The sequence below is a fragment of the Heloderma suspectum genome, chromosome 15 (genome assembly GCF_057233095.1).
Source record: "Heloderma suspectum isolate Gila_16-S chromosome 15, 16-S_ref, whole genome shotgun sequence".
NCBI lineage: Eukaryota > Metazoa > Chordata > Lepidosauria > Squamata > Helodermatidae > Heloderma > Heloderma suspectum.
Genome location: NC_139472.1, coordinates 10,087,695 through 10,158,092, shown reverse-complemented (window position 1 = coordinate 10,158,092; position 70,398 = coordinate 10,087,695). Strand labels below are relative to the sequence as shown.

The 70,398-nt window shown below is 48.0% G+C and overlaps 1 protein-coding gene across 1 annotated transcript; it reads left to right on the top strand.

Annotated features, from left to right (window-relative positions):
* The first annotated feature begins 9,652 nt into the window (after positions 1–9,652).
* On the top strand, positions 9,653–52,536 carry TMEM240 (transmembrane protein 240). The gene is made up of 4 exons (XM_084822132.1): positions 9,653–9,900; positions 10,240–10,346; positions 43,142–43,350; positions 51,792–52,536. Exons 1-4 carry the CDS (start codon positions 9,844–9,846, stop codon positions 51,938–51,940), a joined length of 522 nt encoding a protein of 173 aa, XP_084678258.1. The 5' UTR covers positions 9,653–9,843; the 3' UTR covers positions 51,941–52,536.
* Positions 52,537–70,398: the final 17,862 nt, after the last annotated feature.

Genomic DNA, 70,398 nt, shown 5'->3' with positions numbered 1-70,398 from the left:
GGATTCCATTCCCTGCTGAGAACAGAAGGAGTCTTGGAGGAAAAGAATCTTTGGGACCAACTCAGTATTATTTTTTAATAGAAGTGGCTATCTTAAAAGAGGCATCCCTGCCATCTCTCTCATGCACCAAAGGGAATGCCTCTTCTAGCACCATATTAGAAGCAGCCTCCCCCTTCTCTTTCACAGGAGAGAATGCATCTTCCAGCATCATCTTAGAAGTAGCATCTCCCCTCTTTTCTCTCACACACAGGAAGGAATGCCTTTATTAAATCTATCTTAGAAGGGGCATTTCCCTTCTCCCTCACACACAGAAGAGAATGCCTCTTCCAGCACGGTCTTAGAAGAAGCATTCTCCTTTCTCTCACAGACATAGGAAGGAATGCACCTTCTAAGAAGATACCTGCTATACCTGTGTGCATTTTCTACAAGTATTTTCTTCTTTTGGAAATATTGTTGGTTTTTAGTTAACGGACATGCACATTTAATTGGCAGATGAATTGATCACTTGTCTAACATTCATACAACGGATCAATTAACATTCCTTCATTGGTCTGCAGACTTTGCAATGGTGGGGCTGATTTTCAGAGTAGATTCTGCCACAACCAGGCACCCTGTCAAGAGACATCCTGACCGTGGGACATTTCAAGGTCCAGAGCTCCCTCCAATGCCAACAAACAGCTTTCAAGATAAATTTGAGAGTGGCAGAGATGGGTATAAAGTGATGAGGCTTCTAGATTCATTAAAAGAACATGGCAATGCTCCATAAACTTAATGGATTACGCAGTGGCAGATGGGGGGAGAGAAACATTCAGTGGGCAATTATTGGGTGGGGGCGCAAAAATATTGCTTTAGGCTACTGGAAGCTTTCTTGCAGTTCAGACAGTGCATGTGCCAAGGTTTCTCAGTGTGGGTGGATTTTTTTAAGGACTTGTCGAGGGGATTCAAATAAGAGAAAGATAAACGGGGCACTGTGCAGACAAAGTGCTGTGTCTATCCTGTGGGTTGAGGGTGCAGAAATGTTGCGTCGGGCACAGAATTCAGCTTCCCGAGAATTTCAACGTTCATTTCAAAGGCACGTTTCTAGCTCTCATGGGTGCAAAGTTCTGTTTGAAATGGTGTGTCATTCATCTCTGAGTAATAAGACTGGCCATTTGTCCTTGCAATTCCTTTACCTTGTTGACATCCTTACAACAACCCTGTAAAGTAGGCGAGTATTATTATTTCCTTATTGCAGATAGGGGCAGGCAGGAGAACTGGCGGGGGGGGTGGAGGTTGCTTCTCCATCATGATTAGAAATCAATTATGTTGAATAGTAAAGACTGCAGACTCCATTTGTATCACAGGGAGGGGAAGGAGCAACTCCCTGTATGTAGAGCACCCCTTTACATACATAGGTTCATTCCCTGGCACCTCTGGTTAAAAGATGATACCGGAATAGACCTCTGCTCTGCTCTGCAATCCTGGAGAACAATCCAATGCAAGTCTTACTTAGAGTAGACCCAATGAAATGAATGGGACTTAAGTTAGTCATGACTAAGTTAAGTCCCATTCATTTCAGTGGGTCTATTCTAAATAGGACATAAGTTAGCCATGACTAACAAGTCCGATTAATTTAAATGGGTCTACTCTAAGTAGGACATAAGTTAGTCATGACTTATGTCCCATTCATTTCAGTGGGTCTACTCTAAGTAGGACATAAGTTAGCCATGACTAACAAGTCCGATTCATTTAAATGGGTCTACTCTAAGTAGGACATAAGTTAGTCATGACTTATGTCCCATTCATTTCAGTGGGTCTACTCTAAGTAGGACATAAGTTAGCCATGACTAACAAGTCCCATTCATTGCAATGGGTCGACTCTAAGTAGGACTGAAGTTGGATTTTACCCCGGACAACGTTTATCAGTCTCAGTAGACAATCCTGGGCCAGACAGACAAATCGTCTCAGCTGGTATGTGGCAGCTTCCTATGTGGCAAAATTAAGAGAAACAGCAAATGCCCCAGCGCTGAGAGAGGGGAAAGGATCAACTAGCGGGTGCTGATGACGGGTTTTTGACGTTCTCGGCTTTGCCTGCTAAATGCATTTCGCCTGTGACCGCAGAATGGCAGTGCCTGCAACTGCAACATCTGTTGCAATCTGGATTCAGCCCTGCCGCTTGTACACCTTCAGAGTCCTCTTCGCTATTGGAAGCACTAATTGAGGCTGATCAGTTATATTGACCCACAATCCGTATTTATAAATACTTATTATCGGTGAATAAATACAATATACAGGGTCTGAAGCAGGAACGGAATAGGGAACTGGATCGTCCCATTTTGCCTAATCAATGGATCACCGTTTTAGCATCATGCATATGCCCTCCCCCCTCTTCTCAGTGCTGGAGCAGTGCTAGCCAGGGAAAGACGCGGTGGGGGGGGCAATGGGAACCCCATGGCAGGAAGTTCTCCACGGCTGGTATACAGGTTGAAAAATTTGGGACGGGGGAATTTGGTGCAGAGTTTGGATTACCCGGGTACAGTTTGTGTGTGTGTGTGTTCTAAAAAACCATCTCAGCAGACACACACGCCAGCCTATGAATAATTCCTCTTGCTGGCTAGCAGCATATTTCCGCTCTAATGATTGAGTGTTCTTCAGCTCCAGCATTCTTTCCCAATTTGGGCTCAGCACCAGAGGCCTCTTGGCACCCTCTCTCCAGCCGGTCCTCAAATGATCTCTGCTTGTGGCGTGTGTACGGAAGGCGCCTAATAATGAGATCCTGACCTGGCCGTTCGCTTTCCTGTTGTCCAAGGTTGCAGCTTGTAGCTCCTGGGAGAATGACGTGTAGTTCCTGATAGCCATGAAACCTGTGTCAGCCATGGAGCAAAATTCCAACCCCCGGACCTCTATCTGGAACCTAGAATGTGCTCCATTTGGACTCCCCAGCCCACCCCTGGGCTGACAGCCATCAACTAACTATCCAGTGGGGAAGAAGAAGGAGCGAGAAAGACATATGCAAACTGGAATCAAGGCCTGGTCCAGGAGATAAGAGGTGAAGCAGGTGTGCTGAAAATCTTAATTTTTTCTTTCTCCCTCCCCATTGACTTTTCCTTGTTTGTCATGTCTTTTTAGATTGTAAGACTGCAGGCAGGAATGTCCTTTACTAATTGATTACTAAGCCACGCCATGAGCCTTTTTTGGGGGGGCCAAGGATTGGCATAAAAATACTTTAAATAAATAGAGTGGTCCTTGAGAATGCAGAAACTGGTTATCTGGGTGGGAGGGTTGTTCTGTTTGTTTGCTTGTTTGTTTTTTAATGCATCCACCCGCTTCCCAAAACTGGTCATTCCAAACCCTCCTGGCCCGGTATATGCAACCCCCACAAAGCCATGCTTAGCTCAGAGTATTTATTTTTCCTTATCAGGGCTGGCAAACTGTATTGCTCTGACGTATCAGGAATACAGCACGGAAAAGCACGGAATGGTGCGGGGCGAGGGGGAGAAAAGAAACGGATGCCGCGTGCTTCACAGCTGAAGTAATACCCATGGCCGTCTAACCCCACCTCCCATCACGTCTAGGGTCTAAAATGATTTTTAGTTGCACCACTGATTGCATATATATATATCCATCTTTTAACCTCAAGATAGTAATCTTGAGATGGAGCAAATTTGGCTCTGGAACTGTCTGCTGCTGAAAGGCGCAGTCCTGTGCAAGTTTAGAAGAACAAAGGCCTACAACTCCCAGCATGCCCCAGCCAGATATGCTGGGAGTTGTAGGCCTTTCTTCTGCTGAAATGTGCATAGCGTTGCTCCTTATGATGCAGAAGGGACCTTGGAGGTCACCTAGTCCTACCACCTGCTCAATGCAGGATCTACAATGCAGGATGTAGTTAGACCTTCCCTGACGGGTGGCCTCTCCACGTAAGCGCCTCCAGCGGAGGAGCGTCCACCACCTCCCCACTGTCAAACAGCTCTTAGCAGTGTCAGCTCCAGCTTTTTGAGGGACCCTGGGCGCGACACCCTCAGTGGACACCCTCCCTGCTTGCTTGCTGGACAGGCAGAGAGCCAGGCTCCTCCCCACCACCACCACTGTTGTCTGGGGCAGAGCGAGAGGCAGCGGAGGAAGCAGGCTGCGATGGGGAAGAGGAGGAGCGACGCCAGGGGCGCTTGTCAACGGGCCCCTGCTGGGGTGCAGGCCCTCGGCAGGTACTCGAACATGCCAGCCCTTGATGCCAGCCCTGGCTCTTACCATTACTGAGTTTCTCTGAACGTTTCGCTAAAAACTGCTTGCCTGCAGTTGGCACCCATCCGTTCTACTTCTGCCAGCCAGGTTTGGCGCATTTGCTGTGCAACAGCCCTTTAGATATTTGAAGACCACATAACACTAAAGTTTGGAAAATCTCTCTCCCCCCCGCCCACAGACACCCCTACTTTTGAAACCAAATGATGAGCTTCCGACATGCATTAAAAGCATGGTTGTTCAGGCAGGCATTTGGGGTGGGCTAGGGTAATTTTAGAAATGTGATGTTTTTAATGTTGAATTTTATTGTATAAACTGTGTTTATTGTTGTACATCACCCAGAGTGGCCGGGTGACAGGCCAGATGGGCAATTAATACATTTAATAAATAAATAAATAAATAATAAAAATAAAAATTTCAGTTCATTAATTTCAGTTCTTTTAGATTGTAAGCCCGAGGGCAGGGACTGTCTTAATAGTCATCTTTGCAAGCAACTCTGAGAGCCTTTTTCGGCTGAAGAGTGGGGTAAAAACACCCCAAATAAATAAATAAATAAATATGAACAAAAAAGTGGAAGCAACTGTTTTTTTTTGGAATATACAGAGACAGCAATCCTAGCTAGGCATGCTGACCTGGGAAGAAGTCCCATTAACAGGGTGAAACGTACTTCTGAGTAATCATGCAATAGGATCGGGTTGCACATCTGCGCTCCTATGCGTGCTTACCTGGCAAAAAGTCCCATTGCCATCAATGGGGCTTACTCATGAGTAGACATGCAGGCACAGACTCGGGGGGGGGGGTCCAATCAAATGTCTTTCTGGGAGGCATCTGGCTGCTGGTGCTACTGCGAAAACAACAAAGACAAAACTTTTGTGTACCTGTTCTTCTATTTCTCCCTGGAGAAATATTTCATCTTGGGGGAACGTATGTCTGAGGCTGATTAACGACAACTGCAAAATGTGTGTGTATTTCTCATCTTCCTGCCATAACGGAATGTCTCCTGAATTCATTTCGATAATCATCCCTTTCAATAAGGAGGGGAAAAAATAATAGCAGTTGTTGTTCCAGGGTATCAGAAACAGCCAAAAATACAGAGGTGTCATTAAAATTAGATTTTTTCTTCAAATTAGAACGCAACTAACTTGAGAGGGTTGTTTTTTTAATGTGTTTTCTTTTTCCGACCCAAAGGCAGGAGAAATAGAATAACTGTTGAGTAGGCAGGATATTCAAGCACGTTTACTCACACGTGCCCAAAATAAGGGTTAGGTGCAGACTGGGAACCTGTTTGGTGACATTTATTTTTATTTTATTTATTATCCTTCTATACCACCCATTAACTGGGCGGTTCCCAAAATGAAACATTACAATGACAAAATGCAATAACATAGTAAAACATAATAAAAATAACCCATAAGTTTAGAACAGAATAAAACCAGAGTAAGAACCCAGAAAAAAGCCAGCGAGAGTGCAAAGATCTAAAAATGCACTTATGCCATGTTTGAAAAAGTGAAGGGCTAAAATGCCTGGGAAAATGCAACCTGGTGCCCCAAAGACCACAGTGTAGGCATCAGGCAAGTCTCTCTGGGGAGGGGATTTCACAACTGGGACACCACCACTGAAAAGGCCCTTTCCTTAGTAGCCACCCACCTCACATCATTCAGTGGAGGTGGTCTTAGGGTGAGGGCAGGTGTATATCGAAGAAGATGGTCCTTCCAGGTGCCAGGTGCTAGGTGTTTTAGGGCTCTGTAGGTTAATACAAGCACCTTGAATTGGGCCTGGAAATAAACTGTCAGCCAGTGCAGACTATGGTAGTACAGGCATTAGTAACCTCAAGACCGGATTACTGCAATGCACTCTCTGTGGGGCTGCCCTTGGGGCTGGTCTGGAAGCTGGAGCTGGTGCGGGATGCGGCAGCTCAGCTATTGTCGGGAGCTGCCCCTTTTCAGCATGCAGCTCCTTTGCAAAAGGAGCTGCACTGGCTGCCCATTCACTACCAGGCCAGGTTGGAGGTTTTGGTACAAAGCCCTAAACAACTTGGGACCAGGATACCTGAGAGGGCACCTTCTCCCTTACCAACCTGCCCATCACTGAGGTCATTCAGAGGGCATGCTCCTGGTGGTGGAGTGGGAGAAGCCTGAATTGTGCCACTTCCCCTTGCCTCTCCTCAAGAGGGCCCACCACCGCTGCTGCCCTGCCACCTCCAGTGGGTGCTCTGGAGAGCCCCGCTAGTGCTCTCCCACTGTGACATTTGCTGCAGCAAGAGAGTGGCCAGCAGGGCTCTCTGAAGCAGCCACCCACCCTCTGTTTACCTTGCCACACAGACCACTGCACGGCTGGAAGAAGCAGCTGTGTGTGTGTGTGTGTGTGTGGGGGGTCTCTTTCTGCCACTGCTCGCTCTCTCTCTCCCTCTCTCTCTCTCTGTGTGTGTCTCATCCCTTCCCTCTCTCTTTCTGCCAACCCTTTATATGTCACCCCTTACTGTGCTTTCTCTCTCTCTCTCTGTCACCCCCTTTCCCTCTCTTTATCTGTCACCCCCTTTCTTTCCCTCACCTCTTCCCTGTCTCTCTCTTTCTGCCACCCCTTTCTCTCACTGCCTCTCACTGCCTCTCTCTGTCACTCCTTCCCTCTCTTTCTTTCTGCCACCTCTTTCTCCCCCCTTTCCCTGTGTCATCCTCTCTCTCTCTTTCTGCTACCCCTGTTCTCTCACTCTCTTCTCCTCCCCCCCCCCCGAAAATCAGGCTGCTGGAGGAGGGACACACTTCTGTTGTCACAGATCTGAACTGATCACTTACTCCATCCATCACGCTGTCGATTTTGGCTCCCCCCACCCACATGCAAGAGATTGCCTGTAAAAGGCTCTCTGTCCCTTTCAGTCCCTCCTCTGCCCCCCCTCCCAACCTCCTTCTCTCCCTCTCTGGGCTTCCCCCACCTACATGAAATTAGGCTGAGAGCAGCATGCAACCCTTTGGCTCCAGCGGCCCAACCCTACCTTACACGATGCTGTCTCATGATCCGCTATGGTCATAGACACCCCATGTGCACACCCACACACATGCCAAACTTTGCAGTATTACCGCACACGCTGGTGAGCGAGTGACAGGGCGCTTAAAGGCGATCAAGGGATTTCTGCATCCAAAGTGATCTGAGCACGAATGAACCCTAATTCAGAACCAGTGTGGGGCTCTGCGGTGGTACCAAAAGCTAGCAGCAGAGGGTGCCTGTGAGAGCAGCAGCTTCTGTTGGAAGCCTGTTGGAAAACTTAGCAGGATGGTGCCCTATGGGGAGAAAGAGGTGGCGTGGGCATCTCCGTAAAGGCTGTGCCGTGTTATGCTGGGAAAGACTGAAGGCAAAAGGCGAAGGGGACGGCAGAGGATGGGATGGCTAGGTTGCATCACCGATGCAATGAACATGGACTTGAGCACGCTCCGGGAGAGAGCGGAGGACAGGAAGGCCTGGCATGCTATGGTCCATGGGGTCACAAAGAGTCGGACACGACTGAACAACAACAAGCTCCTTAGGTCTCAAACTTCGTGACGAAGATGCTTCCTCTGGGAGGCTGGTGGAGGAAAAGAGCGAGAGCTTCTCCACCATAAAGGACGACCCCTCCCTCCAGCCCCACTCTCCCCCCACCATGCATTTTCCTCCTCTTTAATTCCACCTGGCCACCCTCTTTAAACCAAGCAAACCAGCCCCCAAACCTGTCCTTCCTAAAAGTTGCATCGCGTGTTTTTTTTTCTTTTCTTTTCTTTTCAGGGAGAACAGGGATGTGTGGTCAGTGTCTTCCCTACGGAGAGGCGGGTGGGGTGGGGTGGGGGCTGTTGTTGAGCCTCCAAGCCTCCTCGCCAGGGACTTCCAAAGCAAAATGGGAGGTGGTGGATTTTGGTGGTGGTAACAGGGACCAACCGCTGATGGTAAGAGCAGCAAAGAAGGGCAGGCTCCAAATTTGATGAAGCACCATTTTGATTAAAGAGAGAGAGAGAGAGAGAGAGAGAGAGAATTGTGCGGCTCTTGGGGAGAGGGACAGAGAAAGAAAAAAAGGAGGCAGGTTAGTAAACAGACAGGATCCGCAGCATTGGTTTCCCTCTCCTCTCCTCTCCTCTCCTCTCTTCTTCTTCCTCCTCCCACCTCAGCAACGAGTCTTTAAGATGCAACACGGCCACTTCAAATAGGTAAATGGCAAAGGGGGCTGGAAAAGGAAAGAGAAACGGCTTGTCAATTTCTCCGATGAAACCGACAAGACCCGAATCCATCCTTCCTCCGAAAGCAATGGGCTAAGGGAAGAGGTTGGGTTCCACCCTACCGTCCCACATCTTAAATTCTCTGGGCTGGGCGGGGCTGGATTGTTGGGGAGGGGGGAAGGAGGGAGATACTGTTTTTGTTTTGTTTCGTTTTTTAAATGAATGCTTGCTTTGAAGGGGGGGGGGATGTAAGGCGTCCAAGCTGACACTGAAAAAGGACTTGTGTTTATTCAATGATTGTCAAAGAAATCTATTCACCCCCCACTCCAGTTTTTCTTTTCTTTTCTTTCCCTTCCCTTTAATTAAATTTTTTTAAAAAAAAAAATCCACCTCGCTTTTGCATGGTGTAGAAGGCATTATTCCAGCGTCAATGTCACCAAAGAAAAGGGGGAGGGGAGTGTGTGTGTAGCTAGCCAAAATCCGTCCTCAGGTCACGTTTTGGGCCCCCCCTCCCGTTCTCCTTCTTCTTCTGAAAGGCGCACACAACAGCAGTGAGAGCCGAGCAAGCGGCAAAGGAGCGAACCTGGCTCTGTTATATATGTGTGTGGGGTTTTTTCTTCCCCCCTCCAGCGATGGGTTTTCCCCCCTCTGCTTCCTAGCAAATGAACACGAGAAGGCGACTATCTTTTTAAATAGATTCCAACATGACGCCAATCTGTGCCCACCTCATCTTTCCAGCTTCAGTCTTCCATTTTTTCCCCTGCTAAGAAAAAGCAGAAAAGGGAGGGGGGGAATTATCTTTTTTCCCCTTCTTCTTCTTTGCACCAATTGCTTACCCATTGCTAAAGGGATGGATTTTATTTTTTTCCCTGGGAGAGAGCGAGCCAGGAAACGTTTAAGTCATTCGAATGTGTGAAAGATTGATTTTTCTCCCATTCTCTCTCTCTCTCTCTCTCTCTCTCGGGTTTTTTTTAGTGTGTGTAAATTTTTTTAAAAAATTTAAAAATAATTTTTTGGGGGACTGGACCAATTTCTCCCTGGCGGTGTATTCCATTGGCAGTGCAGCGCGGAGATGTGGTCGACCTTTCCGTTTAAGGGGTTCAACGGATCGCTTGATTTGCCCTAGGAAAATACCTAGTGATCTGTGTATATGTATATACTGAATAATCCAGGGGAAAAAAGGGGAGAGAAGGAAGGAAGAAAAAGAAGCTAGAAGGATCCAGCCTGGGGGGGAGAAAAATAGGAGTGTGTATCTGTGTATGCTTGGAAGGTGGGGGGGCCAAGAGCCTTCCCCCCTTCAGGACTGCAGCTCGGTTTGAAGACCTTGTATGTGACCATATCTGACCTCTGCAGAAAAAGCGGGCACCCATTCTTCTCTTTTTTCATTCTGGGTAAGGGGGTGGGGGGTGGGTTTGAGGGAAGTGACACGGCTGCTGTCAATTTCCAGTTGATGTCCATGAATGCTAACACCATGATCTTTATGATCTTGGGGGCCTCCATTGTTATGGTAAGGAAGCATTTATTTTTCTCTGATCAATGTCTTTCTTTTTTCCTTTCCCTCTTTTTTCCTCCCTCTCCCCCTCCCCAAATTCTTATGTCTTCGGTCTGATCGTGATCTTGTCTTGTCAATGTCTGCATGTGTGATGTGTTTTCTTTATGTCCCACTTCAGGCATATATAATTTTGAAGAACAAGTAATTATTTTCTTGCATCTTTCTTTCTTTCTTTCTTTCTTTCTTCCTTCCTTCCTTCCTTCCTTCCTTCCTTCCTTCCTTGCAACCAAATGCAAGTGAATGTTTTATTCCAGCCCTGCTAGACCTGACCTGATGCCTTATGGCCTCTTACAGGCAATTGCGTGCTTGATGGATATGAATGCACTCCTGGACCGATTTCACAATTATATCTTACCGCATTTGAGAGGGGAAGATAGAGTTTGCCACTGCAACTGTGGGAGGTAAGTCGCCCTGCTGCTGTGCTGCCTGTGCCCCTTCCCATCTCGTTGCATGCAGTGCATCTCCCATCTCCTGGTGGGGAGCGCAGAAAGGGGAGAAGGAAGGAAAAATGAAATGCAATCACAGAGAGCTGCAAGGATGGTGGTACATCCCTGGGTTGGATTTGGCCGTTTGGGGAAATGAGTTGCTTTGGAAAAAGAGGGTTCCTAGCAATCTCGTGAGTGTATGGAACTATTGTACCTGTCGTGATCATAACACTCAGCACTTCCAAGCATTCAGAACGCTTCTCCCATACGCTATCTTGTTTTAACCCTGACAACGACCCTGTAAGGTTGGTCAATATTATAATCTCCATATTGCAGATGGGAAAGGAAGAGGGGGGATAATTCCCCAGGTGAGTTTATGACAGAAGTGAGAGTCAAACCACACTCAAAGCATCGTCTCCTATGCTCCTTGGTTAATACATCAATCAACGAATGTATAATATACTGATGGATTCACTATCACAAGACAGGATGATAGCTGCTAGCTTAGAGAGCTTAAAAAAAAGAGATTAAATATGGAGAAGGTTTGTTTTATCAAGAGCTGTTTACTTTTGAGGGCTCAATGGAGCCTCCATATCTAGAAGAAGTGTAGCAGATCTGGGGGACAAAGAACCATTTCTTTCTTTGTTCGAAAGACTTCCCCCCTCCTCTTCATGCCTTGCCTGTGAGTTTCTCCGTCGCATCATCTGACGGGCTGCTCTTGGGAAGACAGAATGTTGGACTAGGATTTAGATGGACCTTTGCCCTGATCCAGTTTTCCTATCTGCGCAAGAGCAGGGCTTCTAGTCCTTTTCGCAACAAAACTGACAACCTTAAGAAATGGTATTATTGACCTTGGAAACACTGGTCAGCAGCTGTCATTGGTGCTGCAGTTTGTGCCACGTCCATAGGTGTGTGTGTGAGAATATTTGAAAGTTGTGACTTGGAGCTGTTCTAGGTTTTATATAAGTGCCTAGAATCAGCCAGGGAAGGTGGAGCTTTTAAAATTTTCTTTGTTTTGTGTTAGGGCAGGAGTAACCAAACTGTTGGCCTCCAGAGATTTTGTACCCCCGCTCTCGTTATCTCTGACCATTGTCCATGCTAGCTGGGGCAGATGGGAGTTGTGATCCAAGCAATCCAGAGGGCACGGCACTGCTTACCCCTGATCTAAAAGCTTCTTTGCATTTTGTGTGTCTTTTTGGGTGCTGAATTTAGAAGGCTCTAACTTCTTCTCTGAGATAGTTTGCATTTGCTGGGCTGATGCTGCGCATTATTAAGACAAGTGATCTTGTGTGAAACCTCAAAACATTCTCTTTGGCTTCTTTTGGAGTATTATCTGGAAACCCTCTTTGTCATGTAGTAGTGACGTTCATAGAGATACAATAGATTCGAGGGCACCTGATGTTAGGATAAATGGAGATGTGATTTCCATAGTTATGTATCAGAGCATAATGGGCTTCCCTCTCCCACAGGGAGTCCCATGCTCTGATAGCTTAAAGTTTAGACTCTGGCTGCTTCTACAATGATTAGAAACCTATTGCTGCTGTCAAGTCATCTGTATCTGCTTGTGAGAGGGATGGCACCATTGCCATGTGCTCCATGGCATTTTCACCTGAGAGGCAGTGTGGTGCAGTGGCCACAGATGTGAGACTTGAACCTCAGAGATCTGAGTTAAAAACAACATATTTTTTTAGAAATAAATAGTTAATTTTCATCCCACCGTTCATAACAATCCCAGGGCAGGTAACAACACTATCAATGACAACCAGCCATAAAATGCAAGACACAAGCCTTTAATAAAGCCAAAAGATCATCAGCAGTGAAAACAAATAATTAACAGAGTAGATCCAGTCCTATTCATTGCAGTGGCATCTAAACACTCATAAATGCTCAGGTAAACAAATGGATCTTAGCCTGGAACCAAAATGCGAGTAGAGTTGGTGCTACATGTACCTCTTTGGAGACATAATTCCAAAGCTGGGATGCCACCACAGAGAAGGCCCTGTTTCTTCAGGCCACCACAGAAGAAGGCCACCACAGAGAAGGCACCACAGAGAAGGCCCTCGGCCAGCCAGGAGACCTGGCTGGCTGAGGCTGCTGCTCCAACCCTTGCAGCCATGTGTCCAGCTGGATTTTCGTATGCACAGCAGCTGAGGGCTGGGGATCGGGGAGGGGGAGTGGCTGTTATCTACCGAGAGTCCTTGGTCTTCACCAGACCCCCTCTCCGGGAGACCAAGGTTGTTGAGTGCATGTACTGGAGGTTGGGCCCGAAGGGCAGTCTGGGGATTCTGCTCGTGTACCGTCCACCCCGCTGCACGACTGACTCCCTGGCCGAGGTGCTTGAGGTGGTCTCTGATGTGCGTGTACAGTCCCCTAACTTACTGGTGTTGGGGGACTTCAACGTACATTCGGAGGCCATCCTCACAGGAGCACCTCGGGACTTCATGGAGACCATGGCCTCCTGGGAGCTGCACCATATTCTAATTGGGCCCACCCATGTAGCCGGTCATGCACTAGACCTTGTGTTTGTTTCTGGAGAAGCGGGGAGTGATCTGGAAGTCGGGGGTATATCCACCACCCCCTTGTCATGGTCAGATCACTATCTGGTGATGTTGGACTTCTCGGTTCCACAACCCCTCCGCAGGGGTGGAGGACCCATTAAAATGGTCCGCCCCGGGCGTCTTATGGATCCAAATGGATTCCTGAACGCGCTTGGGGATTCTCTGGGGCATGCCAACGGCCACTCGGTCGAGACCCTGGTGGGTGGCTGGAATGCCGCAATCACTGGGGCATTAGATCGGGTGGCTCCGAAACGCCCTCTCCCCCTGAACAGGGCTCGGACTGCATCATGGTTCAAAATCCGCGGTTACGAGCTCTGAAACAGGAGGTGAGACGGCTAGAGCGCCGGTGGCAGAAGTCTCGCTCCAAAGACGATCAGACACGGGCTAGAGCTATATCTTCAGCCTATCACGTGGCGGTGAAGGCAGCAAAAAAGGAATATTATGCTGCCTCCATCGCGTCTGCAGAGTGCTGCCCCAGGAGGCTGTTCCAAGTGGTCCGGAGCCTGGTCGGTCCTGTGGCTCCGGAACCACTGGAGCATTCTAAGGCCTCCTGTGAGGCTTTGGCAAGGCACTTTGCAGATAAAATTGATCAGATTAGGTGTGTTACTCTGCACACTGTGGATACAGTTAGTGAGCAAGAGGCGGCCTGTGGCAAACCGGTTTTGTGGGATCGGTTCCAGCTTCTTCCTCCTGATGAAGTGGACAAGGTGCTTTCATCTGTAAGGCTGACCACCTGCTTACTTGATCCTTGCCCATCTTGGCTCATTATGAGCTGCAGAGAGAGACTGGGTGAGGGGATCAAGGCGGTGGTGAACGCCTCCCTTGAGGAGGGAGTGATGCCATCAGCCCTCAAGGAGGCAGTGATAAGACCGCTCTTAAAGAAGCCCTCCTTGGATCCTCAAGTTCTGAACAACTTTCGCCCAGTCTCAAATCTGCCATTTTGGGGCAAGGTGATTGAGCGGGTGGTGGCGGTGCAGTTGAAGGCACACTTGGAAGAAACTGATTATCTAGACCCATTTCAGTCGGGCTTCAGGCCTGGGCATGGGACAGAAACGGCCTTGGTCGCCTTGGTGGATGATATGAGGAGGGCTCTGGATAGGGGTGAATGCTCCTTCCTTGTTCTCCTCGACCTCTCAGCGGCTTTTGATACCGTTGACCACGGTATCCTCCTGGACCGCCTGGAGGGGTTGGGCACTGGAGACAATGTATTGCGGTGGTTCCGGTCCTTCCTCTCCGGCAGGTACCAGAGGGTAGCACTGGGAGGGGAGGTTTCGGACCCGTGGCCACTTACTTGTGGGGTGCCACAGGGTTCCATCCTCTCCCCGATGCTATTTAACATCTATGTGAAGCCGCTGGGGGCTATCATCAGGAGGTTTGGGGTGCAGTGTCATCAATATGCGGATGACACTCAGCTCTACCTCTCATTCAAATCTTCACCAAGGGTGGCCGTAGAATCCCTGTCCAAATGTCTGGAGACGGTGAGTGGCTGGATGGGGAGGAATAAGCTGAAGCTCAACCCTGACAAGACCGAGGTACTTCTGGTGGGAGACAAGAGGAGGCTGGGGGATGTTGACCTGGTGTTGAATGGGGTACGGCTACCCTTGAAAGACCAGGTCCGCAGCCTGGAGGTCATTTTGGACTCCCAGCTGTCCATGGAGGCTCAGGTGTCAGCTGTGAGCCGGACAGCGCTGTATCAACTCCATCTGATACGGCGGCTGCGCCCCTACCTTCCCGACCATCTGCTCCCATCGGTAGTACATGCCCTGGTCTCCTCTCGTTTAGACTACTGTAATGCGCTCTACATGGGGTTACCCTTGAAGACGGTTTGGAAACTGCAGCTGGTACAGAACGCGGCGGCTCGCCTGATTAAAGGCAGCCGCCGGCGAGATCACATCACTCCAGTGCTGAAGGAGTTGCACTGGTTACCAGTTGTTTTCCGGGCCAAATTCAAGGTGTTGGTTTTGACCTTTAAAACCCTATATGGTTCCGGCCCAGCCTATCTTAAGGAGCGCCTCCAGCAACACCAGACAGGCCGCTTAACAAGATCAGCCTCGGATGGCCTTCTCTCTGTCCCATCAGCCAGGACAGCTAGACTGGTGGGGACGAGGGAGAGGGCCTTCTCTGTGGTGGCCCCCACTCTGTGGAACTCCCTCCCTAGGGAATTCCGTCATGCCCCCTCTTTAATGAGCTTCCGTCGTGCATTAAAAACGTGGTTGTTCAGGCAGGCATTTGGGGTGGGTTAGGGTATTTTTTTTTTTAAAAAAAATTTTGGTAAAATTTTATTGTTTTAAATTGTTTATGGTGGGTTGTACATCGCCCAGAGTGGCTGGGTGACCAGTCAGATGGGCGATTAATAAATTTAATAAATGAATAAATAAATAAAAAATTTTGAGTTGCTACTCGATGTATCTCCCCCAGTGCTAGGACAATGACTGGTCTCCCCCCAGATTTAAGAGCAGAGCAGGCTGGTACAAGGAGAGGCATTGCTCCCCCTCAAGACATGAGTGGAATAAAAATGTGGTCCAGATTTAGTTTAGAAAAGCCGTACTTTTCGCTTGACGAATTGAGCAGATGTGGAAATAAAAGAGAAGTAGAATATGTGGTGGTAAAATGGAATTGCTTCCAAGTCAACTGATCTGGGACAATAATGTAAGAGGACTGGTATTGTACCGGGTGTGCATCAGTGATCCTGGCATGTCCACTGTGGGCCGTGATGCTAGTTGGCTTATGGTGATTGTCTTCTGTACATCATCAGTCCAAAAAGACATATAAATGGAGGATCTTCAAAACCAAACCAAAACAAAAGGTCTCCCTTTTGCTGTAGAATTAAATGGGGCTTCAGTCAACTGCTTTGGGCTGCTGTCAGAACAACTGACAAAAACTTAAATAGGGCTGCGGGGAGAGGAGAATGAGGCTGTTGGAATGAACCTGAAGGTTGTCTCATTCAGTTGCAAGAGGTAAAGCAAGATCCTGTATCCCCCAAATATTCCCGATACTAGTGTTAGGTGAAGCAGCACAGAGACTTTTGCAGCCTCTGGACATCCAGATTTTTTTGTGGGGGGTGCTGCAACTGAGAGAGAGAGGCACTAGACCAGAGGAGAACAGTTGGGGAACTTGTGCATTTATTTTTGAAAGATTTCCAAGTCCCCTTTCAGGGCATATGGGGTGGTTTGCAAAACGTTGAGTGGCATGTGTAATAAACAACAATTCTGTTGAATCGTTTATGGTTATCACCAACGTTTTAGTGGTTTTATGGTTAATTGGTGCAGCTGTCTTAGATTTTGTATGTTTTAATTCTATTGTTAAGTCGCCTCCGGTCTTGTTTGTTTGTTTGTTTGAAAGGCATCTGAGAAATGTAATAAATAAGACCAACCACAAAATATCCCATCAATGCTGGCTAATTTACTAAAACCAATAACGTTTAAATTTTAGTTTTAAATAATACGCTTTTAAAGCACAGCATATTAAAACTAGCTAAACAAGTGCAGGTCGGAACAAAAATGTCTTCAGAGTTTTATGAGGCCTTATGCATTTCCATAGGAATGGAGTTCCAAAGGTTGGGGGCTACCACTGAAAAGATCCTGTCTCCAGTACCTGCCAGTCTAACCGCCCTCACTGTTGGGCCAGAGAGAACAGGAAATATCACCCAACCTTAAGAAATATAGCCTCAAAACAACTGGGTTGGGCTTACTGGTGATAACATATTTATTATCACCAGGTTAGTGATAATATTATTAGGGTTGGTGGGCACCTTAGGCATAATTAGGAAAGGAATTGAGAATAAAACTGCCAATATCATACTGCCCTGACACAAATCTATGGTGCAACCACACTTAGAATACTGTGTACAGTTCTGGTCACCGCACCTAAGATATTGCAGAGCTGGAAAAAGTGCAGAAAAGGGCAACTAAAATGATCAAGGGGCTGGAGCATCTCCCCTGCGTGGGAAGGTTACAGCAGCTGGGACTGTTTAGCTTAGAGAAAAGGTGAGTGAGGAGAGACATGCTAGAGGTGTACAAGATGATGCACAGTGTGGAGAATGTGGATCAGGAGACATTTTTCTCCCTCTCTCAAAATACTAGAACCCAGGGTCATCCCATGAAGTGGATGGGCGGGAGATTCAGGACAGATCAAAGGAAGGACTTCTTCACACAGCATCTAGTTAAACTATGGAACTCGCTACCACAGGATGTAGTTATGGCCACCTGGATGGCTTTAAAAAGGGGCTGGACAAATTCATGGAGGTGACGGCTATCAATGGCTACTAGTCTTGATAGCTATGTGCCACCTCCAGTACCAGAGGCAGTGAGCGTCTGCACACCAGTTGCTGGTATACATAGGCAGGAGGGTGCTGTTGCACTCATGCCCTGCTTGTGGGTTCCTGGTCGACAGCTGGTTGGCCACTGTGTGAACAGAATGCTGGACTAGATGGACCCTTCGTCTGATCCAGAAGGGCTCTTCTGATGTTCTTAAGATATTTTGACACCTGGGGCAGAACATCCCACAACCGCCTCTTCCTGAGAGTAAAAAAACACAAGAAGAATAACTTAAAAGAGTACCGGCATGCTGCCCTTCCACGACACCCAGACTCTGCTCTATGAGGTGGCCGCTTCACTCTGCATCATCGCGGGACTGGCCCGTTGGCCGCCAGGCTGTAATTCAACTGTTAGCTTCTCCACACCATGCCAAATGTGCTGATGATCGTTTGGCTCTTGGGATAAATAACTGTAGTCTCCATTCTGAGGTGTATGTTGGTTGAGGAGGGGACAGACATATATAACAAGCTTCTCTCATTACCAGCATTCAGACGGCTGGTAAAAACTATACAGTTCTGCCCAGCTCTGATTTATTTATTTATTGCATTTATATCCCGCCTTTTTTCCTCAAGGAGCCCACGGCGGCATACATAATCCTCCTCCTCCATTCTATCCTCACAACAACCACCCTGTGAGGTAGGCTGGGCTAAGAGTCTGTGACTAGCCCAAAGTCACCCAGTGAGCTTCCATGGCCGAATGGGGACTAGAACCCGGATCTCCCGGCTCCCAGTCCAGCATTCTAGCCACTACACCACACTGGCTCCCCACCTTCACATGATTAATGCCTCCTTTTGATTTTAGAGGATCCCTTATTTTTAGGGAAACCACATATGAACCACCAAAAAAGTGGTGGAACTCTCCAGGCAGAGATGGAAACTATTAGAACAGGTTTGTTGATGTGATCAACACAACTTCCTGCATTTCTGGACTCTGCTCCGGGGCCTTGCTGTGGGGACTCTTGCGATGTGTGTCTAAACTTAACAATTTGCCGCTATGCTGCTGGCTGGCAGGTACCAGATGCATGGTCTTTTTGGTGGTGTCGCCGTTGTGGATCTCCCTGGGGAGATCCTGCATGCCTCTTCTTTAACCGTCCTTAAGTAGGCTGCTAAGATGCTTCTCTTTAAACAGGCATTTGGAATGTGAAAGTTTCTCTTGCCTTGTTGTTCTCTTGTTGCCTTTTTAGTGCCCAGAGGGGTAGCTGTGTTAGTCTGTTGCAGCGAAAGCAACCAAGAGTCTTGCGGAACCTGGAAGACTTTTGGAATAAGCTTTCATGGACATTGTCATCACCACCTTTGTTGTTGTTGTTGTTGCCTTTTTAGTGTTAGATTTATTGACCAGTTCATTTAATTAATTTGTTTTATTGATGTTTCTAGTTGTACACTGCTTTGAATGTACATGTGCAGTAAAGCAGTCTGTACATGATATGAACTAGAATATAATATAACAGCATCAACTAAAACCACATAGGAAACAGCATGATCATCTGAAAGCTCAAGGTGTTAGGAATGGCTTGACCTCTCTCTCTCTCTCTCTCTCTTTTAAACTACCAATTGCTGATAAGCTCCACCTCTTCTCTGCCAGGCTCCACCCTTAAGCTCTGAGACTCCGCCCATTGAGGCTCCAAGACTTGGATGATCTGAGAACTCAAGCTGTCTAGAATTGCTTTGGGTAGTTTAGCTAGGCCTAGGGTGCAATCCTGCGCACGTTGGGTCCTACAACTCTGGCTGGGGAATGCTGGGAGCTGTAGGACTTTTCTCTGGCGAAACATGCATAGGAGTGCGCCTTTAACCATTCGGACATATTCATAATAGTGAAACGCTTATGAATTTTTAGCAGCACCTCAACGGATTTTCCCAGGCCTGGAATAAAAGTTTCAGTGGTTTGTGATGCTTCCCTCCAAAGAAGGGGTGAGTGTTGGAACTCTCAAATTCTTCTCTGAATCTTTCATCTGAACAAGAGAAGAATTCCTATTCCAGCCAGCCCCCTTCCCACTGGCCAGTACCCCAAATCTCTTCCCCCCTTTCTCTCTCTCACTCCACTCACCAGGACGAAATGGTGGCAGCAGACCAATGCTTGGTCTGCTGCATTGCAGAGTGCCAGTGTGGGCTACAGTAAATCCTGGGAAATATAGTTTCCAAGGGCTAATGACATTGCAGTGGACCTTGGGAAAACTACAGGTCCCAAGGGCTACCGAGGCCTGGCCTAGCGCTCAGCAGGACATCCAACGTTGGAGTGCGGAGAGGGAAAGAACTTCCCTAGTGTCTCCTGGCGTCATGGTGATGCTGAAGATATGTGGTACCGTGGGGTGGAAGGGAAAGGGACATGGCGGGACGGAGGAGACTTGGGATTTGGTAAGGGGGATGAATTCAGCTCTGGCTGACTTCCTCCAGTTTTTGGAGGAGTTCCTCAAGCCAGCAGAAGCCATAGATGGCTCTCCCATCTCCAATGGTGAACAAAAGGAGCCTTTGATTAGTTGAGTATGGAACCACACAGTAGTAGTTATTCCAGATTAATCTCATTAGGAAGGGTGGTCTTGTGTCCTCCTTTCCAAAGGACAGTCCTCTATTTGAAGGGCTCCCTAGCCCAGATCTGGTTTCAAGACACAGACCCTTCAGAAGGGAGAGCAGCTGGGGACCATCCACAGTTAGCAATACTTGGACAGGAGACTGAGGAGACAGGTACACAGCTCGGCTGGTTGCACTCTTCCCCACTATGGTGAGACGTCTTATATTTCTATTTAACTCACAGCAATCATTTCTAACCTGGCATCTACCCACAGAAATTAGCACATGCAAGTTTTATGCAGATCCGTGTCCTGTTTTCTTTTGGGGTGATGCCCTGTGCTTTGGTGATGATCGTTGTTATGACGATTGTTTCTTGCATTTCTATCCTGCCCCATAGCCGAAGTTGTCTGGGCGGTGTTCTCTTTTTTGGTGATGCATTTCCTCTTTTTTGGCGATGTGTAAGTGGCTATCCTAGCATTAGGGCTGTCCCATGATTAATGGAAATGTAGTAAGTGAACGGAGCCATTTTTAAATGAGTCAATCTGCATACATCTGTATATGAATTAAATAATTGCTTGGAAAATGTTTTGTTTTCTCGATGATGCATAAATGCACTGCAGCAGATACCTTCTAAGAAGAGGTATCTTAGGCTTGTGGGAGTGAAGGGAGAATGCTTCTTCTAAGAGAGATCCTGCTATCTGTACTTCTTTAAAAAACATACTTTTTAAAAAAATTAACTTTTAAAAAAATGATGAATTGGTGATGCTGCTTCCATCCATCGCAAAGGTTTTCCCATTAAGCCGTGGTTTAAAGCAGCCTTCCCTAACTCAGGTCTCTCCAGAAGGCTTAGACTACAACTCCCATTATCCTTGCCCATTGCCCGTTCTCCAGCCAAAAAAGGTACACAAAAATGCATGTATCAGGGGAAATTGCAAATGAAAATGCATATATTAGTGGAAATAACATCATTATACTAGGAAAATCGCTTGCAAAATGTGTATCTTAGGCAAAATTGAATGCAAACAATGCATGTATTAGGAGAAATAAGTACAAAAGTGCCAACGAATTTTCAGGTAAAGGTTTTTTGAAAAAGAAAAAAATTCTTAGAGTTCAGGACAAACTGAACTTAAGATTGGAAAACTGCAAAACTGAGAGAAACCAAAATTGACAGATTCATCCATACCTATCTGTTTATCTATCTAAAATTATTTCTACACTGCCTTTACGGGTGGAAACTCTCAAGGCGATGTACGAGATATAAACCAAGATATAAATATAAATGTGCTTAAGTTACATTGGGGAGGGGGGCACCAGGTGAAGACATTTCCCCCCCAGCATTTTTATTTGAGAAATGTGTTCACCTGCTGTATGTTTTTAGTTGCTGCCCCCGATGAGGACTGAGCATGGGTGGAATGGAGTGACCGGCGAAGGGGCATGGCAGACTGGCTGGAACCCTGAACAGAAACTCTCCACCCTGCAACATTTTGTTGTAGTTCCGGCTTGTCGAACACTCTTCAAATCAGAGTAGCAACCCAGGCCCAGAGACAGAGGTCTGAAGAACACATCCCTCCTTAAAAATGGCAAAGGTGGATTGTGCTGTTGAAAACAGCTGTTCAAAACATTAACTTAAGCCATATCTCCTTTAATCGCTTTGATGGTATTCATTCTTTCCCCAAACAAGTATCTTTCTCCATAATGATGTGAAACGGTGCTGGCCTGAAGTAGTTTGCTTCCTGAGGGAAAGGATAAAAAGCTAACCCCCCCCCCCCAATTCCACATCCAGAAGCTGATTGGTAATGGTGCAGCTAGGGAATTTTAGACCCTGGACTTAATGCTCTGGGCGGGGCGGCGGGATTAGATGGCCATGTGTATAATTCATGTTTCTCTTCTCCCCTAACCGCTATTCCATGCTTTACAACTGCTTTTACAGTCCCGATATGTTAGAGCAATAAACAAAAGACAGTTGGCCCACCGAGATTAAAAGATAAATATACTTGGAGCATGTGCCGTTTCACATTTCCGACTCACTTAAGTCATAGCATCGTCGCGACTCAGGAAGAAAGTGGCGGTTCGCTACTGCTGCCCTCCACATGACGCTCTCTGGGTGGGTGTCATTTGAGGCCCCCGCTGGGCATTCTCACCTGCAGAACCTCACCAGAGCTCCAGGCCCCGCTCCTTCTGCCACCTGAGGCAGCTGTCTCATTCTGCCTAATGACAGGGCCGGCCCTGAAGAGAATGTTCAGTCTCTCTCTTGGGGAAGAGGGGAATCAATCCGTTTAGAAGGGAAGCCTCACTGCAAACTCATTGTTCTCTGTTGTTATGTAGAGGTGACCTCCTTTAACAACCTAAACATTTCTTAAACGGGCATGTTAATGTCTTAATACTCTCTGTTCGTTCCCATACTTTCCTGGAACAGCTCTCAGGGCGGGAGCCAAGTGCTTTTCTCTTCCGTTGGCTTTCTAGATGTCACTAGCGGTGTTTAGGAGAAAGGGAAACACACGCCCACCAATCTTCAAGCCAAATCTAATGTCCCTCAAACCGGAACCATAAATTAATTTCTTCGAAAGAGCCAAACGAGGAACAAGAGGGGAAGAACGAGCTCTGGGAAGCCTCCTTTGCAGGCAACTGGATCGGCGTAACAGAGAGGCTGAGGGAGAGATGCACACAAAAGCCAGGAGTCGAAGGACTGGGGAGAATATGTAGCTCGGTGGAAGAGCCCCTCCTTTGCATGGAGAAGGTGCCCGGTTCAGTCGCCTGCGTCTCCATGTAAAAGGAGCAGGTAGCAGGGGATGGGGAAAAGACCCCACAGTACGGCTGCCAGCCAGAATAGACAATACAGGCTAAATCAGGGGCGTCGAACCTCTTTCAGCTTAAAGCACTTACTTTAGTTGCTCCTAAAGCAACTAAGCTTTAGGAGAGGCATGTCAACTTCTTAGATTGGGGGAAAAAACTGCACAAAAGCTGGGAAACACCCAAAGGACTGGTGGCTGGGGGAAAGGACTGGTGGCTGGGGGAAAGGGTGCGTGGCCAGGGGCCAGGGCGCGGCCGTCTGGAGGACACCAGTTACCCATGCCTGGGCTTGAAAGGAAAAATGGTATTGTGGCCACTTGTGCATCACCCCCAGAAGAGGAAACGCATCACCCCAAAAAGGACACAAATTTGCATACAGGTTTCATACGCTAATTGATAGGGATAGTTGCAAATTTAGCAAGAATGACTAGTATTTAAATAATTTCAGGGTGCAATGCTATGCATGTTTCGACAGGAAAAACGTCCTGGAAGTCCCAGCATTCCCCAGCCAGCCATGTTGGCTGGGGAGTTCTGGGAGTGGTGGAACTTTTTTTCTGGCTGGGGAGTGCTGGGGGCTGTGGGACTTTTTTCTGGCTGCGGAGTGCTGTGGGCTGTGGGACTTTTTTCTGGCTGGGGAGTGCTGGGGGCTGTGGGACTTTTTTCTGGCTGGGGAGTGCTGGGGGCTGTGGGACTTTTTTCTGGCTGGGGAGTGCTGGGGGCTGTGGGACTTTTTTCTGGCTGGGGAGTGCTGGGGGCTGTGGGACTTTTTTCTGGCTGGGGAGTGCTGGGGGCTGTGGGACTTTTTTCTGGCTGGGGAGTGCTGGGGGACTTTTTCTGTCTAAACATGGCTAGGGTTGCCCATCAGATCCCTTAAATTCATTGGAATGACTGTCATTGAAGCCTACCTATTTAAGAAATATTTAGGTTGTTAAATGCTTTGGCCAACAACTCCCATCGGCTCTAGGCAGCATAGCCAATGGTGAAGGATCATGGGAGCTGTAGGTCTAATCACCTGGAGGGCCAGGAGTTGCCCACCCCTGATGTAAGCAGAAAAGCTATCCATCCTTCCACAGAGGGCGAGACTGCAACCAGGGGTGCTTCCAGACAGGGGGTTCTGAGTGTTAAGCCTTAGGGGGCAGTGTGCAGCAACCCCGTCTTTTCTGGAAGACGCTGTCATCTGGAAACCCTGTAAAATTCCATGAAGGAAGCAGGATGGTGGTGCCACAAAGCCTCATCTGGAAGCACCCTAGATGTCCGGTAAACGTCCTCAGCAGCGCCTTTTCTTCCTAAGGACACACAAGTTCTTGCCCACAAAAGCCAACAGCGTGCTTTTGACACCCCCCCCCCCGCAAGACTGCTTCACACAGCGTGTCGTTAAACTGTGGAACTCACTTCCACGAGATGTGGTGATGGCCACCTATTTGGATGGCTTTGAAAGGGGGTTAGACAAATTCCTGGAGGAGAAGGCTATCCGTGGCTACTAGTCCTGATGGCTCCATGCCACATCCAGTACCAGAGGCAGTATGGCTATGTGCCACAGTTGCTGGGGAACATGGGTGGGAGGGTGCCGTTGCACTCATGCCCTGCTTGTGGGTTCCTGGTTGACAGCTGGTTGGCCGCTGTGTGAACAGAATGCTGGACTAGACGGACCCTTGGCCTGATCCAGCAGGGCTCTTCTGATGTGCTTACGTCCTTGCCAAACAAGTGGGACTTTTGTTTTTCTGAACGCCAGAGCATCCCCTCCATTCCAACGCCGTATGGCAAACACGTTTAATTTTGTCATTTTTTTTCATTTCTGAAACAAGGGGCTTTTCGCAAGCAGATTGCGAGACCTTTCTGGAAAAAAACAAAATGGCACGAGTCGTCTCTCGTGTTCCAAATGAACAAACGGCCTCAGCCACAGAAGGCCGCCCCCGCCCCCAAGCACAACAGATTTTGCTGAAAACGGAGCACGTTTTTGGGGTTAACGCTTGGGAAACTGAGGCACACATCTCAACAAGCGTTGCTTGTGTATTGGATTTCTTAGTCACACATTGATTAAAGGCACAATCCTGTGCATATTTAGACTGAAAAAAGTCCTACAACTCCCCCTCAACCCCCCCCCCCATGAAAGTATTTTTGTGGGGGGTGCTACAGAACTTTTCTTTTACTCACATGCAAATTTAATCAATTCATTACCAGATGGAATTGACTAATCTCTTATGATTAAGTCTACTAAGGCCACAATCTTATGCATGTTTAGACAGAAAAAAAGTCCTACAGCTCCCAGGATTCCCCAGCCAGCATGGCTGGCTGGAGAGTGCTGGGAGCTGTAGGACTTTTTTCTGTCTAAACATGCATAGGATTGTGCCTTTATTATATTTTTGTCCCCACCTTAAAGGAGCTCAAGGTGACATATGTGGTCTTCCCCCCAACACACACACACACATTGTTTCATGACAAGCGCCTTGTGGCCCCCGGGGTCGGTGTGCTGGGGCAGCTGCCAAGGCTCGATCCTAGCACGGGGGCCACCACTATAACCACCTGGCTCTGCTGCCTGCTCGCTCGTCCCCTCCCCTTCGGGCTAGAGGGGGTGAACGAGCGAATGGTAGGGCCGGGGAAGAGGAGGGGGCGGGACGGCAGCTGCCACCATCGCCTTGCATGCCAGCTTGTCTGGCAAGGGAGTGGGTGGTAGCGACAGCGGGGGGAGGAAAGCAGCAGGATCTGGCCACAACGGCAGTGGCGAGGGGGAGGTGGGACTACCGAGGGAGAGGGACGCACAGCGCGCACTGGAGAGGGGTCACTGCGGTCGTCTCGCACAGGGCCAGCATGGCGCATGCCCATAAATGCACCCAACCGAGCGCATGGGTGTCACCGAGCCCGCGGTTCATTATCTTGCCTGCTGAAACGGCTGAGGTTTATTTTGATACGTTGGTAACGAATTGCAGGACAAATGCGGTCTCCCCTGCTCCCCCCCACCTTCCGATATTTTTTCTGGTACATCTCTAATGAAAAGAACAAAACAAGCTCTTGGCTTTTGAATCCCCCATAGCAGAGGCCGTTGCGGAGTAAATTAATACCGCCAGAACAGCCGAAGAACCTTCCGCAACGTCTCATGGAAGGTCTAGATTAGGGACGCGTGGATTTTGTCAAACCCGTCCTGTCTGCGTTTTGCGGATTGTCAAGTGCCTTTTGTTCTGTCTTCTGCTCATTGGCAGAATCGGATCCCCCCCCCCCCAGTTTCTCAAATTCGCATCTGTGCAAACGCGCACTTGCGAAAATGCACAAATCAACGCCAAAATGCGCAAATCCCCCCATGCATATTTTCATGCTTTAGCCTATGGGGGAAATGTACATTTTTGGTTGGTAGTTTTTTTTTAATGTGTTCTTCTATGACTACATTTGCATGAAAACTCCAGAAAGTTTAAAAAAACCAAAAAACAGTCCGCGAGTCTGAGGAATCCGTGTGGTTCAGACTGATAGAAATCCGAACTCATTGGATTCTGTGACGGATTTCTCTGACATCACTAGAGGCAATGAGGAAGACAAGGGGAAGCTGTGCTGGGGGGATTTGGGGGTCTGCAGTGGGGCCCCCTACTGGGTTGTGGGCCTTGGTAGGCACCTAACAACATTCACCTCTAATACTGGCCCTGCATCTGGGGCTCAGACAAAGGCATGAGAACAGGGATGCCTCAAGTATTTGAGAGCTCATAGAGCTCATAGAATCATCAGGTGGGAAGGGGCCTTCAAGATCTTCGACTCCAACCCCCTGCTCAGTGCAGGAAGCCTGATTTCCAGGCAGCCTCCCATCCAAGTACCAACCAGGGCTGACCCCGCTTAGCGTCCGAGATCAGACGAGATCGGGCGCATCCAGCCCTGATACTGATGCGAATTTGGCAGAGACAGAGACCACTTCTATGGAAACTTTTTTAAAGTACCTCAGTTCCCCAATTAAACATGTCAGGAGGACTAAAGAGCTTGATCTAGGATCACAGTAAATGATTTCGAAGAGGTCCTTCTATGGCACGCTCATGTATACCAGAATGTCCCTGTTTTAGAACCCCACCCAAGAAGAGCTGCACTGGACTCCTGTTATTCCCAGTGGCTAAACAAATGCTTCTCTGAACACGGTGGGGCATAGAACCACAGGCCTTGATAGCATTATCCTCTATGGACTTATCTGATCCCCTTTTAAGTCTGTGCCAATCACCACACCCTGTGGAAGCACATTTCGTAGCTGACCTATGTGCTGTGTGAAGACATCCTTGCTTTCGTCTGCCCTGACTCTCCCACCCAGTGTGGGCTCTGGGTCTGGAGGGTTCTCAGAAAGGATACCCTCAATGAACATGACTATAGGACATGAAATAACAGGCTAAGGTCACAGGAAGACAGATTTTGGTTGAACATCAGGAAAAACTTCCTTATGGGCAGAGTAGTCGGACAATGGAACCAACTGCCTAGGGAGGTGATGGGCTCTCTGCCCCTGGAGGTATTCAAGCAGAGACTGGATGGTCAGCTGTCAGGGATGCTTTAAACTGGATTCCTGCACTGAGCAGAGGACTGGATTCGATGGCCTAAATGGCCCCTTCCAACTCTACGATTCTACGAGTGGGTCCCCTTCCTCACTGAATTTATCTTTCTACCACCACTGTCACCAGCTGCTATTGTTCTTTATCCTTCTATACATCCTTGATGTATACAATCAGAGTTAGAAGGTGTCTTGGAGATCATCTAGTCTTGCCTCCCCATATGTTTAGAACTACAACACTCCAGAGTCCATTTGGTTTTGCTCCTTCTCTGTTGTCTTTCTGCCATCAGGCAAAGGCTACTTTATTCAAGAAGGCCTTTGGCATGGAACCGGGTCTGCTGCGTTGGGTGCGGTTTTTAATTCCCCCCCTGTAATTGTTGTATTTTTATTGCGTTTTAACATATAGTTTTATTGTTTTAATCAATTTTCATTGTGCCTCTAAGCCGCTTCGAGTGCTCTTTTTTGGTAGAAAGGTGGGGTGCAAATCAAATCAAATCAATAAGGAAATGCAATAAAATCCCAATAATGTGACGTAAAGCCAAGAGACATTATAACAATAACGTACACAGGCAGGCACAGCAAACTGTGATAGTATCTACATTGCATGTTGGCTGGCTCATGTTACACATTTTACTCTCCATGATGGCAATACAGAAATGGCCTCTACCGGCCTTATCCACCCTTGAGATGTTTTGGATCTCGGCTCCTATCAGCCCCAGCCAGCATGGCCACTGGCCAGGAATGCTGGGAATTGTAGTCCAAAACATCTGGAGGGGTCTAGGCTGGGGAAAGGTGCCCTAGACAATTCTAATCGACATGTAGAGTGCTTTGATCACGTGAGGGAATGTTTTTCCTCAAGGCAGAAAGGGTAGCATGTGGATGAAATCGAGGGATAGATGCGCACACAGCCTTTACTGATTGAAGAGACAATCTGAAATGGTGTGAACGAAAATAAATCTGGCTTTACTGTTAGTAACATTGCGCTGAATTTTCCAGTCATTTTTTTTTCTGGCCATTCGTTGGTGGAGAGCGAAAAGAATTGGCACCCAAAAATTGTGGGAAGGGGTGAGCATTTTGGATGAATTCAGAGTGCAGGGCTTCCGTGCTTACCTTACTGCTGAGGGGTTCATTGCTGAGTTGTTGTTGTGGTTGCTGTTCATTGTTGAGGAATTCTCCTCCTCCTCCTCCTTCTCGTCCTCCAAAGGACTTTCATCCAATGGTGGCTGGTGGCTGTGATGTCCGTGGGGCAATGAATCTGCTCCAAGTTTCAGTCGGAACCAGTCAGAACTCTAAAGGAGCTCTCCAAGGTGCTTTGCACCTTGGAGAGCTCCTTTAGAGTTCTGGCTGAAACCCAGAGCGGATTCATTGCCCCACGGACATCACAGCCACCAGCCGCCACTGCTTTTCTCAACAACAAACCCAGACCCCAAATTCCAAACAACAAACGAGTGTGGTGTAGTGGCAAGAGTGTTGGACTAGGAGCTGGGAGATCCAGGTTCTAGTCCCCACTTGGCCATGGAAGCTCACTGGGTGACTTTGGGCCAGTCACAGACTCTCAGCCCAACCCACCTCACAGGGTTGTTGTTGTGAGCATAAAATGGAGAGGAGGATGATAATGTAAGCCGCCTTGGGTTCCTTGCAAGAGGAAAAAAGGCGGGGTATAAATGCAGTAAATAAATAAAATAAATAAACCCCCAAACTCAGCTTTCAGGCTTTCTGCAGGCAGCAGCACTGGAAAGCCCCAAGGGAATAAGTCCTGCTTCAGTCCTCTGGACGGCTTTCCAGAAAAGTGGAGCTACTGCAAAGGCTGCAAGAACAGAACAGGGTAAAAAATTTAAAATAAAGAGTGCAACCCCACCCCCTCAAGCCAGCTCCTTACAGCAAGATAAGCAATGAAACCCTGAACACCGAGGAGGTTTGTGGGAGGGGGTGCCCTGGGAAGTGTAGTTTTACAGTCGTTCATATGATTGTATACAATGGCTTTTCAGAGCGTGTTTAAGGTGGCTCGTGGTTGACCAAATAAAACCGACAAATCGCAAATATAAAAGAACAATACATATAAGAAATGGTCAAACTGGGCTAGATACACAAATAGCTTGACCCGGTACAAGGAAGCTTCATCCGGGGGGAAATTCCTTGAACCATAATTCATGGAGAGTAGGAATGTTGGAGAAATCCGCAACGGGTTCAAGTGAGTGTGGATTACTATGAATCCGACCTTCAGGTTCCACAGCGGATCGGCTGTTTTCCGAGTTGTGTGGATTCTGTGGACTTGTGGACCATTTCTTAAATGGGGGGGATTTGTGCAATTTATTTTACTTATTTATTAAATTTATTAATCGCCCATCTGGCTGGTCATCCAGCCACTCCGGGCGATGTACAACAATAAAAACAGTTCAAAACAATAAAATTCAACATTAAAAAACCACATTTCTAAAATTACCCTAACCCACCCCAAATGCAATTTCATTCCTTCGCAAATGTGCACTTGAAGTAATGAGTATTAGCGCTACGGCACACTTGCGCAAGTCAGGATGAGCACAAGCGTGCATTAGCGCAAGTGTGCATTTGCAAACGAACAACATGCTCATGCAAAAAACCGTGACCCCCAGAGAGCTTCTCTGAAATGGAATTTGTTGCTCGGGCTGAAAGCGGTTCCCTGGCCTTGCACTCGTCAGAGCAGCGGCATGAAACATACACACACACACAGTCCAATGAATACTCTGGGGCCAGAATCAAGTCTCTCGCTAAGAACCGGAAAGGACCAGAGCGTGGGATGACAAGCAAGTGAGTTAGAGCCCTTTGCTGCCAGGAGAGAGTGTGGAAGTCTTGTCCTATTTTGTTGCTGTCTCCTGGGCCAAGTCTATAGAGCGGCCGTCTTTCCCCAGCTAATGAATTCAAGACCGCTTTTGCTTTCTCCATCTTGCGTTGTCAGCTCGTGTTATTTTCACCCGGGTGTTGAGACAGTGCCAAGGAACCTGTTGTTGTCGGTGGTTTCGCCACTACCATCTTCTGCTCTGTCCTTTAAAATAAAAATCCCATTCGGTTCCCGGGCAATCTGGCGATGTGCTTTGCTGTGATCTGATCTGCCAGTCCTCCAGTTCCATCTGGGATCGGTGCTTCTTGTTCTTGGGGCATGTTTGGGGCACGAACAACAAAGATCTGAATCAATTGGGGGGTGGGGGGAGGGATCAGGCATGTTGCCTCATCAGCAAAGAATTTGCATAGGAGAGATGAAAACGAATTATGCGGGGGGGGGGGAATAAGCAGCTGGCTATGTGGGAGGCTTAATCTGCCCCCCCCAGTAAACTCTCAGCCCCTGATCCTGAGAAACTCCATCTTAATTTTAAAAGCCTCAGCTAGGGATGCTGGCGAAATCTGAGATGGAATCAAATGAGTTCAGATTTCTATGAATCCAACCCTCTGATTCCACAGCAGAGTAGCTTTTCCTGAGTCTCACAGGTTCCATGGAGACCGTTTTTTTTTAAAAAAACTGGAATTTTATGCAAATGTATTCATAGAAAAATACTAAAAAAACAAAAACAAAACCCTACTGGCCAATAATAAATAAATAAAACCAGAAATGCTAAAAAAAAAAAAAAAGGCAGCATATTTTAGCTTAAACCTCTTACTACCAGCAACCAGAGCAAGTGTGTTGTAGTGGTTAGAGTGTTGGATTGGGACTTAGGAGAAATTTAGCCCACAGCCCGACGTTCAATATCATTGCCCTAGAGCCACGAGGGCTAGAAACTTGAAAAAGTTGTTTGAGATTTTATGAAATAGTCGTTTGAGATTTTATGAAAAAGTCATTTGAGATTTTTAGGGTGCCAGTTTCTGCACCAGACAGCAAATTCTGGGTCTGCACAGTGGCACAATGGATGCATAGGAAGCAACCTGGCTTCAATAGAAAGGTAACAGCCTGATCTGGGGAGCTGTAGATACCTGGATATGGAAGGATTCTCTCCCCTCCCCACCCCCCACCCCTTGGCAAGAGTGCCAGGAAGATGAATGCAAACAGGGCAACTCTGAAGAGACCCCGTGAGTCAGTGCAGCCGCTAATGGACTTGTGTAATCCCCACATCGCACACCGGAGCATGAACAGTCTCAGAGGGTGGGGTGGGGTGCGGGGTTTCCCTGTGGCCTTGTCAGCAGCCTGGTGCACGTCTGCTCTATCCTAACACGTTGGGCATTTGCTGCAATCTGCAGCGATCAACTTAGGGAAATTACCCCATCGATTGGCCCTTTAAAACACAATGGAAACTATGATTGCCTCTTAATTTGCCTCCTCTTTGGGAATGTAGGGTTGGAGATGGCTGAAGATGGTCGTTTGCCTCCCCCCTGGAACTCTCCTGTGTGGGCATTGCGTCAGATCTATCTATCATCCCTCTATCCCCTATTCATCTATCCATCATCATCATTTTATTTCTCATTTATTTATTTACCATTTCTTTTATTTTTTGCTCATTAATGGGCACATTTCTTGCAATGATCTGTTCTTTATGCTGGAACAGGGGTGGGCAACGCGTGGCCCTCCAGATGTTCTGGCCTACGACTCTCATCAGCGCAGAGGGATTTGGGGCCAAATGGTAGGCCAAAACATCTGGAGGGCCACACGTGGCTCACCTGTCTTGGAAGCGGCGGCTTCTCCCACTGCTGGTCAGGTTTGGGAAACAGCTGCAACCGTGGCGGTTCTCCTGCAGCTGGTCGGGGTCTCTGATGGCCGGTTGGGTGTCTCCTGCAGCCAGTCGGATTTGGAAAACAGCTGCAACTTCACTGATAGCCCTGGACAGTTTGCGTTCTCTCTCTCTAGCGTTGGGGATCAATTTGGCAGCCCCTGTGACATCTCGCACAGGCTCCTTGTTTTTAAAGCTCTTGGGGGCTTTGGCCCAACGAATTGATCTGCCCTTCTTTCCCCCTGTAGCACCCCCCCCAACTGTAAACGTTGCTCCTCCAAATTCCACCACCCACAGCTGAAGGTTTTCTATACTCTTCAGCGACTCCTCTCCTTGCTGGCCCTGCTGCCTGGGACGCCCTCTCTGAACACCTAAGTGGTCTTGCCTCTCAAGGGGCTGGATGCGCCCCATCTCGTCTGATCTCGGGAGCTAAGCAGGGTCAGCCCTGGTTGGTCCTTGGATGGGAGACCGCCTGGGAATCAGGCTTCCTGCATGGAGCAGAGGATTGGACTCGATGACCTTGTAGGCCCCTTCCCACCCGATGATTCTATGACGTCGAGCAAAGGGCTGGATGCCCCCGATCTCGTCTGATCTTGTAAGCTAAGCAGGGTCAGCCCTGGTTGGTCCTTGGATGGGAGAACGCCTGGGAATCAGGCTTCCTACATGGAGCAGAGGGCTGGACTCAATGGTCTTGTAGGCCTCTTCCCACCCGATGATTCTATGATTCTCTCTCCCGCCAGACTGGGAGAAGGGCAGCCAAGCACCTGGTTTGTGTGCGGAAGGCCCAAGTTCGATCCCTGGCGTCCCCAGTTTAAAAATATCAGGTAGCAGGGGGTGGAAAATACCTCCTTCTGGCTGAGACCTTCGAGGGCTGCTGCCGGTTCTGAAAGAAAATATTAGGCTAGGTGGTTCAATTGTCTACAGCAGCTTCCGATGTGCCCAGATTCCTACTAGAGACTCAGTCCTCCAATACTTTCGGCTTAACCTGTGAGTCTCTCCACTAAAATGGGCTGAAATGTACATTTGTTACCTTTTATATCTGGCTTTTCTACTAAGGAGCTCAAGGGTCCCTGCTTTTATCTTCATGGTTCTCAGAAACATAGTTCTCCCCCCTCCCCACACAAACCTCTTTTTAATCCTCACAACAACCCTGTGAGGCAGGCTAGATTGCAAGATGGTGACTGGCCCAAAGTTACCCAGTGAGTTTCATGGCTGAGTGGGGGATTCAAACCTGGGCCTTCCCAGTCCTAGTCTGACATATAGCCCACCCTTCCCCAACTAGGTGCCTTCCAGATGTTTTGAACTACAACCTCCAGCATTCCTGACCATTGGCTGTGTTGCCTGGGGCTTCTGGGAGTTGAAGTCCAAAACATCTAGAGGACACCAGGTTGGGGAAGGCTGCTTTAACCACTGTACCACATGATACGGGAGATCCCTGGTTGGATTTTCTATTCCCCCCCCCCACACCTTAAAACAGCTTCATGGAGCCCCAGTTTTAAGCAGTGTGCTTGAGCTGTGTGCTAGAAGAGGGACATTTAATTCATGCTCTTCGCTCCCGTCTTCCAAAATGTCTGTGAACTCCCCTTTGGAAATAAATTAGAGCTGCCTTCCCATTAAAGAAATCTTAGTCAATTAATCAGATGCCATTTAATCAATTGGCAGGTTGCTAAATTCATGAAATCTGCATGCATTTGCATATGAGGGAAAGCAGGGGTTCTAAAAGCGAAGGGGGAAGCATGCTTTGGTGTTTTTAGATGATGCATGCCGGTGTCGGAGAATGGGGGCACCTCTTTCAAGACAGCAAATGGCATCCACGGTTTTATGAACAGGAACTGCAAGTTTCAAAAGATCTGCTGACCAACTGAATAGGGGAATCTTCTGAGTCAGCCAAGTTGTTTTAAATCTTATTACAGGATGGATGGATGAATAGGTCTATTTCCGGTCCACACAAGTTTCACATGTGCTCGGTCAGTTTTCTGCAATTAAAAAAAAAAAAACTGCAGAAAAATTCATGTTTACTTTTGTATACAATTTCCCCTAAAGCACACTGCAATTTGTCCTAGAATCTGCCATTTTCTATGCATTTCCCCCAATAAATCGGTAGCGAATTCCATAGTCTGACAATGTGCTGTGTGAAGACGTCCTTCCTTTTATCTGTCCTGAATCTCCCACCAGTCAGCTTCATGGGACGACCCCACCAGGTTCCAGTATTATGGGAAAGGGAGAAAAATATCTCCCTATCTCTATTCTCCACATCATGCCTAATTTTGTACAGCTCTATCATGTCTCCCCTTACTTGCCTTTTCTCCGAGCTAAACAATCCCAGCTGTTGTAACCTCCCTTCACAGGGGAATTGCTCCTGCAATTTAGGATCATTTTAGTTGCCGTTTTCTGCCATTTTTCCAGCTCTACAATATCTTTTCTTAGGTGCAGTGACTGGAACTGTACACACTATGCTAAGTGTATCCCGAGGCAAAGCACTGTATATACTGGTGGTACTACTGGTGGTATATACTGTATATACTGGTGGTACTACTTTAGAGTTCTGGCTGAAACCCAGAGCGGATTTATTGCCCCACGGACATCACAGCCACCAGCCGCCACTGCTTTTCTCAACAACAAACCCAGACCCCAAATTCCAAACAACAAACGAGTGTGGTGTAGTGGCAAGAGTGTTGGACTAGGAGCTGGGAGATCCAGGTTCTAGTCCCCACTCGGCCATGGAAGCTCACTGGGTGACTTTGGGCCAGTCACAGACTCTCAGCCCAACCCACCTCACAGGGTTGTTGTTGTGAGCATAAAATGGAGAGGAGGATGATAATGTAAGCCGCCTTGGGTTCCTTGCAAGAGGAAAAAAGGCGGGGTATAAATGCAGTAAATAAATAAAATAAATAAACCCCCAAACTCAGCTTTCAGGCTTTCTGCAGGCAGCAGCACTGGAAAGCCCCAAGGGAATAAGTCCTGCTTCAGTCCTCTGGACAGCTTTCCAGAAAAGTGGAGCTACTGCAGAGGCTGCAAGAACAGAACAGGGTAAAAAATTTAAAATAAAGAGTGCAACCCCCCCCCCCTCAAGCCAGCTCCTTACAGCAAGATAAGCATTGAAACCCTGAACACCGAGGAGGTTTGTGGGAGGGGGTGCCCTGGGAAGTGTAGTTTTACAGTCGTTCATATGATTGTATACAATGGCTTTTCAGAGCGTTTTTAAGGTGGCTCGTGGTTGACCAAATAAAACTGACAAATCGCAAATATAAAAGAACAATACATATAAGAAATGGTCAAACTGGGCTAGATACACAAATAGCTTGACCCGGTACAAGGAAGCTTCATCCGGGGGGAAATTCCTTGAACCATAATTCATGGAGAGTAGGAATGTTGGAGAAATCTGCAACGGGTTCAAGTGAGTGTGGATTACTATGAATCCGACCTTCAGGTTCCACAGCGGATCGGCTGTTTTCCGAGTTGTGTGGATTCCGTGGACTTGTGGACCATTTCTTAAATGGGGGGGATTTGTGCAATTTATTTTACTTATTTATTAAATTTATTAATCGCCCATCTGGCTGGTCACCCAGCCACTCCAGGCGATGTACAACAATAAAAACAGTTCAAAACAATAAAATTCAACATTAAAAAACCACATTTCTAAAATTACCCTAACCCACCCCAAATGCAATTTCATTCCTTCGCAAATGTGCACTTGAAGTAATGAGCATTAGCGCTATGGCACACTTGCGCAAGTCAGGATGAGCACAAGCGTGCATTAGCGCAAGTGTGCATTTGTAAACGAACGACATGCTCATGCAAAAAACCGTGACCCCCAGAGAGCTTCTCTGAAATGGAATTTGTTGCTCGGGCTGAAAGCGGTTCCCTGGCCTTGCACTCGTCAGAGCAGCGGCATGAAACATACACACACACACAGTCCAATGAATACTCTGGGGCCAGAATCAAGTCTCTCGCTAAGAACCGGAAAGGACCAGAGCGTGGGATGACAAGCAAGTGAGTTAGAGCCCTTTGCTGTACACACTATGCTAAGTGTATCCCGAGGCAAAGCACTGTATATACTGGTGGTACTACTGGTGGTATATACTGTATATACTGGTGGTACTACTTTAGAGTTCTGGCTGAAACCCAGAGCGGATTTATTGCCCCACGGACATCACAGCCACCAGCCGCCACTGCTTTTCTCAACAACAAACCCAGACCCCAAATTCGAAACAACAAACGAGTGTGGTGTAGTGGCGAGAGTGTTGGACTAGGAGCTGGGAGATCCAGGTTCTAGTCCCCACTCGGCCATGGAAGCTCACTGGGTGACTTTGGGCCAGTCACACACTCTCAGCCCAACCCACCTCAGTATTCACTGGTATATACTGGTGGTATATACAAAGCACAGTATATACTGGTGGTACTACTCAATTTTTTGAGTATTGTTTTGGATGCATGGCAGAAAGGCGACTTATGTCTGCAATTCATAAAACACACTTTCTGGGAAGTAAGCCCCACTGAGTGCAGTGGGGTGTACATCCAACTCAATATGCATAGGACTGCAATGTAGAGGTAGCATTGATTCAGTGGATTAATACATTTACAGCCTGGTGAATGGAGGAGAATAATTACCCTGTTGGTGCTTGCCTCTGAGCATGTCCAGAGGGCCTTTCCTTTGGCACTCACCACAAACAAGCATTTGGGAGAAAAACATACGAAGGTTTTTGAATGTTAGCATCTTAAGCATCTTGTGAATAATGATGATGATAATAACAATAAATATCCCTCCACTCAGAAACCTTGCAAATTGCTGCGTAATGGAGCTGTCGACTGCTGACAATTAAAGCTGGACATCGGCTCTAAAAGTCACAAGGTGGTCACTGGGTTTGTCTGGAGTCATGAATTGAATTATGGACAACTCCTGGAGCTTTTGCTCATCCCTAATATTCAGCTGGCTTTGTCTGCACTGTTAGGATGTTGTTGTTCATTCACTCAGTTGCTTCCGACTCTTCGTGACTTCATGGGCCAGCCCATGCCAGAGCTTCCTGTCGGCCGTCACCACCCCCAGCTCCCCCAAGGTCGAGTCTGACATCTCCCCAATAACCACATCCAACTTGCCCTGGCTCATAGATCTTACCTTCCAGGTTCCTATGGTGTGTTGATCTTTAGAACATCGGATTCGCCGTTCACCACCAGCACCGTTGGCTACTAGCCACCCTTTCGGCTTTGAGCTAGCTGCGTCATCACATCTGGGGCTAGTTGAACTTATCCTCTGTTCCTCCCCAGTAGCATTTGGACCATCTTCTGACCTGGGAGTCCCATCTTCTGATGGTATACCGACATATCTCTGGCTGTACTGATCCATTAAGTTTTCACGGCAAGAATACTGGGGTGGGTTGCCGTTACCTTCCCCAGGGATCGTATTTAGTCTGACCTCTCTGCCATGACCTTCCCGTCTTGGGTGTCCCTTCACGGTTTAGCTCATGGCTTCATTGAGGTGCTCAAGCTCCAGCCCCACGACAAGGTAACGATCTCCTTTGCTGGAGAGTTAGGATGTAGGAAGTGCTTTATACCAGGTCATACTCTTTGTCCATTTAGTACAATACCATCCACTTCAGGGTCTCTGGCAGAGAAGAGTCTTTTACATCATCTATTACCTGATCTTCTTTGAACTGGTGATGAACCTGGAACCTTCTGCATGAAAAGCCGGTGCTCAGCCTCAAAGCAATTCCATCCTGGATTTTAGGAACCATGTTCAGTGCAGGATGCGATTTACAGCATCCCTGACAGATGGCTGTCTGGCCTTTGCTTAAACATCTCCAGCTGCGGAGAGCCCTGCAATTTCTGAGGCAGTCTCTTAACGTTTAACCAAAATCTGCTTCCTTGCCATTTCCAGCGCTTGGTTCCAGTCCTGCCCTCTGGAGAACAGGTCTGCTCTGTGTGCCGCATGGCAGCCCTTCAGATGTCTGAAGGCAACGATCACGGCTCCCCTTAACTCTAAAGAGGACAGTGTGGGTCACTTATCTTAGAATCATACTGTGTTAGAGTTGGAAGGGATCTTGGAGGTCATCCAATCCAACCCCTGCTCTATGCAGGAGTCCTGCAACTATAGCATCCCTGACTGATGGCCATCGTGCCTTGCTATTATCACCATCATCATAATCAGACTTGATTTGCGTTTGCGAGCCAAGCTGCAAGCTTTCCCCTGAACTCTGGGAGCTTTTTTTGCGCATTTGTTTCCACAGGCTCCAAAATTTGTGCACGCTTCTGAGCCATTTGTGCCAGTGATGGCCAAATTGGCGCAAATGACGGCCGGATTCCTGCAAATGGCTCAGAAACGTCTGCGTATTGCAGAGCCTCCCCCTCCCAATGCATAAAAAGCTCAGAAAGTCTGCAAAATGGCCCGGCTCGCTGTAGACCGAGTTGGATGCTGCAGTGGGAACCGAGACGAAGTCTGGGGGGCTGAACCTAGAAAAACCCATCCAACTCCACCCCCCCAAAGGATTTCTCTGACATCCCTCACTGGCACTGGGCATGCTAATAATTTCTCATCATCCCCAGTCAAAAAGGGGATTGTTTTATGGGCGCTGGGAAAATTGGCTCTGCTCCTTATGAAGAAGAGCAATTGGGCTTTTCTCAGCAGTGGCTTCTCCTTGCTTTGCTTGGCATCTCAAGATGCATCTTGCCTGCTGCAGTTCCTGAGTTCATTCTGCAGCGGTATGATGTGCGTTGCCGGCGGGCCAGTAGCGGATGCTGACCGGCCTTTTCTGTTGCTGGCCGGCTCTCCAGCTGCCTCTACGGCCCACGCCCGAGTGACTCCCGAGGGAGCAGCAGGGGAGGAAGGTGGGTGCAAAATGGGGACGCCGAGGAAGTGGGTTTGTGTGTGAAGGAGGGGAAATGAACCTGCCTCCAAGCTGTGCCAAGAAGTGTTCTAGCCACGTTTGCATCCAAGATGCCTGTGGCGCAAGACGGATCCTTCTCCTGCAGGCTTGAATGATGGGAGAGGGGAGGTAGGACGTCTTTAATGTATTTATTTCATGTATTTATTGATTAAAACACACTACTTGGGGTTGGGGGGAGGGGGAGTTGCAAGTTTTAAAAGTGACAGTGAATAAAAGTGGGAATGTGGAACCGTTAGCAAAGGAGGAAGGGCTCAGCAGTTAGAACTGAACCATCGACACATGATCTTCCGCCTGCCAGAGAAACCTGCTGGAAGTAAGGGGTGAAAATGGTGAGTGAGGGGGCCAATCGTACTTCAGAGGGGAAGACACTTTTGAGAGGCAGTGTTGCGTCGTGGTTAGAGTGTTGGACTGGGTCTCGGGAGATCCGGCTTCTAGTCCCCACTTGGCCATGAGCAACTTTGGGCCAGTCACTGACTCTCAGCCTAGCCTACCTCACAGGGTTGTTGTGAGGATAAAATGGAAAAGAGGAGGAGGGCCACGAAAGCCACCTTGGCTCTTTGACTGCTGTCGACTGCTGACAATTAAAGCTGGACATCGGCTCTAAAAGTCACAAGGTGGTCACTGGGTTTGTCTGGAGTCATGAATTGACCTATGACGGAAAAAGGTGGGATATAAACTCAATAATACGTTTTTCAAAATTAGAAGTATGATTTCTACATTTGCATCTATAAATATAAAATTAGCAGATGCAAATGTTGTTGTTGTTGTTATTATTATTATTATTAGTACATTTATTAATCGCCCATCTGGCTGGTCACCCAGCCACTCTGGGCGATGCACAGCATACAATAAAACAGTTCAAAACAATAAAATCCTACAATAAAAACGTTTTCTAAAATACCCTAACCCACCCCAAATGCCTGCCTGAACAACCATGTTTTTAATGCACGGCGGAAGCTCATTATGCAAACACAGAGTCCTACAGTGGCCGCCCTGAGCCGCCAAGAAGGTTCAGAGATGGCCTCAGTGAAATCCAGCGGCCCCCTCCCCAATTGCCAAAGTTAGCCCTCCCCTGTAGTCTTCTAAAACCAGTAGCTGGGTGTGTGTGTGTCAGAAAATGAAACCTCCTCTGCTCCCCCCTCCTCCAAATTCAAGCACTATAGGGGGGCGGAGGGCAGGCAGGGTCATGGGGCACAGCCCCTCTGGAGATCTGCCTGTGGCGTGGGCCTCGTGGGAACAAAATGGGTTCGTTTCAGGAAGCCCTGTGCCCCCAGGTGGCATCCCCTTGTTCATTTGTGCGTGTGCAGGGGGTGCTCTTTGGACCCTTTGCTTCCGGCACCAAGCTGGCTTTGACGATCTTATTGAAGATTGACTCCAGTTCAGCAGGTTTTTTAACTTGCTTTCGGGTCAGCGGTTCTGAAAGCAGCCTTCAACTGTAGTTGACAGGAGAGATGTGCTGGTGGTCTGCTTAGCTCTGTGCCGTCCCCTCCAACGGGCAATAACTCTCCAGGGTCTTGAACAGGGAAGGGTCTTTCCCATCACCTGCCACCTGATCCTTTTAATTGGAGTTTCCAGGGAATGAGCCTGGGAGTTTTTGTCTGCAAAGCACTCCTACTGACCTGTGGTTGTCCTTAATTAACATAAGACGCTGCCTTATGTAAGGGGTGAGCGACCTCTGGAAGCGTGAAGGTTTGAGGCTTACAGAGGCAAAGGGAAAAAACGGTCAGGCTTAGAGGCCTGGGTTTTGGTTTTGTGTTTTTGTGGGGAGGGGGCATTCTTGAGAGGAATAGTTTCATTTCCCCAGTTAAATTTCAGTTTAATTCCCCCAGTTAAGTTTCATTTCTTCAGGGTTGAAACAGTCCTTTCGGTTTTGAGGGAGGAGGGTATATAAAGAGAGCACGAGAGCCAGTAAGAGCAGAGTCATAGAGACCAGACCACGAAGAGGGAGCAGGAAGAAGCAGCCTGGAGAAGTCTAAGTACAGCTAGGGTAAAGGAACTTGCATTGTGCAACTTTTATTTTCTCTTAAGGCCTTTTGTATCGCTCAGCTCTATTGTGTAAATACTTTTAGTTGTGGTTTGCTTGCTTTAAGTCTACCAGCAAACTGTTGGGGTTAAACCTGGTGTATGGTATGTCAATCACCCCACATCTACAGCCTAAACCCCATGTTACTGGGTAGGGAAAGTTTAAAAGAAGGAAGGTGGGACTCTTAAGGAGGCAAGAGATCCTTAAGGAGTTGTTCAGGGGGCCCAGGTCATAAGGGGACCCCTGACAGGAGGTCTGGGGTCATTTTTGCTCCTGGATTCCCTGGCATGGACCACAATCTGTGGGGTGCCATGGGATGCCCCCTCCACCGCAGCCAAAATTGCCAGTTTGCTGCCAACGTTTGCCAGAAAATGACTGTGTCGCACTACATAGGCTCCATTTAACCCTAGCTTGGAAACAAGCAAAGTTTTTCAGTTTTGGTGCTCTGTTGCCACTACGGATGCCATTTCCCTCCTGAATTTTTTAAAAGAAAAAATGGGGGGGGGGAATAGGGAGTAGCAGGGGCTGCAACGGGGCACAGTGGCAACTGCACGTGGGGCGCAGGCCATGTGTTGCCTCCCAAGTTGGACCCTTCTAGCTCACCATTGCCTTCCCTGACCTAGCATCATCCAGATGCTTTGGATTACAACTCCCATCATCCCCAGCACATGGCCATGCTGGTTGGGGATGATGGGAGTTAGGCCCAAACATCTGGAAGGCACCCGGTTGGGGAAGGTGGTGTACTTTGATGGGAAGCGGCTGTCCCAGATTTCAGACATGGGTCTTTCCCAGTCATACTTAGAGACAGCGGGGATTGAACCTGCAGCCTCCTACATGCAAAGCAGGTGCTCTACCACTGCGTTATGGTCCTTCCCTATCATAGGAAGTGGCTTTATTCCAAGTCAGACCCTTGGCCCATCTAGCTTGGTATTGTTTACTCTGATTGGCAGCGGCTTTCAGGGTTTTCCGACATTTCTCCAGGCTTACTGGCTGATGCCGGGGATTGAACCTGGGACTTCTGCATGCAAAGCAGTGGCTTTGTCACTGAGCTTGGGTCTCTCCTCATGGATCTCCATGCATGCATGTGGTCCTCATATGAAAGCTTCTTGTGGTTCTTGGGGAGCGGGTCGTACCTCAGTGGTAAGATCCCCTGGTTTGCATTGTGATGCTTCAAGGCCCAGCCCCCAATCTCTTCAGCTAAAAGCAAGGCTGGGTCCAAGGATGACGGGGGTACTCAGCAAAGTGGTCCCCCTTCTCTCATGGTGCCCCCATTTGTGCATTCGTGGTGTTGCAGAAATCAGAGTTGGAGAGACCACGGAGTGAAGGAAAAAGAGTTTTTCTTTATTAACGCGTGGGCTTTATGGCTGGAATCACTTCCAAAGAGCCAAAAGCCCCGATTTACATCAGCAGATTGTTTTTATAGATATTGTGACACATAGGAAACGGCTCTTCCTCTCCCTCCCATGTGGGGTTGCAGTCCTCAACATTTCCTCTCTTAGCACCATTGTTTATATCCCAGGAAATGGGTTATAGGACATGATAAGCAGAAAACAGCAGAGAACAGCAGAGAACATGATATGCAACTCTATGCTGACCTTAGCCTTGTTGACAAGATAAGAAATTCCTGTGTCTCGTCAGCTTACAAACATATATTAAAGGGAGAAAGAGCTCAGCAAGAACATGAAGCATGAGACTGCATGAGGCTACTTAGTCTGACCCTCTACATTGCTACTACAGTGGGGCCTGGGGTGACTTGTCTTGGCTTGTGGCTGCCCTCTTGGTGTCCAGCCATGCTTTGGAAGTTGAATCATGGTGGGGCATTGAAAAAAATGGCAGCCAGTACAGAAACAGGGAGGCTGCCCTGTTGCTGTGGCAGTGGTCACTTTCCCTCCATGATGCCCCAGATGGTGACCATGAGCCACCAGCTGCCGGTGGGAGTGTTGTTCTGTTAAAGGGCATAGGGCAGACATTAGAACCATAGCAGTCCCACTGCTATGGGCCTGGAGGCCACCTGAGAACACTGGTCCCTCACACTAGGCTGGGACCTGGGCAGAATTCCCAATGGCTGCAAACTAGGGATGTTGGAGAAATCCACAATGGATTCAAATGTGTTTAGATTTCTGTGAATTTGACCTGTGTATTCTGTAGACTTATGGTCCGTTCTTTTCTTTTTTTTTACTTTGGGGGGTGGGTGGGATTTGCGTAAAGTCACACTTGTGCTAATGCGCATTAGCACTAATTTGCACTTGCGCTAATGCGCATTAGCGCTGATGCGCATTAGCGGGAGTGTGAATTAGTACTAAGGCGCATTAATGCAAGCAGAACAAAAACATCATACATCAGGTTCTGGCAATGAGTGGATGATGGAAGATGCCCTACAGTCTGTGAAACACAGACGGAATGGATTTAACAGAATCTGTACACCCTTCTGCAAACTATACCATCCCTGCTTCCCTTCCAAAGCCTTGATACTCTCCTCCTTTTCTTTTCTCATCCCACTTCCCACTCCACCCCAACAGGCACCATGTCCATTACGTCATCCCGTACGACGGAGATCAGTCGGTGGTGGATTCCTCAGAGAATTACTTTGTGACTGATAATGTCACCAAACAGGAGATTGACCTGATGCTGGGACTTTTGTTGGGATTCTGTATAAGCTGGTTTCTGGTGTGGATGGACGGGGTGCTCCATTATGCCGTGCGGGCGTGGCGGACAAGCCGACGGTATGGTAAGTGGATTCTTGCTGGTGTGTTTGCAGAAGGGTTTAAAATGTTGCGGTGGTCAAATCTATCCATTTTGCTTCCAAGTGCATGCAAATGTTCTAAATCTCGAGTTCTTTCCATCCTGAATATTAAGACATGGGCAAACTTGGCTAACTTCTTATCAGAACTGAGCAGCATCCTCCCACCCATGTTCCCCAGCAACTGATATACACAGGCTCACTGCCTCTTGTACTGGAGGTAGCACATAGATATCAAGACTAGTAGCCATTGAGAGCCTTCTCCTCCAGGAATTTGTCCAACTCCCTTTGAAAGCCATCCAAACTGGTGGCCATCACTACACCCTGTGGTGGTGAATTCCACAGTTTAACTATGTGTTGTGTGAAGACGTCCTTCCTTTTATCTGTCCTGAATCTCCCACCAATCAGCTTCATAGGATGACCCTGGGTTCCAGTATTTTGAGAGAGGAAGAAAAAGCTCTCCCTCTCCACATTCTCCACACCATGCATCATTTTGTACACCTCTGTCATGTCTATCTTACCCTCCTTTTTCCCAAGCTAAACAACCCAGCTGTTGTAACCTTCTCTCATAGTGGAGATGCTCCAGCCCCTTGATCATTTTAGTTGTCCTTTTCTGCACTTTTTCCAGCTCTACAATACCTGTTTTTAGGTGCCCTTCTATACTGCCCCATAGTTGAAGCTCTTTGTGTGGTTAACAAAGGCTAAGACATTAACAATATAATATGCAAAATTTAAATAGATAAAAACATACACGAAGACAACATACATCTAAAAACAACTTTGAGCAATCAGCCAAACCATAAAACAAATCCATAAAACAAAACTCATCACATGCTGCCAAATGCCTGGGAAAAGAGAAAAGTCTTGAACTGGCACCAAAAAGAGAACAATGTTGGCATCAGGTGGGCCTCACTGGGGAGAACATTCCATAATTAGGGGGCCACCACCGAGAAGTCCCTTTCCCTTGTTGCTGTCTTCTGAGCCTCCCTTGGAGTAGGCACCTAGAGGAGGACCTTAGATATCGAGTGTAGTGTACAGGTATGTATGGAGGGAACTGTGCTGTACCTGCCTGCCATATAGCTGTTAAAGATGAGGAGCCTGCCAGAAAAAAGTGGTGGCAACCCCAATTCAGCACTAAGAAGGCTGAATATGTGGGGACTAAAACACAGACTTTTAAGAGATAAGGAGTCAAAGCACGGAGCCTGGATGGACAAATCTGTCCATTTCAGTTTCTCCCACATGAAAATGGTTAAAATGTCTTCTTTTCATCCAGAACATGAAGACATTTGCAAATGTTTGATACATTCTTATCAAACAGTAACTGGAATGAAATTCTTGCCCATCTCTATTAAAATGTCATGGATTTGGAGAGGGGAGGTTTTAACAATTTTAATAGGGAGGGGGTGAGGAAGAAAGCTGAGTGTTCGGAGCTGGGGTCTGCAACTGACCACCTGAGAGGTCAGTCTACTTGAGAATGCCGGTAGATTCAAGGCAGACAAAAGGAAATACTTCTTCATACCAACTGTCCCTCTTTACAAGTATTTAAAATACTTTAATAAATGAATAAATGCATAAATGCATAAGTAGAATTAATATTTGGGAATTGCTGTCAGAAGATATTGCATTTCCATACCAGCCCTTTTCTCTGGAATTGCCATGCTTTGTTCACTCACTTTTAAAAATTCAGATGACGTGGGTCCCAGATCATTCACTCCCCCTGTTCCCTTTGTTCCCCCTTGGGTGTGTGTTTTGTTTTCCTGATCTGATTTGTAGTCTTTACCAATAATAAAACACAATTGATGCTCCAGCCTGCCCAGTGTGGAAAGATGAAGCACTATTAAAGGTTCTCGGGACTCCTGTGCTTGTAAAATTAAATGTGTTTAATAAAATTAAATGAACTTGCAGAAAGTTCAGCCTATTTTTATTTCTTCCTATTGGTCTCAGAGAATTAGTGAGAAATTTCCCCTGGAATAGCCTCTCTGTCAATGCCCCCATGTCAGTTTCTGTTCCTGCTTGGGGTGGGTTGGAGAGTCTTTAATTACTGACTTCCCCCTCATTGTTAAGAACGTAAAAAGAGCCCTTCTGGATCTGACCAAACATTCCTCCACTGTTCACCCTTCTGAGAGTGGATTAGTGGCCTGCTGGGCTGGCTTGTGTGGCTCTAGGCCATGCTACTAAAGCGCTTCCTCCTCCTTAGCTGCCAGATAGTTGATTGATAATACACCAGTCTGGTAGACTGGTGCTTGAGGCCACTGACGCTTTTCTTCCCCGGCTCTACTGGGTTGCCACACAGCTGTTGAGGTGTTCAGCCCACGCTGGGTCTCTCAGATTCCATTCGGGGCACAGAGTGAAAATGTTCAGGGCACGTGCCCCAACGTTCCCTACCGACGCCCCTGCCAAAGGTCCAGCTAGGCAACCTGGCCCACAGATGCTTCTGGGAAGTTTATAAGCAGGATATGAAGGCAAAAACCCTCTCCCACAGTTACTCCTCAGCAACAGCTTCGGCTATTGGGCGGTATAGAAATGAAATAAACAAACAAACAAACAAACATGTATTCTTGGGCTATACTGCCTCTGAAAATGGCAGTTCCATGTAGTCACTGTGAGTACTAGCCACTGATCTCCATCGGAATCCCCGTTTAAAGCTCAGCTGGTAGCTACTGTGGTGGTGAATCCCACAAATTAATCACGTGTTGTGTGATGATGTACTTCCTTTTGTCTGTCCTAAATCTCCTGCCCATCAGTTGCATTGGATGAACCTGAATTCTGGAGAGGTGACGGGGGTGGGGGTGGGGACCTTATCTCCAAATACTTTCTCCCCACCATGCTTGGTTTCATATACCTCCATCATGTCCTTACTTACGGTGCAATCTTATGCATGTTTAGACAGAAAAAAGGCCTACAACTCCCAGCATTCCCCAGCCAACTCTCCCTCCTCCCTCCCTGCCTCCCCTGCCCCTGCCAACCAGCAGAGTGCCAGAGGACACACAGATCCCTCTTTCCAGTGGCTTGACCTGATTGCTTGCAGAGGGCTTTTGGAGTTAGACTGAGGGCTGTGTGTTGCCCACCCCTGTTTTATAAAAAAACAGTTAATGAGGAGTCCAGGCACATTCCTGATTAAAGGCAGCCGCCAGCATGATCACATCACTTCGGTGCTGAAGGAGTTGCACTGGCTACAATTTGTTTTCTGGGCCAAATTAGAATAATAGAATCATAGAATAGTAGGGTTGGAGGGGGCCTACAAGACCATCGAGTCCAACCCCCTGCTCAATGCAGGAATCCAAGTCAGAGCATCCCTGACAGGTGGCTGTCCAGCCTCATCTTGAATGCCTCCAGCGTGGGAGAGCCCACCGCCTCCCTAGGTCATTGGTTCCATTGTCGTACTGCTCTAACAGTCCGGATGTTTTGCCTGATGTTCAGCCGGAATCTGGCTTCCTGTCACTTGAGCCCATTATTCCATGTCCTGCACTCTGGGATGATCAAGAAGAGATCCTGGCCTTCCTCTCTGTGACAACCGTTCAAGGACTTCAAGAGTGTTCTCCTTTCTCCCCTTAGTCTTCTCTTCTCAAGGCTAAACATGCCCAGTTCTTTCAGTCTCTCTTCATAGGGCTTTGTTTCCAGTCCCCTGATCATCTTCGTTGCCCTCCTCTGAACCCTCTCCAGCTTGACTGCATCCTTCTTAAAGTGTGGTGCCCAGAACTGGACACAGTACTCCAGATGAGGCCTAACCAGTGCTGAGTAGAGGGGAACTCGTACTTCCTGGGATTTGGAAGTGATGCTTCTATTAATGCAGCCCCAAATAGCATTTGCCTTTTTTGCAGCCACATCACATGGTTGGCTCATATTCAGCTTGTGATCGACAACAATTCCAAGATCCTTCTTGCTTGTAGTGTTGTTGAGCCACGTATCCCCCATCTTGTAACTGTGCATTTGGTTTCTTTTTCCTAGGTGCAGAACTTGGCATTTATCCCTATTCAGTGTCATTCTGTTGTTTTCTGCCCAGCGCTCCAGTCTATCCAGATCACTTTGTTTCCGTCTTCCAAAGTATTAGCTATCCCGCCCAATTTTGTGTCATCTGCAAATCTGATCAGCATTCCCTGCACCTCCTCCTCCAAGTCATTAATAAAAATGTTGAAGAGCACTGGGCCCAGGACTGAGCCCTGCGGTACCCCACTCGTTACCTCTCCCCAGCTTGAGAAGGTCCCATTGATAAGCAGTCTTTGAGTCCGATTCTGTAGCCAACTGTGGATCCACCGGATCGTTGTTTCATCTAGCCCACTTTGAGCTAGTTTGCTCATCAGGATATCATGGGGCACTTTGTCGAAAGCTTTGCTGAAGTCGAGGTATATTATGTCCACAGCATTCCCACAGTCCACAAGGGAGGTGACTTGATCAAAAAATGAGATCAGATTTGTCTGGCAGGTTTTGTTCTTGACAAATCCATGTTGGCTTCGAATAATCACTGCATTGTTTTCAAAGTGCTTACAGACTGATTGCTTTATCATCTGCTCCAGAATTTTCCCAGGGATTGATGTCAGACTGACTGGTCTGTAGTTCCCAGGTTCCTCCTTTTTACCCTTTTTGAAGCATAGAGACAACATTAGCCCTCCTCCAGTCAACTGGCACTTCACCCGTCCTCCATGATTTCTCAGAGAGAATAGACAGCGGTTCTGAGAGTTCTTCTGCCAGTTCCTTTATTATTCTAGGATGCAGTTCATCTGGCCTTGGAGATTTGAACTCATTCAAAGTAATTAGGTGTTCCTTGACCATATGCCTATTGATCTCAAGCTGCAATCCTGACCCTTCAGCCTGTACTTCGCCTTTGCCAGGGGGGGTCATAGACCCTCTTTTGGGAGAAGACTGAGCCAAAGTAAGAATTGAGCACTTCTGCCTTTTCTTTGTCGTTATCATTTTGCCATCCCTATTTAATAGCTGAACCACCATTTCTTTTCTCTGCCTTTTACTATGCACGTAGCTGAAGAAAGCCTTTTTGTTGCTTTTAGCATCCCTCGCTAACCTCAGCTCGTTCTCAGCTTTAGCCTTCCTGATGCCATCCCTGCAATTCTGTGCTACCTGCCTGTACTCTTCCTTTGTTGCTTGGCCTTCTTTCCACTTCCTATATGTGTCCTTTTTTGTTTTCAGGTCATCTCTAAGCTTTTTGTGAAGCCACATTGGCTTCTTCTGTTGTTGTCCACCTTTCTTTCTTGTTAGAATTGTTTGTAATTGTGCCTTGAGAATTTCCTTTTTTAAAGGAACCAATTCAAGGTGTTGGTTTTGGCCTTTAAAACCCTATACGGTTCCGGCCCAGTCTATCTCAAGGAGCACCTCCAACAACACCAGACAGGTCTCTCAACACGATCAGCCTCACATGGCCTTCTCTCTGCCCCATCAGCCAGGACAGCTAGGTTGGTGAGGACGAGGGAGAGGGCCTTCTCTGTGGTGACCCCCACTCTGTGGAACTCCTTCCCTAGGGAACTCCGCCATGCCCCCTCTTTAATGAGCTTCCGCCATGCATTGAAAACTTGGTTGTTCAGGCAGGCATTTGGGTGGGTTAGGGTATTTTTAGAAATACAATGTTTTAATGTGTAATTTTACTGTTTTAAACTGTTTGTACAGTTGTACATTGCCTAGAGTGGCCGGGTGACCTGCCAGATGGGCAATTTAAAAATTTAATAAATAAACAAACAAACATTTTGGCATCTTTAATGAAGAGTTTAGCAGCCCATCAATTTAGCAAGGCTCTTTTCTCTCTCTCCCCCACCACCCAAAAGTATTACCCCTTGGTTTTCTCATGAGATATCCAGCAAGCTGGTTTAGCAGGTGTTGACGCAACGTTCTTGGTATCCAAAACAGCAGTTGACTGTGGCTCTGTACCAAAAAACCTGTAATCTGTTCCTTTCTTAGAAAGGTGCGAAAGATCTCTAACAGAGCATTTTCAGCCTGCTCCCCATGCGGTCCAGTTCTCTGATTTCTTTGAAGTAAGCTGGGACAGTTAAGCCAGATTCTCAAACTAGGGTTATTTTGGCCATTTAAAGAAATCTTAGGGCACAATCCCATGCATGTTTAGACAGATTTAAGGTGCAGTCTACTAAGGTTTGCCCTTAGTAGATTTATGGTGCAATCCTATGCATGTTTGGCCAAAAAAAAGGGCCTACAACTCCCAGCATGCCCCAGGATTGCCCTCTTAATCATAAGAGATCCGTCGATTCCATCCATTAATGAATTGATTAAATTTGCATGTGAGTAAAAGAACCGTTCTGAAGCATATCGTTTCACTCATTTTTGTTTTGTTTTTTAAATCAGGGTGGGCAGAAAGTAGATCAACATCTGATGGATTATTGCTGAAGATGAGCAAGGCTTTTGACTCCCAACTGTTTAACACAAGCAACAATTTTAAAAATGCTTTTTTCCTCCCTTCTAAATAGGCTGTTGGAATGTCTGGACTGTAGAAACTCACATATTTCATTTCATTTATTACATTTCTATACTGCCCAACAGCTGAAGCTCTCTGGTTGGTTTACAGAGATTAAAACCTTAAAAATACATTATAAAAACTGTTTACATATAAACAGACAGCACACAGGGAGACACAGATATATCTAAAAGAATTTTAAACCATCAACAATTAGAAGAATGCAGGACCTGATTAAAATCTCATATAGTCATAGATTTGTACGTGTATATATTAGGGATGTATGAAAGTTCCGCCACGGATCTCGGGAAGGCCGAATGCCAGCGCATTCGGCCCCCTGAAATTGGTGGCGGAACGGCCCGCCCCCCCCGGGACGGGACTTACCTTGGGCAGATCTTCCTGGCGGTGGCGGCTGCGGTGGCGGCTGCAGCGGCGGTTCGGTGGCGGCGGCTGCAGCGGCCGGTCTTCCGACCGGCTGCCGCTGCCGCCATTTCTAGGTTAAAAAACACACATACACACACACAAAAAAGTGATAGGCTACGTAAAGATTTATGTAGCCTATCACGGCTAGATTTTAAAAAAACATCGTGATAGCCTACGTAAATGTTTACATAGCCTATCACGGCTGACTTAAAAAAAAAACAAAAAAATCGCGCATACGAAAATTGCAGTGGCCATGGCCACCACCATTTGCGTTCCTTATTTTGGCACGTCTTAGTCTACGTAAACATTTACGTAGACTAAGACGGTGAAAATAAGGGGAACGCAAATAGCGTAGACGTGTGTTTTTTGTGTGTTTTTAGTGTGTGGTTTTTTTTAAATCAGCCATGATTTTAAAACACTATAGTGTTTACAAACACTATAGTGTGTGTGTGTTTTTTAAATCAGCCTATCATGGCTGACTGCAGGGACGCAAACAGCAGCAGCTATGGCCGCCGCCATTTGCGTCCCTGCTAGCCAGCGGCCGGATGTCCGGTTGCTGGCGGAGCCGGCCAGCGGCTCCGCAGAATCGCTGCGGAGCACAGCCGGCTGGCCAGGATTCCGGGGGGGGGGAGGAACGGAGCGCCTCCCCCCCCAGCCAGGATTCCGGGGGGAGGGATGGAACGCCTCCCCCCCCCTCAACATAATCCGCGGAAAGGTAAGTCACTTTCATACATCCCTAGTATATATAGGTCATCCCAGTATGTGGTTCATTGGTTTGATTCTCTGAGCCACCATTTTGCAACTGGCTGTTTGAGGCCTTTATTTATTTATTTATTTATTATTTATTTATTGCATTTATACCCCGCCTTTCTTCCTCTCGCAAGGAACTCAAGGCGGCTTACATTATCCTCCTCCTCACCGTTGTATCCTCACAACAACAACCCTGTGAGGTAGGTTGGGCTGAGAGTCTGTGACTGGCCCAAAGTCACCCAGTGAGCTTCCATGGCCAAGTGGGGACTAGAACCCGGATCTCCCGGCTCCCAGTCTGTCACTCTCACCACTAGCCTTTGAGGATCTAGTAACACCCCCACCCCAATGTTGCTCCCACAAGCTCAAAGTCTGCCCATACATGTATTACAGACTTCCTCAGCTTGGTGCCCTCCAGCTGTTTTGGACTACGAAACAGGCTGTGCTGGTTAGGCCTGATGGGAGTTGTAGTCAAAACCATCTGGAGGGCACAAGGTTGGGCAAAGGTTGATGAACTGTATCAGACATAGGGATGAATGAAAATGTCAGTTTTCCTTCCACATTTTTCAAAGCTAAATTTCCTTCCATCCCATTTCTGCATCAGTTTGTGATTTATTTTTTTATTTTTTTTAATCTAATCAGACATCGAATCAAAAATCCTTGCCGATCTACTACAAATCTACCAGGAGATCCAGATCTACCTCCTGGCTACCTCTGGTCTAGGACACTGCATGGGATGGTGCTTGCTGGGTCGCTTTTGTGGTCGCCCATCCAAAATTGCACAAGGTTCTTGAGCTTTGCTAAGACCGTGCTGAGGTCTCTGTCTCTGTGTTTCTTCTCTTTCTAGACAATTCTTGGTCGTGGATTCCAAAATTTTGTAACTTCAAGGAGTTCAGAAAACGTCACCACCGGCAGTATGATGAGCCCACTGGGAACATGGTGCATATCAAACAGAAGCTCTACCATAACGGGCATCCCAGCCCCAGACACCTCTGAGGAAAGAGAGACTGACGAGAGGTCCTAGAACTTGCCTTCCGCTGTTTGTCAAGTGGAACATCCGTCTGCTTGTTCCTCAAGGGATGCCACTTAAGGACTTCCTTTTAGTTACCCATACGGTGTGTCCATCCGGCACACAGAGAATGCACAATTCAACCCTGTCCCGGATGCCCGGCGCCCAAGACGTTGCACTGTGGTTACCATTTTATTGGTGGACTTCTGTATATATGTAAAAACAAACAAAAAACAAAAACGGAAAAAAGAGAATTTGCATTGCACTTCCAGCCCGTTGCTTCCTCGATGGTGTCCTGCAACACCAATGTACCCTTTTGTTTAGTTTCTTTGTTTGTTTGTTTGGAAAATTTGTTGTTGTTGTTCAAGGTCTTCGTAGGTGAATTTGGCCAGAAGATGCAATGTTTAGCATTTGAGAACTTCCAAACTCCTCTCTGATTGTGTTCATCTTCCCTTGTTCGCCCCAAGATTCTTCCTAGTTGCTAGGATGTCTTGTTTTCGACGTGGATTTGATTTGAGGTTTGTACCGTTCGGTAGCTATGGTGCATAATATGCTAAGGCCCACTTTGGCTGTTTCAGAATCAGGTTGGTAGCCTGGTCCCTTCTTTTATTTCATTTCCTCCTTTGGTTCTATCTCTTAAAATAATGGGATGTAGTTCAACCTGCCTGGATTGACCATTTTGGAAGAACCAACCAACACCGATTGGCTATGTCAAACTTCGCAACCAACAGGCTGGAAGCAAAACAGTCGTACTTGGGTTGTCCCATTGGAGTTACTCCATTGGCTTTGATGGAATGTCCTCCAAGGCCGGTTCAGACGGATCTCTGATCTTGTCAGCTGTCTGGAGGCTGTATCACCTGGCCATGGATTCCTGTCTTGAGGGTTATTATCCCTTTCTATACCTTGTGTTGCCAAAGGGTTTGTACAGTTTTCCCTAACCTGATGTCCTCCAAATGTGGTGGGCTGCAAATTCCCAGTGTGGTCATGCCTGCTAGGAATGATGAGAGTTTGCACCCCAACACAGCCAGATGTTGGGCAACGCTGGGTTAGCAGCTAAGTATTGAATCTCCAAGGGCATTTTGTAAGAACTCACCACTTGTTCATAGCTCATAGAAGGGAATTCCTGGTGACTTGATAGCTGACTCAGCTAACCATTGGTCCCATGGTGAAGCCTGCACCGTCAACTCCTTTCCAGTGTTGACTGGTCTTGTGAATGCTCCAACCTGTCACTTGGGAACAGAGGGTGCTGCCTTACGCAGGTCAGAATAGTTGCCCTTCTAGCCCATGGTTGACCACTCTGACTTGATAGGGTCTCTCCAGGGTCTCAGGCAAAGAGTTTTCCTCATCATGTGCCATGTGAGCCTTTTAACTGGAGATGCCAGGGATCGAACCTGGGATGTTCTGCAGGCAAAGCATGTGTTCTACCACTGATCTATGGCCCCTCCCCTACTTACCAGTTTCTCGGGTTCTTCCAGGCCAGGGGTGGGGAGCCTGTGGTCCTCCAGGTGTTGTTGAACACCAGCTCACATCAACCCCAGCCAGCATGGACAGTGGTCACAGATGATGGCAGATGACGGTACAACTAGGTCTGGACCCTGGAGGCAAAATCCACCAGTGGAGGCTGGTGGTTCCGATGTCAGTGAGGTTGTGAATCTGCTCTGGTTTCAGCCAGAACTCTAAAAGGAGCTATCCAAAGTGCTGAACCTACTTTGGGGGTTGGGTTCAGCACCTTGGACAGCTCCTTTAGAGTGGGAACCCACGGAACCTTTAGCTGGAGCCCACTCAGATTCACAGCCCCGTTGACGTCGGAGTTGCCAGCCTGCCCTGGAATCCATGGTCCTGCAGGCCCCGCAAATGACCACCCACAGGACGGCAGCTGAAGCAAACTCCATTCTATTCCTGTAATCATGATGAGGCTGTGATATGAGTGAGTTTAATGTGCAAGATTGCACATGCTCAGAGCATTCTTATTTTTTTAGGTCAGGGTTGGCAAACAGGGTTGTTATTGCTCTAACACAGGGGTGCAGAGCCTCAGACCTGGGGGCCAAATCCTCCCATCATGGGGGTCCCAATCTGGCCTCCCAGGGTTCCAAAGAAGGCTGCATTCCTTCCCCTGACTCCTCTTACTTTCCTCCAGTTCCGGATCATTTTGGTGACATGCCGGCTTCTGTGCAGTCCCCCCCCCCCCGCCCAATCTAAAAGGTTGAAATGCCTCTCCTAAGGCTTAGTGACTGACAGCAAGAGGCTTAAGCTACAATAAGCTGGCTTTTTTTTTTTTTTTAATGTTGTCTCCTCTCCCTTTTGCATCTGGCTCCACCCACCCTGAGAACTTCTCCCAAACGGGATGCGGCCCTCTGGCTGAAAGAGGTTCCTCACCCCTGTTCTGACCTATCAGGAATGTCAGTTGCGGGACAGAAGAGAAATGTTAGCGGCGTGTTTCACGACCGGAGCTGCTGGCTTCAATTTCGGTGGGGCTGTGCATGCATTCTAGGTCCCGGTCAGAAGCAGCCAGAATTGTAGAGGAGCTATCCGAGGTGCTGAACCCTATCCCCCAAAGAGGTCCAGCACCGTGGATAGCTCCGTTCGAGTTCTGGCTGGTTCTGACTGAGACCCAGAATGGATTTGCAGCCTCCACTGAACTGAGTAATACATACAGCCATCTGAAGGGGTCCCCCTGCCCTAAATTCTTTATCTGTACGCCCCCCTGAGATCTTAATGATATCGGGTGGGATACAAAACATTTAAGTAAATAAAATAAATACATAAAAATGCATTCATTACATCCAGGTTCTGAAATGACCTACCAGCACCACTGAGTCCTACAATATTTGGAGGGGCTGGGGGTTACCTAGTCCTGTTCTAGGCCACGGTGAGCCACGATTTTGACCTACTGTGGGCTGGAGCATCTTTTGCATGCTTGGCTCAGATGGTCACGTATTGCCACCTCTAACGGTGGTAGCATTTGCAAGACCAGCTACCTCAAATGTTTATTTGGCAGCGGTGTCACCACATTTAAAAACACAGCAACAACACCATACTGTGAATCGACTCTGACATAATCATACGCAAGAGGGGAATTCCCCCCACCCCCACCCTTAACTCTGTCACATAGCTGCATATGTTAATTCAGCCAAAGAATTATGAATCATTTTGATACTGGTGATTTCAAATGCATGTTGAACGGCCCCGTTCCAAAGTACGCTGGCCCTTTAAGGGAAACAGGTGTCCGTTGTGTGTGGCAGGTGGCTAATCCAATCGGAAGGGGAGGCTTCTGGCTGCTAATGGGGCACAGCACCATGCCACAGGTAGAAATTCCAGCTGTTGGTAAGAAAGGGGCCGCTTTCCCTTTAAAAGGGAAGGGTCAGGTAGAAATCGAACAGGTGCTGTCTCTTCGGTCATTGCCATTGGGGAAGAGGAACATCTCTACCTGTTGAATTTCTGTTTGCCAGGCAGATATTAAAGGCACAAAGCTTCCTCCTTCATGCTGAGAGAGAACAAGCCATTGCCTTCATTACCTTTTGTTTTTGTTAATGCCAGATGTTCCCCGGCATTTGTTTGATTACTTATGCATTTATTGATCTAATTGAAATGATGCCCTGCCTATTTTTATATAAACTCTAAGTGGCTTACAAATATACTAAAAACAAATGAACAAAATGATCCAATGCAACTGCATGCATGCGTTGGATACACGTGCTAAGCGAGGAACAGCCTGGCTGGGCAAACCTGGGGATGCTGTCGTGGGGCTGCTTGGAATCTTGGGGCTTTGGGGAGCCGGAGGCCGCCATGCAACACAGAGTTGCGTGTGCTTAAGCCCTTGGCTGGCATGGCCTGAGCCTCCGCTTGCCACGGGGGCAAAGCCAGGGCAGAGCCTGGGAAGATCTTGGCAAGGTCATGGGATGGAAGAAGCGGGATTTTAGCATGTGACCCAAAGCATTTCAGGCATGCTGCTTGTTGTCCAAGAGTATTTCCCTTTTGTAGACAATGGCCTTTCTCTCTCTCTCCTCCCCTCCCTCTGTCCCCCTTCCCCTTCCCTCCTCTCTCTGTCTCCCTCCCCCCTTCCTTCCTTCCTTCCTTCCTTCCTTCCTTCCTTCCTTCCTCCCTCCCTCCCTCCCTCCCTCCCTCCCTCCCTTCCTTCCTCTCTTCTCTCTTTCCCCAGACTACAGAGCCTCTCTGACCAGGGCCTCTCTGACCATTCATACAAATTCATTTTTAACTCCCCCTCCCACCCAGGATCAAAGTAGCTGGGTTATTGAGGGAAAGACTTCATACTGGATCTGAAGGAAAACATACCAAATGGGCAAGTGAAATACTTGAGGGTTGTTGGCGACCTGGAAGGCTGCCAGTCAGGGATGGTGCAGTTGCATCCTGCATTGCAGAGCCTGTGTCAAGCAGGAGGAGGTTGGGCCAGATGACCTCCAAGGCGCCTTCAAAGTCTACAATATGATGAGTCTGGTTTAAGCACATTTAACTCTGTGGCCTAAATCCCAGGCCCACTCGGAACAGAGGGAGTTCCTTCTGAGTGAAGACAGGTAAAGTTAGGGTTGCATGCTCAAAACCCAGTTATATGCCTCTGTCCTCTCCCCCACTTCCAAAGTTTCAAAGAGGCACTGGTCATGTCACCAACCATTTCTGGAACATGCCCAAATACCACTTTAAATTTTTTTTTTTAGCAGACTTTATGTTTGAAAAAAGAGTTCCCAACGTGGTCCGTGTTACCAAAAAGAAGAAAGAAAGAAAGAAGAATGGAAAGAAAGAAAGAAAAATTTGGACAGAACCTCCTCTTGAAAATATTGACAATGTCTGTGATTACTCTATTGTTTGATTGCAATGTCCGTGTGATTAAAAGGAAAAAAACACACACATCCAAAACCAAAACATGAGAAATCTACCACCAAAATTAACCTCACTGATCTTACTGTTTATTTGATTTGCTGGCTCTTGTTGAAGCTTATGTTAATTAATGTGTGTGTGTGTGTGTGTGTGTCAGAGGAATGATTCAAAGACTTCACATACAACCTAAATTTTGTCTCTGTGTGTGGCACATCCATTTTATTTAATTATCTATCTATCTATCTATCTATCTATCTATCTATCTATCTATCTATCTATCTATCATCTCAGCTGTTTTTTCAAATGCCTTAATTTTTCATGATTGTGTTTTTATACACTTTGCCATACAGACGTTTTGCATGAGATCCTCAAACCATGAACTTCAGATTGTCTACTCTGGAGCAAGAGTTTTCAGGTTTTTTTATTTTAGGATTGGGGTGCGCGTGTTTGTAAATCATGTCCTGATAATTTTAAAAATCGGAACCCTCTTGGGTGCAGTTCTGGTCTTGCAAAGGGTAAACATTTTACAGAATTTGTCTCAAATGAAATGATATTTTATATAACATTCTGTGCCCGGGTGATCCAAATTCTTCACTGGGAAAAGATAACTCTTGTGATGTGCATAAATTATGCAAATATGCATATTCCCCCCAATTTTGCATAATTTATTGTGGTGCATAATTTTTTGTTGGGGCTGAGGGATGGAGAACTATGTGCTTTTCTTCCTCTTTTCATTGAACACTGGAAATCTTCTTGAACCACTTCTCTGGTTTTTTAGATTTTACCAGGCATTTCCTTCCCGTAAGCATATTTTCACAGCCTTGAGGACTAGAAATTTACTTCAAAAAATGACAGCTGTGATTCCCAGGAAACTGAATTTTGCACCCAGTAATCACAGTCTGTCCTTTTTTGTGGCATATGCATGATTATATATGAGAGCGACTGGGTTGGTGGGAATTCATTTTTGTTGTTGAGTGACATGGGCCTCAACCAGGACTAGAATTTTGGCAACTGAATTTGGAGCGAGGTCAGCATTTATCTCAACTAAAGAAGACACATAATAAGAACCAGTGACAGAGAAGGAACTCCCCGCCCCAGTACCACTAAATTAAAAAGGTATCCAGAATCAATAACATTAATTACTACATGTTATAATATGGATTCTTTGGTTACTGTATGTTTGGTTGTTTAAAAAAAGAAATGTGTGAGGTGATCGCCTCAGGCAACAGAGGCTGAGGGGCAGTTTTTCCACCCCTCTGTTTGCTTCTCCTGAACTCCCTGGCCAATCTCCTCTGTGGAGGACAAAGTCGTGTAGGCCGTTCTGGGCCCTCAAAGCTGGCCAGCTGCCGAAAGTGCAGGGGAAGATGCCAGTGGAAGCTGCGGACACTGATTTCAGTGGGGCTGTGACTCCCTTCCAGGTTTCAATCAGAACCAGCCAGAACTCTACAGGAACTATCCAAGGTATGGAACCTATTTTGAGGATAGGGTTCAGCACCTTGGATTGCTCCTTTAGAGTTCTATCTGGTTCTGACTGAAACCCGGAATGGATTCACAGCCCCACCACAACCAGAGCCATCAGCCTCCACTGGAAGATGTGATCCCATCGCCAGTATTGAAGTAAGATCCGGTCGCAAGTCCGGTCCCACTTATGTACCAAAGTGAGGATTAACAAACGTGGCCCAAAGAGGGATGAGCAATAAACCCCTCACTTTGAGAAGAGGGTAGAAGTTGCCACCCTGTACAGCAGGGATGGGGAACCTCTTTCAGCTGAGGAAGCTCTCAGGGGCCACATTCCAGTGGTGGGCAGGGCCAAGGGCAAAAGGGGCGGGGCGAAAACGACATTCATATTTGAACTTAAAGCTCTTCCTGCCAATCACCAGACCTGAGAGGCGTTTCAACCTTTTAGAATGGGGAAAAAACTGCACCGAACCCAAGAAACCAGCAAACAATAGGAGATTATAGGGAAAGGGGGCGGGACCAAGTTAAGGGGGCGGGACCAAGTTAAGGGGGCATGGCCATCTGGGGAACCCGATGGGGACTCCAGGTAGCCTGGATTTGTCCCCTAGGCCCGAGGTTCACCACCCCAGAGATACAGGCTTGTAAAATCAGTTAGTATGGACCTAACGTATATTGAGAGCTTTTCTTCCTCTCCCATCACTCTAATAGCGTGCTCAGGTGGTTGAGTGCCAATGGAAACTGGGCCCAAAATGGGGCCACTGAGAAACAGCAAGAGGGAGGTATTGGTGTGCCCAGGTGAATCCAGAGACATGCAGAGGTTGTTTTTTAAAGACCTTGCAAGCTCCCCCCTCGCCCCAACAGCCCAATGACGACCAAGCGTGCCCCCTTGAGTCTTCTATACGAGACCTTCTACAATTAGGCCCAGCTTTGCTGAACACAATTGACACCGCTTAAAACAACAACAAAATTCTGGCAGCTGCGGCGCCATTTCCAAGTCCTCCCCATGACAGCCCAACAGGTTGTGCCATCGCTCTCCCATCTGCCTCCTCCTGCACATGCGTGCGGCTGTGCGGATGCGCGGCTGGGTGTGCGCTCGCCAGTGCCTGATCGCCATGCCGATGCAACCACATTGATAGGTTTGTGGGTGTTTTTTACTTCAATACTGTGTTGTTTTTAAAGGACGTTTTGAGGCTTCGAAGAACGGGAGAGATGCGACAGGCGGTGGCGTAGCCGCTTGCAGGGACGCAACAGAGGCACTTTTTTATTAGCAGGGATGCTGACAACGTCTGCCACCCGTGGAAGCTGGTGGGTCTGAGGTCAGTGGGGCGGTTTATCTGCTCCGGGTTTCAGCCAGAACTCTAAAGGAGCTCTCCAAGGTGCTTCGCATTGGAGGACTTTGCAACTGAGGACTTGCACCTTGGATAGCTCCTTTAGAGTTCTGGCTGGTTCTGACAGAAACCCAGAGCAGACTCATTGGAACCACCGGCCTCCACTGTCTCCCACTCCCTCAGACGTCCCTGTTCTCTCCGAGCTTAGCTGCAATTCTCACAGGAGCTGGCGGGGAAATGACTTCCACAGCACGAATATATCGTTCCCTGTCGTGATGCGAAGGATTTTAGGGTGGCTTGTTCTGAAACGGTCCGTTAAGACCCACCAGCTTTACAAAAGAAATGCTCCTGGCGGAGAGGAAAACTGCTAGAACTGGTTTGTGTTGACATGGTCCCACACCGCTGCCTGCATTTCTGGACTCTCCTCGGGGGCGCGGCTAGAGGGATTATCATGACGAGCGTCCACACGTCACAATTTACTTCTGCACCACTGCCTGCAGGAACAGGCTGAGGAGGAGGAAGGTACACAGTTGAGGAGTGAGGTGATGGGGCTGGCCCTCCCCCCATCAGAATCTTTTGAGGGCTGTGGGTGTGTGTGAGGTGCAGATCAGGGTGGGTAGAGGGCTGATCCGAGAGTGGGCACTTTGCCATTCCCAGAAAAGAGGAATTGGATTATTTATTTATTTTATTTCCAACATTCGTATACCGCTCCACATCTAAACAAATTCTGGAGCAACGAACAGCAAGAGAGAAAATGATTTAAAAAAAGATAAAAAGAATGAAACACGAGATTAAAGTTATTATTTTTTTAAAAAACAGAGTGTCAATAAAGCAATGGCTGGACAACCAAGAAAGGCTTCCTGGAAAAGAGATGTTTTCAGGAGTCACTGAAAAACAACACAGTGTTGGCGCCTGCCTGACCTCCAGAGGCAGGGAGTTCCAAAGGAGGGGGGCCAACACACTGAAGGCTCTTCTCTGGGTGGACTCCAGTCGGGCCAAAGGTCCATGTGGAACCACCAGGATCATGCCCTCTGATGACCTCAATGACTGGACAGGTTGGGAAGGGAGGTGGCACTCTCTCAGGTATCCTGGTTCCAATTTGTTTAGGGCTTTGCGCACTAGTACCAAAACCTTAAACTTGGCCTGGCAGTGAATGGGCAGCCGGTGCAGTTCCCCCAGCAAAGGAGCTGAGTGCTGAAAAGGGGGCAGCTCCTGACAACAGCTGAGCTGCTGCGTTCCGCACTAGCTCCAGCTTCCGGAGCAGCCCCAAGGGCAGCCCCACAGAGAGCGCATTACAGTAGTCAAGAAAAAGGACAAAAGGCGACCCCAGTTTCATAACATTTGCACACACACATTGATATGTATAGGCGCCAATGTAGAAAGAATAACTGACTGGAACAGAAACGCGATCCCCCTTGCCATAGTGAAGACGGCTGACAGGGTGACCTGTGTGCCTGTTTAACCCGCTGATGGTGCGCTGGCCACTGATGGGCAACTTCAAGGACTCTCCCTCCTTGTGGTGCTTTGACTTCAAACCAGACTTTGACCGGACAGCCCATCAAACAGAGGACACCTTCAAATACAGGCATGCCCTCAGCTGGCTCTCCAAAACAGAGGACCATTCTCTGTACAGTAAGACACCTGGCCACCCTACATGGTGGATTTATGGGTGATATGCACTGGATTGTTGGGGAACATGGGTGGCAGGGTGCTGTTGCACTCATGTCCTGCTTGTGGGTGTCCTGTGGGCAGCTGGTTGGCCACTGTGTGAACAGAATGCTGGACTAGATGGACCCTTGGCCTGATCCAGCAGGGATCTTCTGATGTGCTTATGAATTGGTAAGGGTCTCCCACTCCAAATTATTCAACAATCGCCACTTTAAGGTCTAAATTCCCTGATCTGAAGTAACTTCAAGGTAGGTTTGAGAGCCTACCTTGAAGCCTGAGAGCCATGGAAGCTCACTGGGTGACTTTGGGCCAGTCACAAACTCTCAGCCCAGCCTACCTCACAGGGTTGTTGCTGTGAGGATAAAACGGGGAGGAGCAGGAAGATAATGTAAGCCGCCTTGGGTTCCTTGCAAGAGGAAAAAAGGCGGGATATAAATGCAATAAATAAATAAAAATAAATAAGGTTTGGGCATGCATGCCTCTCGCAGCTCTGCAGAGGGCTTTATTTAGCCGAATCTGAGCATAGGTGGAATTTTCTGCCACCTTGGGACAGATGTTATCTTTAGAACAGCTGGGCTGTTTTGTTCTTTTTAAATTGTGAGGGGTTTTATTGAAGATGTTTAAATGTTTCAGCAACACAGAGAGAGAGAGGGCGGGGGAGAGAAATTGAAAAGGTGTGTGTGGAACAACGGACTGGGGGAACATGTTTGAGAAATGCCTCTGGGTGCAACGGACACGTGGGGCTGATTCTGAGCCGGCTCCCTGGTAACAGACCCTGAAGCTGCTATGAAACTCCACTTAATATTAAGAAGCCGGTGTGGGAGGTTGAATGTGTGAGGGAGCTGTTGAAAGCAGGGATCAGTCCACTTTTTTTGGGGGGGGAGGCTTGGCATGTTGCCCAGAGCGCCCCCCTTTCTAAGTAGGCCCCCCTCCTCCTCACCACTGTCACAGCTGCTCATTCGCTCATCTTCTCCCTCGGGCCTCTCAGTGCGCACAGCCACCCAGAGCAACAAGCCAAGCCAAGCAAAAGATGGTGCTCCATTTTCTCCTCAAGAGGAGGCTAGGAGGCGGCAGCAGGCCCCATGCAGTTGCCCAGCTATGCCGACTCTTGGCACCAGCTTGCTGGGTAGAGAGGAGGGGAAAACAGGCCTCACCCCTTTTAATTCCGCCATTAAAAGACCAGTCGGATGAAAGCCAGAGTGGACCAGACTATGCTGGCAGCGTTTTGCCTTTCAACAGCCTCCCCGGCTGCCCATTCTTCGACTCAGCCCGAGGCCGGTTCCAGGGCTGGCCTTTGCCCTCGGAACAAAATTTTAAATCAGGAACGCATGGCTCGCAGCTGCCGTCGACGCGAGACAGAAAGCGGATGAGAGCCGTAAAACGAGAGAGAGAGAGAGAGAGAGAGAGAGAGTCAAAAATCAAAATGTACGTTCAAGGCGATGTGGGGAATGTAAAAACAGGCACCCTTTACGCGTCGCTTGTGACACGAGGCCAGGATGGTGTGGCGAATGGAACCCAGGACCAGATTTTTGGTTTCGCTGTTTGTAGAGGTGGACGTTGGGTGGTTCAAAGTGTGAGGGGAGGAAAACAGATAAGGGCTTGCATCATTTGTAAGAACAAGAGATCAACACCGCACAACGAATAATTCGTCTGTTTGTTAGGTTTCATTGTAATTTGTATGTTTCATCTCTTTGTAATATCATCAGCTGCCTTGTGAGGGAATTTACCCTGAAAGGGTAAATCTTTCAGGGCACAATCCTATGCATGTTTAGACGGAAAAAGTCCTACAACTACAGCAATGCTGGCTGGGAGATGCTGGGAGTTGTAGGACTTTCTTCTGTCTAAACATGCATAGGATTGAGCCCTTAGATGATAATAATGATGATGATGGAGCACAATAGAAATCATAATAGAGAGCCAGTGTGGTGTAGTGGTTAGATTGTTGGACTGGGACTCGGGAGACCTGGGTTCAAGTCCCCACTCTGCTATGAAGTTCACTGGGAGACCTTGGGCCAGTCACTGACTCTCAGCCTAGCCTGCCTTGCAGGGTTGTTGTGAGGATAAAATGGAGAGGACGACCACGTAAGCTGCCGTGAGTTCCTTGCAAGAGGGGAGAAGGCGGGATATAAAAGTAATAATGAATTGCAACTGAACTCTGGTGCAGCCAGACCCTTCATGTGGCATTCTAGCATCATGGGGAAAGTGGCGTAGAAGAAAGCGAGGCCAGCTCCAGGTTTCAGAGGCAACGTGTCACCTGGAAGACCCCCTCCTCTGGTCCTGGTGGGTTTGCCTGGTGGTGGTGGCAGTGTGTTGGGCAGTTCCATCTAGGCACTCTTTACATGTCCTGCAGTGCCGTAGCACAATGTTACGTTGCAAGGCTTTGTGGGAAATCCAGTGCCTTGCAACCTAGCCTACTGGTGCTGCTCGAAAAATGCTGAGCCAGAAAAGTAAAAAAAAAATAAGGGGGCCCCCCCTCAGGGTACACATCAGCAGTGGGCCCTGTTGGGGCCCAGACAGCTGCCCTTTGATGCCCAGTGTTGGCACCAGTGGAGGCTGGTGGCTCTGATTTCAGCGGGGCTGTGGATTGATGCTGGGTTTCAGTCGGAACCAGCCAGAACTCTAAAGAAGCTATCAGGGTTCAACACCTTGCGAAAAGCGAAAAGCAAGGGAGAAAGGGCAAGATATATCCAACTGAATGCAGAGTTCCAGAGAATAGCAAGGAGAGACAAGAAGGCCTTCTTAAATGAACAATGCAAAGAAATCGAGGAAAACAACAGAATGGGAAAGAACTAGAGATCTCTTCAAGATAATCGGAGATCTCAAGGGAACGTTTTGTGCAAAGACGGGCATGATAAAGGACAAAGAAGGCAGGGACCTAACAGAAGCAGATGAGATTAAGAAGAGGTGGAAAGAATACACAGAAGAACTATACAGGAAAGATCTGAATGTCCCTGATAGCCATGATAGCGCGGTCACTGAACTTGAGCCGGACATCCTAGAGAGTGGAGTCAAATGGGCCTTAGGAAGCATTACTAACAACAAAGCTAGCGGAGATGACAGTACTCCAGCTGAGCTATTTAAAATCCTAAAAGATGATGCTGTTAAAGTGCTGCAATCAATATGCCAACAAATTTGGAACACTCAACAGGGGCCACAAGACTGGAAAAGGTCAGTTTACATTCCAATTCCAAAGAAGGGCAACGCCAAAGGGGGTTCAAACTACCATACAATTGCACTCATTTCACATGCCAGCAAGGTGATGCTCAAAATCCTACAAGCTAGGCTTCAGCAGTATGCGAACCGGGAACTACCGGAAGTACAAGCTGGGTTTCGAAGAGGCAGAAGAACTAGAGATCAAATCGGCAACTTTCGCTGGAGCATGGAGAAAGCAAGACAATTCCAGAAAAATGTGTATTTCTGCTTCATTGACTACGCTAAAGCCTTTGATTGTGTGGATCACAACAAACTGTGGCAAATTCTTAAAGTGATGGGAGTACCAGACCACCTTACCTGTCTCCTGAGAAACCTGTACAAGGGACAAGAAGCAACAGTAAGAACCAGACACGGAACAACCAATTGGTTCAAAATTGGGAAAGGAGTACGACAAAGCTGCATATTGTCACCCTGCTTATTTAACTTATATGCAAAGTACATCATGAGAAACGCCGGGTTGAATGAACCACAGGTCGGAATTAAGATTGCCAGGAGAATTATCAACAACCTCAGATACGCAGATGATACCACCCTAATGGCAGAAAGCGAAGAGGATCTAAAGAGCCTCTTGTTGAGGGTGAAAGTGGAGAGTGCAAAAGCTGGTTTGAAACTCAACATTAAAAAAATGAAGATCGTGGCATCTGGCCCCATCACTTCCTGGCATATAGAAGGGGAAGAAATGGAAGCAGTGACAGATTTTATTTTCTTGGGCTCCAAGATCACCGCAGACGGTGACTGTAGCCATGAAATTAAAAGACGCTTGCTCCTTGGGAGGAAAGCTATGGCAAACCTAGACAGCATAGTAAGAAGCAGAGACATCACCTTGCTGATAAAGATTCGTATAATCAAAGCTATGGTTTTCCCAGTAGCAACGTATGGCTGTGAGAGCTGGACTATAAGGAAGGCTGAGCGCCAAAGAATTGATGCTTTCGAACTGTGGTGCTGGAGAAGGCTCTTACGAGTCCCCTGGACTGCAAGGAGGTCAAATCAGTCCATCCTAAAGGAAATCAACCCTGTCTGCTCATTCGAAGGACAGATACTGAAGCTGAAGCTGAAATATTTTGGCCAGCTAATGCGAAGAGAAAACTCTCTGGAAAAGACCCTGATGCTGGGAAAGACTGAAAGCAAAAGGAGAAGGGGATGGCAGAGGATGAGATGGCTGGATAGCATCACTGATGCAATGAATATGGACTTGAGCACGCTCTGGGAGCGAGCGCAGGACAGGAAGGCCTGGCGTGCTATGGTCCATGGGGTCACGAAGAGTCGGACATGACTGAACGACTGAACAACAACAAAGGAACTCATTGTGAAAGGGTATAACCCCCCACCCCCGAGCAGCAGTACAGAGCACAATGCCCAATTGTGCTCTGCACTAGTCAGTGGTGCTGACTTCTGTCTGCAGAGGTCCCACTTGGGAAACACGTTGGCTTAAACAAAAGATCCTCAGCCCGTTGAAACACAATCTTTAGCTTTTAATTAGGAATGCAAACCAGCTTGTAAAAGAAGCGGCACCAGTTGCACTGCTGTGTGGAGGAGGAATCCGACCAAAGAAAAAGGAAAGCAGGGGCATCCAACTTCTGTTTGATTGTTTTCCTCCTCCTTGGATTTCCCCTCTGCTCATCTATCACAACTATTAACTTGATTACTCCATTTACGTACCAGATCACCAGTCCCACTCTGAAAAAAGCCAGGAGCTGTTTTCCCCTCCGCTATGCTACTGATCTTGGACATTGTCAACGCCTTGGAAAATGGCATGCCAAAAAAGAAAAGGAAAAAGATCCATTGGCCAGAGCGAGAGAAGCAGCGTTTCTCATTTTGGAACAAGCTGAACAGTGAAAGACGGAGGGAAGAAATAAGAGAGTCAGTGTGGTGTAGTGGTTCAAGTGTTGGACTGGGAGCTGGGAGATCCGGGTTCTAGTCCCCACTAGGCCATAGAAGCTAACTGGGTGACTTTCGGCCAGTCACAGACTCTCAGCCCAACCCACCTCACAGGGTTGTTGTTGTGAGGATAAAATGGAGAGGAGGAGGAGAATGTACACCACTGTGGGTTCCTTGTAAGGGGAAAAAAGGTAGGATATAAATGAAATAATGATGATGAAAATAGTGCTAGAGAAATCCTGCCGGATCAGGCCTCCCTCCCCTACTTGCTGAAAACTTACAGATGGTCAGAGGATAGTGACAGTCTAGAGACACCATGGGAAGCGGTGTAGTGAACACAGGGCTCACAGAAATGCAGCACCGAGACTTTTTTATTAGCAGGGACACTGATGTCATCTGCCACCCACCTCAGACTCAGTAGAGTCTGGTGGCTCTGATGTCAGTGTGGCTGCGAATCTGCTCTGGGTTTCAGTCGGAACCCTGGACAAGCTATCCAAGGGGCTGAACCCCACTGCTCAGATTTCCCTGTTCCCTCTGAGCTCAGCCTGCAATCCTCACGGTAGCTTGGAGGGAATGAGTTTTCCCAGCGACAATAGATTGTTTCTTGTTGTAATGCAAATTGTTTGGGGGTGGCCTGGTCTTGAATGGGCCATGAAGACCCATCAGCTTTGCAAAAGACCTGCTTGTGGTGGGGCTGAAAATGGCTAGATCTCCTTGGTTGCTATGAATCCACACCGCTGCTTGCATTTTCAGATTCTTCCTGGGGGCGTGCCTATGAGTAACGTCGCGATAGGGGGCCACACTTCCAAATAGCCACTGGCCACTGCTAACTTGCCTCCTGCCACATTGGGGAATTTAAAGGCGAACGATTGCTCTCTGCTGTCGAATCTGGCAAAGCGGATCGGCAGCCACGGCAGAATCAACCGATGCCCCCACCTCGCCCTTTTCGCTTTTCCAAGCCGCCAGCTCTCATTAACCGTGTTTGGACAGGAGAGTTCCCATCTTGGCACTACATTAACTCTATTGACAATAATAAAGAGGTGCCCACGCTTCCCCTCCGAAGAGCGCCTCGAAGGATTTGCCTCTCTTGATGGAGGTGGATTAAGAAAAACCTGTCGGATTAAAGCGCTCCGTGCCGCTGATGGTAGCGAGAGCTGGAAGCACCGCAAAGGGGACGTTTCTGAAGTCGACTTCAAACATCGAGGCTTACGCCGTATTTGCACTGAGAGCAGCCTAATTCACGCAAACAACCCACGACTGTTAACCTGGAGCACACTTGATGTAGAATCATAGAATCATAGAATAGTAGGGTTGGAAGGGGCCTCTAAGACCATCGAGTCCACCCCCGTGCTCAATGCAGGAATCCAGGTCAGAGCATCCCTGACAGATGGCTGTCCAGCCTCATAGAATCATAGAATAGTAGAGTTGGAAGGGGCCTCTAAGACCATCGAGTCCACCCCCGTGCTCAATGCAGGAATCCAGGTCAGAGCATCCCTGACAGATGGCTGTCCAGCCTCATAGAATCATAGAATAGTAGGGTTGGAAGGGGCCTCTAAGACCATCGAGTCCACCCCCGTGCTCAGTGCAGGAATCCAGGTCAGAGCATGCCTGACAGGTGGCTGTCCAGCCTCATAGAATCATAGAATAGTAGGGTTGGAAGGGGCCTCTAAGACCATCGAGTCCACCCCCGTGCTCAATGCAGGAATCCAGGTCAGAGCATCCCTGACAGGTGGCTGTCCAGCCTCATAGAATCATAGAATAGTAGGGTTGGAAGGGGCCTCTAAGACCATCGAGTCCACCCCCGTGCTCAGTGCAGGAATACAGGTCAGAGCATCCCTGACAGGTGGCTGTCCAGCCTCATAGAATCATAGAATAGTAGGGTTGGAAGGGGCCTCTAAGACCATCGAGTCCACCCCCGTGCTCAGTGCAGGAATCCAGGTCAGAGCATCCCTGACAGGTGGCTGTCCAGCCTCATAGAATCATAGAATAGTAGGGTTGGAAGGGGCCTCTAAGACCATCGAGTCCACCCCCGTGCTCAATGCAGGAATCCAGGTCAGAGCATCCCTGACAGGTGGCTGTCCAGCCTCATAGAATCATAGAATAGTAGGGTTGGAAGGGGCCTCTAAGACCATCGAGTCCACCCCCGTGCTCAGTGCAGGAATCCAGGTCAGAGCATCCCTGACAGGTGGCTGTCCAGCCTCATAGAATCATAGAATAGTAGGGTTGGAAGGGGCCTCTAAGACCATCGAGTCCACCCCCGTGCTCAGTGCAGGAATCCAGGTCAGAGCATCCCTGACAGGTGGCTGTCCAGCCTCATAGAATCATAGAATAGTAGGGTTGGAAGGGGCCTCTAAGACCATCGAGTCCACCCCCGTGCTCAGTGCAGGAATCCAGGTCAGAGCATCCCTGACAGGTGGCTGTCCAACCGCATAGAATCATAGAATAGTAGGGTTGGAAGGGGCCTCTAAGACCATCGAGTCCACCCCCGTGCTCAGTGCAGGAATCCAGGTCAGAGCATGCCTGACAGGTGGCTGTCCAGCCTCATAGAATCATAGAATAGTAGGGTTGGAAGGGGCCTCTAAGACCATCGAGTCCACCCCCGTGCTCAATGCAGGAATCCAGGTCAGAGCATCCCTGACAGGTGGCTGTCCAGCCTCATAGAATCATAGAATAGTAGGGTTGGAAGGGGCCTCTAAGACCATCGAGTCCACCCCCGTGCTCAGTGCAGGAATACAGGTCAGAGCATCCCTGACAGGTGGCTGTCCAGCCTCATAGAATCATAGAATAGTAGGGTTGGAAGGGGCCTCTAAGACCATCGAGTCCACCCCCGTGCTCAGTGCAGGAATCCAGGTCAGAGCATCCCTGACAGGTGGCTGTCCAGCCTCATAGAATCATAGAATAGTAGGGTTGGAAGGGGCCTCTAAGACCATCGAGTCCACCCCCGTGCTCAATGCAGGAATCCAGGTCAGAGCATCCCTGACAGGTGGCTGTCCAGCCTCATAGAATCATAGAATAGTAGGGTTGGAAGGGGCCTCTAAGACCATCGAGTCCACCCCCGTGCTCAGTGCAGGAATCCAGGTCAGAGCATCCCTGACAGGTGGCTGTCCAGCCTCATAGAATCATAGAATAGTAGGGTTGGAAGGGGCCTCTAAGACCATCGAGTCCACCCCCGTGCTCAATGCAGGAATCCAGGTCAGAGCATCCCTGACAGGTGGCTGTCCAGCCTCATAGAATCATAGAATAGTAGGGTTGGAAGGGGCCTCTAAGACCATCGAGTCCACCCCCGTGCTCAATGCAGGAATCCAGGTCAGAGCATCCCTGACAGGTGGCTGTCCAGCCTCATAGAATCATAGAATAGTAGGGTTGGAAGGGGCCTCTAAGACCATCGAGTCCACCCCCGTGCTCAGTGCAGGAATACAGGTCAGAGCATCCCTGACAGGTGGCTGTCCAGCCTCATAGAATCATAGAATAGTAGGGTTGGAAGGGGCCTCTAAGACCATCGAGTCCACCCCCGTGCTCAGTGCAGGAATACAGGTCAGAGCATCCCTGACAGGTGGCTGTCCAGCCTCATAGAATCATAGAATAGTAGGGTTGGAAGGGGCCTCTAAGACCATCGAGTCCACCCCCGTGCTCAGTGCAGGAATACAGGTCAGAGCATCCCTGACAGGTGGCTGTCCAGCCTCATAGAATCATAGAATAGTAGGGTTGGAAGGGGCCTCTAAGACCATCGAGTCCACCCCCGTGCTCAGTGCAGGAATACAGGTCAGAGCATCCCTGACAGGTGGCTGTCCAGCCTCATAGAATCATAGAATAGTAGGGTTGGAAGGGGCCTCTAAGACCATCGAGTCCACCCCCGTGCTCAGTGCAGGAATCCAGGTCAGAGCATCCCTGACAGGTGGCTGTCCAGCCTCATAGAATCATAGAATAGTAGGGTTGGAAGGGGCCTCTAAGACCATCGAGTCCACCCCCGTGCTCAGTGCAGGAATACAGGTCAGAGCATCCCTGACAGGTGGCTGTCCAGCCTCATAGAATCATAGAATAGTAGGGTTGGAAGGGGCCTCTAAGAC

Excerpts from the sequence above, each read along its gene's own strand:
- TMEM240 (XM_084822132.1), top strand. The coding sequence starts at position 9,844 with ATGTCCATGAATGCTAACACCATGATCTTTATGATCTTGGGGGCCTCC. Across the intron at positions 9,901-10,239 it reads TGGGGGCCTCCATTGTTATG|GCAATTGCGTGCTTGATGGA; the intron begins GTAAGGAAGCAT and ends GGCCTCTTACAG. Across the intron at positions 10,347-43,141 it reads TGCCACTGCAACTGTGGGAG|GCACCATGTCCATTACGTCA; the intron begins GTAAGTCGCCCT and ends CCACCCCAACAG.